The following is a 72,089-nucleotide window of genomic DNA, read 5'->3' on the forward strand; positions in this document are numbered from 1 at the left end:
GATCATACGTGCATGCTACGGGAATCACAAACCTTAACACAAGTATTCTTACTAATTCACAATTTACTACTAGCATGAATCTAATATTACCATCTTCATATCTCAAAACAATTGCAAGGAATCAAACTTCTCATATATTCAATGCTCTTTATGAAAGTTTTTATTATATCCCCCTTGGTTGCCCATCATATTAGGACTAAATTCATAACCTAAGCAAATTACCATGATGTTTATAAAACTCTCAAAATAATATAAGTGAAGCATGAGAGTTCATCAATTTCTACAAAATAACATCACTGGCATGCTCAAAAAGATATAAGTGAAGCACTAGAGCAACTGCCTAGCTCAAAAGAAATAACTGAAGCACATAGAGTATTCTAATAAATTCATGATTAATGTGTGTACCTCTCAAAAGGTGTGTATAGCAAGGATGATCGTGGCAAACTAAAAATCAAAGACTCCTATCATACAAGACGCTCGAAGGAAAACACATATCATGTGGTAAATAAAAATATAGCCTTAACACTACAAAAAAAAATACACTTCCGCGATGATACGTGTTTGTCACAGTAGGTCGCATTTTTGTCATGCATGTACATCCATGACGATTTTATGACAGAATCAAGATAGTCATACCTGTGTTGTCGTAGAAGTGTTCCATGATATTACCAAAATTATCATCACGGAAGTGTCCACTTCCATGACGATAAATCATGCGTCACAGAAGTGCTTTCGTCAAGGGTGACCGACACGTGGCATCCACCATAAAGGAACACCGTTAAGCTACCGGGTCGGGTTTTGGATCCGATAACCCGTTAACAGCCCCGACCAATGGGGATTTTCCACGTGTAAAATCATCATTGGCTGGAGGAAACATGTGTCGGCTCACCGTTGGGACAGATGTCATCCGCTCATTGGACCGAAGGTGCCTATGATACGACGACACGTGGCACGGCCCAACAGAGGCCCATTCCTGTGAAAAGGCCGGCCCGTTTGACTTGGTCAAAAGGTGGCGGGCTGGCCCACGGAAAGCCTGTTAACGGCCTGTTCGCATATAGCCCATTTATAGCCCGCTAAGCCAGGGCCCGTTACGCCCTATCAGAATTAGGCCCAGTAGCGTCATCTGGGCCGTCCAATATGATTCAGTCCGTTTTAACTTCCGGCCCATGTGTGGCCCATGACTTCTTTCGGCCCATATGAGGACCTTTGTAACTCTTGGCCAATTAACGACCCATGGTGAAACTGGCCCATAATGAACAGCATATCACTTTATACCCATTAACGGCCCGTTATTCCATTGGGCCGTTTCCAGCCCAAGTTATCTTTCAGCCTTCTCAGGGCCCATTGATTCTTGGGCTCATTTGCAGCATTCGGTTACATATGGCCCGTTACTGTCATTTTCTACTTGTGGGCCAAATTTAGCCCGTCGTTACAGTCGGCCCGTTTGCGGACCGTTAATATGTTGGGTCGTTTTCATGTAAAAAAACCCGTTGGGCTGTTTTCATAGAGTTATCAAATACGGCCTATTAACGGCCCGTTATGGTCCACGAATAGTACGACCCATGATTGGCGAAATGATGATACGCCCCGAAGAAGGCCCATGGATCCTACGGGCCGTATGAGGCCCATGGATAGTACGGCCTGTAGAAGGCCCATGGATCGTACGACCCGTAGAAGGCCCATGGACCCTAAGGCCTGTATAGAAGGCCGATAGATCCTATGGCCCGTATAGAAGGCCAATGGATCCTATGGCCGGACGAAGCTCATGGATCATACGTCCTGCAGGAGGCCCATGGTTACAACAGTCCGTGTGTTGCCATGATTATTTTGGCCTAATCACCAAAATAGGCTATTGTGGCCATTAGAAAAAAACAGAAAAAGAACTGCAGTGACTACAAGCAAACAACTAAACAAGACAATAAGGAAATAAATAAGCAAGCAATTAACGCTAGCCTATTACCCCTATTACACATATTACATCCACTGGACATCAAAGTTCACCACTAGTGCAAATATAGGGAACAAAGCAGCACATTACATACACTGGCCGTCAAAATTGGTCACCAGTGCAAATAAACGCGGCAGCAAAACAAGAGCATAACTGAAACAACTTCAGAAGAGCTCAAGAAACGTTATCCTGGGTATCCACCATGCTCGCAATAAGCTTAGCAAGCTGATTAGCTTTGTCCCGTTTGGCGCTAAAATCCTCCAACACTTGCTATTGCACCAGAAAGTATGCATTTGAATGCTCCAGGGACTTCAACAGTCCTTCCGCTTCTTGTCGCAGCATAGCTGATCGATGTCTTTCATCTTGTAGTTGAGACTCAAGAAACCGAACTAATTCAGACAGTGAGTTTGAATAGCTTGTGCAAGTGGTAGTGGCCAGTAACTCGAACACTAAACCAAGACAGGACTTTGGGGTTGTCTCGCTGTCTTCAAGATAGTCTTCCTTAGCTGTTTTATCAGCTTTGTTGGAGACCAACAAGGATGTGTCACTATCCTGAACCTTATCTGCATTACTTCCTTTACCATTGCTTAATAAGGCACTCTTCCCCAATATTCTGTCAGCATTCTAAAAGAAGAAACAAGCAGACACATAACAAGTTTAGCATGTACTAGTATATGAAACTCATTTCGGTGAACCAGTTCATTAGTAAGGTGGACAAGATTAAACTACCAAGTCTTCTATTGCCAAGTACTAGTACATAATAAAAGCATCAAACAAACATATATCTATGTCCTATGGTCACTACATTGTCTTGCCAAATCAAAATAGAGACATGCTTCAAATCATATCAGTTCAAGACAAAGCGTGGGAAACTACACGGCACAACAAGATTTCAGATGGGTACCACGGGTCTACATGTACAACAACACTATTGGCTCTGTTGTGAAGCTAGTAATGTGCATGATATGAAAGTCAACTGTATACACAATTGAAATTGAAATCAACAGAGCTATTGATAAGAGCAAACATGTTAAAGAAACATGCGTGAACATACCTGCTGTGCCATTGGAGTTTTGATTGGATCCTTCAATTTAAAAATAAGTTTGTATTAGTAAATACAGTGATACAAGAGCAAAGTAATCATAGTTAAAAAGGCGCGCCTAAGCGAGCGCTTAAGCGCGCCTAGGCTCTAGGCGTTGGCAAAACACATTGCACATAACTACGCATAATCTGTGCATAACTGCGCATAAGCATGCGCTTTGGTCAGTAAAGTGCAAGGCGGTGGCAAAACGCACAATTAACGCCTAACGCTTTTTTGAACTATGATAGTAATGGAATCTTAAATTAGAATAGTTGTTGTTCAGGTTTAGGCACTTGTTCTACATGAACAGAGTACAGTAAGATGCAAGAATATAATACTTAAAAATAGAAAATGAGCTCATAGACCTTACCACATTCTTGGTTCGGGACCAGTACAGAACAAGGCGTTCCCAGTCATCGTCCAGTAAATGTGTCTCAGGAGAACGTAAGGGAATTTGATGAGTTTCTTTGTCGGTGAAGTACATTTTCTTCAGGTAATTCCGATACTACCACCAAGAATTCTTGAAGATAGCAGAGGTATTAGAACAGGTTACCTCATCCTAAGTTTCCAAATCGGTCCTTCTCTATAGAGAAAAATGGGAAAATTTGTTGTATTACAACCATCATGGAGGTAGGATGTATGGGACGAAGCAAAGTAATTGCCATGAACAACATTACTTACACATAACTCCTGGACAAACACCTATAACTGGCATTTTCCTTCATCTTCAGTATAATATTTCCAAGATGGGAAGATACACACATACGATTTAACAACATCAAATGCGATAGATGCTAAACTATGACTAGCTGGTTGTGCTTCCTCCACAGGAGTAGGCGTACTAATTGGTGGAGTTGGGGTTCGCCGTGATAGTACTGGCCCTTTGGGCACTAGAGCTGCCTTACTATCTGCTCTTGTTTGGGAGCTCTATGGTGGAGATGGTGCTGTGTCAACAGGAACTGGGTTACTATCGGCTGGGGTTGGGGTTAGATTGGGTGAAGCTGGTTCTCTGTCCATCACAGTAGGGGTACAATATGTGAGAGTTTGGGTTAAGTGTGGTAGGGTTGGTTCTTGTGCATGTACAACCGGGGTGCTATCTCCACCAAGGGGTAGCACTGTTTTATTTGAAGACCATGTTTTTAGTCCGCTAGATACTGGCATCACCTGCTCCAATTCAAATGGCTGATAAACAGGAAACATAGTTGAATGTATAGACATTGTATGAGAGACATATGCAATAGATAGTGTGGAAAAAAGAGGGCATGAAATAATTGACATGTATATTGTTTAACTAAAACGGATAGCATGACATAATTTCACATATATGATGTCTATCTAAACTGGATAGCATAGCATAACATAATTCAAAGATATGATGAATAACTAAACATGATCGCATGACATAATTCACCTACATGTTATCTAAGTAATCAGGATCACATCATTTAATTCACATATGTGATTTATATGCTAAACAGAGGGCATTCGATATGATGTCTGAACTAAGAACATGATGTTGAATATTGTGTATATGATGTCTAAACTATGCAATGTAAGACACCGTATGCATGATATGAGCAGTATAACCGTGCCAATTTAGAGCATACACCTCAGTGGGGGAATAGGACTGGTCACCTGAGGAGCTATCGGGACCCAACAAGAGATCTGCTTCGACAGGTAGCACTGTCTGCTCTGAAGGCCTTATTTTCACTCCAGATTTTTCCATCTCCCACCCAAATGGATGATTCATAGGAAGAGTAGTTTAATGTACAACATTGTCGACAAATGGAAATGTAATGAAGAAAAGGATGGGCAAGATATCATGCAAATATATGATGCCTGGTTAAACAGGATGGCATTGCACATTTCACATATATTATGGCTGGCTAAAAGACATGAGACTGCATAATTACCATATATGATATAGAAACTAAACAGGTGGCATTACAGAACATGTCTAAACTAAGCAGATGACATATATGATATCAAAAGTAGGCACTGTAAGGCAACATATGCATGATATGACTAACATCATCATGCCAAGGTAGAGCAAACACCTTGGGGGGTAAATAGGAGTGGTCAGCGGCGTCTGAATCCGCCTCAGAACAGATATCTTCCTTTGGATTACAATCTGGAGAGGGGTGGGGAGGGTTTGCCATTGAACCCACCATGGAGCGATGTCTGCATGACATTGTATTGCCGCGCAAAACTCTTCTCTTTTTCTGTACATGTTCAGCATGACTGTGTACAATATCTGACATGCATACGAAAAAATATGGTGAGATTATGTAAGGAGAGCATGCAGAAATTTAGAGTGATGGTAACAACCAGTGGATGGATCCAAAAATAATGATAGCAGGCTGATGATTGCTTTAGATTAATAAAAAGACAGATGATGATTGCTTTACTATTTGTTTCCCACCCAAGATGAACGACATAGGCATACCCTAGGTGAACCAGATATTAGATACACATACTATTCATTGCTGCCTCGGTATGTGCCCCACAACTAATTTAGAACTCAAGTTTGGACATTAATTTGGACCTGACTTGGGAGTCCAAGAGCTGAACATGACGATAAAGTAGCAGGTAAGTTTAAGCAATGCATAACATAAGCAGAAACAAAAGAGTGCGACCTCTCTTGTGGACCCGTGTACTCCTCAGGTTCATCTGCTGAGTCGATGATGGTGATGCCGTTGCGATGGGTGCCGACGGTAGGGAAGGAGATCTGAGGCGGCGAAAGACGGTCAGGAGTTGTGATGTCTGGTTTGGTCGATGCTTCTGTCGATGGAGCAGCTCAGGTGAGGTGGACGACGTCGCGGCATGAGCATGATAAACCACACAAAGTTCCCTTCAACACGTACCTGTAACTGAAGTAATTCTGTAAGGGCTCATTTGGCTTGCATGATTCTTAAAACGCAAGGATAGGAAAAACACCGGAATAGGATAGGAAAATGCACATGGTAAATAGAGCATTTGTAAACACAGGATTTCTTTCAACTTGGGTGTTTGGTTTACAGGAATTGGAAGAGCAGAGGACAAATAAACATGGCCAAAATAAAGTGAAACCATATGAAAGCGTGTACAGTTAGAATGTTATTCTGGCACTAATGCACTTGATCTTGTTTTCATGCATAGGATTTTGAAAAGTAGGTCCAGGTGGATGTTTTGCTTCATTCCTTTCAACAAAATGCATGAATAATTGAATAGTAGAGTGCCATTGGAAAACTCCCTATTGCTATGTTTTTTCGTTGAACCAAAATAGCCCTAATGGATCGACGTGAATGTATAGTAATAAGTGATGCAACAAGTGTACAACCTCTTTGCCGTAGCCGTGTCGACCTCAGCATCATTGGGTTGGTTGCTGAAGCAGTTGAGGCAGAGGTGGCTATCGGAGGTGTGGAGGAAGATCTGAGGAATCTGTAGACGGCGTCCAGGGCACTGCTCTGTTGTGATGGATCGTTCTGTCGTTGGAGCAGCTCTAGTGAGCCGTAAGACGTCAAGGTTGAAGCAGCTCAAGACAGACATCGTCAATCTCAAGTGGGATTCTAATAGCATCTCCAATAGATGATGTAAAATGGATGTAAAATTAACATCACCAAAAACCACCTGACTACAACAGATGAGGTAAAAACTGTTGACTCTGAACTTAACCGTCGAAACTGAAATTTACTGTGGAATCTGAATGCTACTGTCGAAATTGAACACAATGGTAGCAGAGAGGCACTTGACATGTAGTTTAGGGAGGGCCTGCAGTTCATCTTCAACCTGCACCCCCCTGAGCTGCCAGCCACCACCGGCCGAACCGCCGGCCCCAATACCGCCTCGCCACCCCAAAACAACTCGCCACCGCCGCCTCGGCCAGCCCTCTAGCCCCCCCGCCCCCACCCTGAACCATAAGATAGATAGTGGGGTACCTCTCCGGCAAGCCCCTGTCCCTGCTGCGGGTGGTTCTTCCTTAACTCCGGCGAGCCCCCCCCAACCCCTGAAAATCGACTGACCCAAAAGTCGATTTAGTCGACTGAAGTGTGGCTTAATCGGAGCAGAGCAGAAGCACGAGCGAGTGGTAGAGCAGCAACAGCAGCTGGGCGAGCGAGCGATCGAGCGAGAGCCGGAGCAGCAGCAGCAGATCCGGCTGGTATGGCCGCTGCCGCCGAAGGGGCCTCGCACTGGGGGAGATCCGCCATGGAGATGTCGCCCGCGGCGCCGGCTTCAAGGTAGCCGCTCCATGGAGTGTGGGATGGAGCACCGTTGGCACCAGGAGGTCGAGTTAAGGAGAAGGTGCGATGCGATGAGTGTACAACCTCTTTGGTGGCGCCAAGTAGGCCTCGTCTTCGTCCAAGAAGTCGGTGAGGATGCTGCGGTTCCGGTGGAGCAGGTTAAGACGGCGTTGTGGAGATGGAGCAGTTGAAATAGACAAGGCGATTGTCGGAGCAGCTCCTTGGAGGTGGAGGACGGGGCGGCTGAACCGGCGGGACGGCGAGATGGACGACAGATCCTCATCCGGGGAGGTGGACGAGGGACGTCGAGCTGTTGCGGTGGACGACGTCGTCGGGGAAGAGGCTCCGGCTGGGCAGTAGTGACGTGGTGGACGGAGGAGGGTGGGGTTTTGCAGCTAGAGCGGAGAGGTTATGGCGGCCTGGGATTTTGAATGGCGAAAAGGGGATGATGGGAGGGGGTGAAGCATGACTTAGGGACGCGCTTGTCCACCGATTTGAACTAGCGGCCCTTTCGGCTCAGGGTTAGAAGGGGGATTTCGCGGGCCGGGATTTGGCAGCTGGAGGGAGTTTTCGCGCGCATTGTAATTTTGGGATAGCAAGGCGCGGGTTGTGAAGGCGCCAGTTTTGAGAGCACGATATCTGAATTTTCGGAATATAACAAGACACGGGTTGAATTTTAGGGACAAGCCTAACGTGTAGTAATATTGTACTTGTACGTACCAAATCAATTCGCACTTCCCTCAACAAAAAAGAAAACGAAAAAAATAAAACTATTCACACCACACAAAGAGAGAGTCTTGCCCCGTTTTACTATACAAATGCTATTCAAAGCTACTCCCTCCTTCCATCTATATAGGGCCTAATGTGTTTTTCGATGCTAACTTTGACCAAATATTAGAGCAATGGTATATGACATGCAACTTACACAAAGCACACCGTTAAATTCGTCTGTGAAGGGTTCTTTCAATGATATAATTTTCACATTGTGCATGTCATGTACTATTAATCTTGTCAATAGTCAAAGGCGGTCTTAAAAATCTCATTACGCCCTATATAGATGGAAGGAGGGAGTATGAATCCATGTTATGTCCGATTAAATTTTTTCGCTTGCTGTATAATGCATGTAACCTACTCATACCAACATTTTAGTGCATTCCAAATGTCTATACTACCGCTGCAATTCGAACTAAATTTGAATTCGTTTCTCTATTTCAATAAGAATCTACAATCATGATTGCAGGCACACCATCATCAACAACTCCATTTTTTATAAGAGTAGAGATAAAATATATTAAATGTAGTATAACATGTTCATAGCCACACCATGTGTATCACCATTATATATATTCACACATGCGTCGGTTTAAAACACTATGATAAATTCTTCAAATATCCGAATTCGCTTTTTATAATGAAGTATATATGATCTCTATTCGTCTTTTACACCCACACAACCCTCTTATCTTTGTAGCTAGTGCTAACTTTCTCTTGTGCATGCACACGCCCGCATCCCTCTCACCCTCCCTCAGCATTCTCTAGCTCCATCGTGCAAATTCGTATTTTCACTTTAGGTCGTTCACCCACGGTGTGTGTAGGCCCCCCCAGCTCCTTCTTTACGGCACACATCGATCGATATGCCTCTCTAGCGAGGTGTGCCTAGCACAAACACAAGCTTCCTCTCTTCTCTTGTCACCGTCCATGCCTCACTCCCACCACTCTTTTCATCGTTCTCGTACTCGCACACTCCTCCCCCCTCGATATAGTATGCCTCTCGTACCACCTCCTACATGCATCCCTCTCTCTCTATCCTTCTCCTCATGCCTCATTTGCTTCTAACACACACATGCATGTATACCGATCGATCTCCCAACATATACCTAGATCGACTTTAACTACCCCCCATCGATCGACATACCTCACAAGTTATGTCTCTCCTTTCTCTAACAAAGGGAGATTAACCTTCCTATGTAGTTACGTCTGCTTACCACAACCACATCGCCCCCCTCATCATTCGTGCATGCCTCCTGACATGTCTCTCACACGCACGTGCACAGACAACAAGCAGTCATCTCCTCTCTTATTGATATTGCGGGCGTGCCCTCCGTTTGTCTAGCAAGCCTATCCCATCATTTGTTAGAAGCAACTCCACTACCACCCCCTCCAACACTCTAGCTCTGTCTCTCTCCCAACCTTATTCATCTCCTGCACATATGCATGGATGCCGATCGATCTCCCTTAATACATGAGGCAGATCGATCTCCTTAATACATGAGGTAGGCCTCTCTCCTCCTCCACACATATACCAGCCATTGTACCTCTATAGTTAATTGGGCCTCCCTCTTCCCCCACCACACACCGATAGTCGAGCGCTGCAGGTAGGTATCCATGCCATAGATACAAACTGCACATGTCCCCACTCCCCTCTCACATTTCAGTAGGCCAGCCACTCTATATCTTTGACGTGGGCACACACAAATTCGATGACACTCTTTATCGATCGCGCGCGCACACACACACATCATCCCTCTCTTCAATTCTATGGACACCTCAAGCCGATGATACCTCCACTCCCTTCTCGTGGATCGCCCCCTCTCTATATATTTTATATCTAGGACTCTATTTCACACACATTGCATATGTTACATTTTTTGATTGACCCCCCCCAAAAAACTCTCAAGAACCCACACACTATATCTCTCTAGGTTTGTATCTCTCTCACACAACCCCACGTAGGTGGTGTACGTATACAAGAAGATAATAGGTGCACCGTGCACGTACTCACGCTTCGTGCCCAGCCACACCCGCGCGGGTACACGGTGGAGCTCATTTCTTTACGAAATGGCAGCCCACGTGCTAATTTGAACGTCTGTAGCAGTTGTTTACCTAGGGAGGTCGTGTACCACGCGTGCACAAAATAAAGTTCGACTTGACGCATTGCCGCGTTATTTTTAAATAAAGTTATAGCGCTCAATGGCACGTACACAGAATATAAAACGATTTTTATGGAGAAAAAGGTAGTCGGCTCACTATATACAATGGAGCCTGCCTGCCTGGTTTGTCGCTCTTCAGAGTATCTCACACAAGGCTGCGGTGGCCTCTCTCTCTCTCACCGTTTGTCACTGATCCGACCGCATCCCGTCCGCCGGGGGAAAGGGAGTGTGGTGGCCTCTCTCTCTCTCACCATTGGTCACTGATCCGGCCGCATCCCGTCCGCCGGGGGAAAGGGAGGAAGTGCATCGTTTCTCCGTTCGATGGCGCCGAGGCAGCACGTCCCGATCTGTGGTACACGCCGTTCTCTCTGACCAAGCTCCGGCGCGGCAGGGCCTACACCACCTGCTCGCAGATTCCGCCCGCCGCCGCTCACCTAGTTACATCCCGACGACCTCCAGGTATCCCCTCCGGCCTTGCTCCACTGCCCGTCTTCCCACGTCGCTGCATGTGGATCTTCCATAGTTCTTTGCCCAAAATGTAGCTCGTCCGACGTACTTTCCATATTGCATTCTCGTCCCCACACCGTTTTAGACAAACACAACCGTGTTGTTATCTTCCCTTAGGACAAGGAATATGCTTATTTTTTGTCGTCGCATGTGTCATCAACTGTTATTGGCCAGTAATTGTTTCCTTTCTACCTCTTTTTTGCAAACAGGGCTATCCATTTCACCTTGTTGCTATTGCGACCTTTTGGTGAACTGCACAAATTACTTTTTTCTTAAGAGTGTTTTGTGCAGTTGTACTAAAATGTCACACGGGCAACGTCTCTACATTTCAGTGCGACTGCACAAAGGGAGATTGGTTTTGCTCTATCCTCCTCATCCAACTCCGAGCCTAATCTTCTCCAACTAGTTAGTCTTAAGAGAGACTACAAAGGTGACCGGCTTCTATTTGTGTGTTTATTGTTTCATCAGCAGTCCTCTATTATCATAATCACACTTAATATCTTTGGAACAAGGACGCTCAACTCTATTTTAGTGGAACTGCACAAAATGATCGGAATGTTGCATGCTCCAGACAACTACTTTTTTCCCAACATGCCTTGTTGATTTAGACAGAGGTGGGGGGACGTTGCTGCCAATGAAAGCATGGATCAATTTTAATTTAACACCTTCTCACAACTCTGTCTTCAGTTGTGATGTAATTATTAGCTCTGATTTGCTAATAATTGACATGCATTAGCAAGGAAGTTAGTTTTTTATTGTTTCCGAAAGAGCATCGATGGCAAGACACACGAAACAAAAGCTGAAAGCTCACACCATTGTACAATTTCATGTTGCTGGAAAATTATTTGTATAGTACGTCAATTATGTAAACAAATGATGGAAGCTTGGTAGCGTTGCCAGAAGCCTCTTCATCATCCGGGTCCATGTTCCATGCACAAAATTATACTCCTTTGTTCCTAAATATTTATCTTTTTACAAATTTCAAACGGGCATATTTTAGAGTGTAGATTCACTCATTTTGCTTCGTATGTGTACTCCCTCCGTTCCCAAAATATTCTATTCGTCTTTCTAGAGATTCCAACAAGTGACTACATACGGAGCAAAACGAGTGAATCTACACTCTAAAATATGTCTATATACATCTGTATGTGCCAGTCCATTTGAAATCTCTAAAAAGACAAATATTTGAGTAGTCACTCGTTGAAATCTCTAGAAAGACAAATACTCCGGAGTATATTTAAGAACCGAGGGGGTAGTGCACAACCGCATGGGAGGCTCAACCCGGTCGTTGCGCCGCATTAATAGCGAGTAATGAGCAGTCAAATCATAAGCCCCACCTTTCCCACTGTAAGTTGCTTTGAAGAAGCAACCATCAATACGCTCTTCTTTGAATCCGCTCATACTACTCCATCCATCCGGTTCCTAGTACTAGTATAGTACGTACCTTTATAGACTATAGTAGTAGTACTAGTACTAGTAAACTTTGCGCTTGGCTGTTCGCCTATTCGGGAAGTCGAACAATAATAGTACTAGTAGTATAGTGTATGCTTCTAGCAATCTGACACCGAATTAACTGTTGCACGTCCACCGCCTGAGCGAGGGAGAGCTTGCATTAGTCAAAAGTTTCTCCTTGTCCTGCGAGCCACCGCACGCAAGCTTCTCCCGTCCTGCAACCTTCTCCTCGTTCGGCAAGTTGACGGGACACAACAAAGTAATGCTAGTCCATACTGCCTCCTCTCCGGTTAATATGGCTTAATTTCAAACGAGATAAATACATTGTCTATCACTATATATTTGTAAAAATACGGTCAGTGGACTTCATAATACGCACATTGTGCTCAATATATATATTTTCCGGTGTTTATACCGTCACTAGCTCACCCTGACTGAGTATGTGTGTGCATGCACGTGTAGGTTGAGCACTTGAGCGTGACCGTGTGTGTTCCATCGTGTGCTCGGACATGCATGCATTAGGGCGTGGCGCATGTTTTTGCGTCCATGTGTAGGTGTGACTGTTGCATACACGTAGGGGGAGTACATGTAGGGGCCACTAACGAGCAGTCAAATCACCCAGTAAGTTAGTCGGAAGAAGCAACCATCTGTTGGAAATATGCCCTAGAGGCAATAATAAAAGCATTATTATTATATTTCTTTGTTCATGATAATTGTCTTTATTCATGCTATAATTGTGTTATCCGGAAATCGTAATACATGTGTGAATAACAGACACCAACATGTCCCTAGTAAGCCTCTAGTTGACTAGCTCGTTGATCAATAGATAGTCATGGTTTCCTGGCTATGGACATTGGATGTCATTGATAACGGGATCACATCATTAGGATGATGATGTGATGGACAAGACCCAATCCTAAACATAGCACAAGATCGTATAGTTCGTTTGCTAGCGTTTTGCAATGTCAAAGTATCTCTTCCTTCGACCATGAGATCGTATAACTCCTGGATACCGTAGGAGTGCTTTGGGTGTATCAAACGTCACAACGTAACTGGGTGACTATAAAGGTGCACTACAGGTATCTCCGAAAGTATCTATTGTTTTATATGGATCGAGACTGGGATTTGTCACTCCGTATGACGGAGAGATATCACTGGGCCCACTCAGTAATGCATCATCATAATGAGCTCAAAGTGACCAAGTGTTTGGTCACGGGATCATGCATTACGGTACGAGTAAAGTGACTTGCCGGTAACAAGATTGAACGAGGTATTGGGATACCGACGATCGAATCTCGGGCAAGTAACATATCGATTGACAAAGGGAATTGCATACGGGGTTGATTAAATCCTCGACATCGTGGTTCATCCGATGAGATCATCGTGGAGCATGTGGGAGCCAACATGGGTATCCAGATCCCGCTGTTGGTTATTGACCGGAGAGCGATCTCGGTCATGTCTACATGTCTCCCGAACCCGTAGGGTCTACACACTTAAGGTTCAGTTACGCTAGGGTTGTAGGGATATGTATATGCAGTAACCCGAATGTTGTTCGGAGTCCCGGATGAGATCCCGGACGTCACGAGGAGTTCCGGAATGGTCCGGAGGTAAAGATTTATATATGGGAAGTCCTGTTTCGGGCATCGGGACAAGTTTCGGGGTTATCGGTATTGTACCGGGACCACCGGAGGGGTCCCGGGGGCCCACCGGGTGGGGCCACCCATCCCCGGGGGCCACATGGGCTGTAGGGGGTGCGCCTTGGCCTGCTTGGGCCAAGGGCACCAGCCCCACATAGGCCCATGCGCCTAGGGTTTAAGGGGGAAAGAGTCCTAGGAGGGTAAGGCACCTCCTAGGTGCCTTGGGGGGGGGGGAGGGAAACCCCCCTTGGCCGCCGCACCCCCTAGGAGATTGGATCTCCTAGGGCCGGCCACCCCCCCTTGGCACCCCTATATATAGTGGGGGAGAGGAGGGACTTCATACCTTGAGTCCTTGGCCTTTGGTTGCCTCCTTCTCCCTCCCCAACACCTCCTCCACCTCCTTATTGCTTAGCGAAGCTCTGCCGGAGTACTGCAGCTCCATCAACACCACGCCGTCGTGCTGCTGCTGGTGCCATCTCCCTCAACCTCTCCTCCCTCCCTTGCTGGATCAAGAAGGAGGAGACGTGGCTGTTCCGTACGTGTGTTGAACGCGGAGGTGCCGTCCGTTCGGTGCTAGGATCTCCGGTGATTCGAATCACGTCGTGTTCGACTACATCATCCCCGTTCTTTGAACGCTTCCGCTTGCGATCTACAAGGTATGTAGATGCATCTATTCACTCGTTGCTAGATGAACTCCTAGATGATCTTGGTGAAACGAGTAGGAAATTTTTATTTTCTGCAACGTTACCCAACAGTGGCATCATGAGCTAGGTCTATGCGTAGTTCTTCTTGCACGAGTAGAACACAATTGGTTGTGGGTGTAGATTTGTCAACTTTCTTGCCGCTACTAGTCTTATCTTGCTTCAGCGGTATTGTGGGATGAAGCGGCCCGGACCAACCTTACACGTACGCTTACGTGAGACCGGTTCCACCGACTAACATGCACAAGTTGCATAAGGTGGCTGGCGGGTGTCTGTCTCTCCTACTTTAGTTGAAGCGGATTCGATGAAAAGGGTCCTTATGAAGGGTAAATAGAAGTTGACAAATCACGTTGTGGTTTCACGTAGGTAAGAAAACGTTCTTGCTAGAACCCTACTTCAGCCACGTAAAACTTGCAAACAACAATTAGAGGACGTCTAACTTGTTTTTGCAGCAAGTGCTTTGTGATATGATATGGCCAAAGTTGTGATGAGATGTTCATGCTATTGTAATAGGAATCACGACTTGCATGTCGATGAGTATGACAACCGGCAGGAGCCATAGGAGTTGTCTTTATTTTTTGCATGACCTGCGTGTCATTAAAGAACGCCATGTAAACTACTTTACTTTATTACTAAACGCGTTAGTCATAGAAGTAGAAGTAGTCGTTGGCGTGACAACTTCATGAAGACACGATGATGGAGATCATGATGATGGAGATCATGGTGTCGTGCCGGTGACAAGATGATCATGGAGCCCCGAAGATGAAGATCAAAGGAGCTATATGATATTGGCCATATCATGTCACTACTTATATAATTGCATGTGATGTTTATTATGTTTTATGCATCTTGTTTACTTAGAACGACGGTAGTAAATAAGATGATCCCTTACAAAATTTCAAGAAGTGTTCTCCCCTAACTGTGCACCGTTGCTACAGTTCGTCGTTTCGAAGCACCACGTGATGATCGGGTGTGATAGATTCTTACGTTCACATACAACGGGTGTAAGACAGTTTTACACAGCGAAAACACTTAGGGTTAACTTGACGAGCCTAGCATGTACAGACATGGCCTCGGAACACGGAGACCGAAAGGTCGAACACGAGTCGTATGGAAGATACGATCTACATGAGAATGTTCACCGACGATGACTAGTCCGTCTCACGTGATGATCGGACACGGCCTAGTCGACTCGGATCGTGTAACACTTAGATGACCAAAGGGATGTCAAATCTGAGTGGGAGTTCATTATAATTTGATTAGATGAACTTAATTATCATGAACTTAGTCTAAAATTTTACAAGATGTCTTGTAGATCAAATGGCCAACGTAGTCCTCAACTTCAACGCGTTCCTAGAGAAAACCAAGCTGAAAGACGATGGCAGCAACTATACGGACGGGGTCCGGAACCTGAGGATCATCCTCATAGCTGCCAAGAAAGATTATGTCCTACAAGCACCGCTAGGTGATGCACCTGTTCTCCCTGCAGAACAAGACGTTATGAACGCTTGGCAGGCACGTTCTGATGACTACTCCCTCGTTCAGTGCGGCATGCTTTACAGCCTAGAGCCGGGGCTCCAAAAGCGTTTTGAGAGACATGGAGCATATGAGATGTTCGAAGAGCTGAAAATGGTTTTCCAAGCTCATGCCCGGGTCGAGAGATATGAAGTCTCTGACAAATTCTTCAGCTGTAAGATGGAGGAAAATAGTTCTGTCAGTGAGCACATACTCACTATGTCTGGGTTACATAACCGCTTGACTCAGCTGGGGGTTAATCTCCCGGATGATGCGGTCATTGACAGAATCCTCCAGTCGCTTCCACCGAGCTACAAGAGCTTTGTGATGAACTTCAATATGCAGGGGATGGAAAAGACCATTCCTGAAGTATTTGCTATGCTGAAATCAGCAGAGGTAGAAGTCAGAAAGGAACATCAAGTGTTGATGATCAATAAAACCACTAAGTTCAAGAAGGGCAAGGGTAAAAAGAACTTCAAGAAGGACGGCAAGGTAGTTGCCGCGCCCAGCAAGCAAGCTGCCGGGAAGAAGCCAAAGAATGGACCCAAGCCCGAGACTGAGTGTTTTTATTGCAAGGAAAGTGGTCACTGGAAGCGGAACTGCCCTAAGTACTTAGCGGACAAGAAGGCAGGCAAAACCAAAGGTATATTTGATATACATGTAATTGATGTGTACCTTACCAGTAATCGTAGTAACTCCTGGGTATTTGATACCGGTGCCGTTGCTCATATTTGTAACACACAACAGGAGCTGCGGAATAAACGGAGACTGGCGAAGGACGAGGTGACGATGCGCGTCGGGAATGGTTCCAAGGTCGATGTGATCGCCGTCGGCACGCTACCTCTACATTTACCTACGGGATTAGTTTTGAACCTCAATAATTGTTATTTTGTGCCAAGTTTGAGCATGAACATTGTATCAGGATCTCGTTTAATTCGAGATGGCTACTCATTTAAATCCGAGAATAATGGTTGTTCTATTTATATGAGAGATATGTTTTATGGTCATGCTCCGATGGTGAATGGTTTATTCTTTATGAATCTCGAGCGTAATGCTACACATATTCATAGTGTAAGTACCAAAAGATGTAAGATTGATAGTGATAGTCCCACATACTTGTGGCACTGCCGCCTCGGTCACATAGGTGTCAAACGCATGAAGAAGCTCCATGCTGATGGACTTTTAGAGTCTCTTGATTACGAATCATTTGACACGTGCGAACCATGCCTCATGGGTAAAATGACCAAGACTCCATTCTCAGGAACAATGGAGAGAGCAACCAACTTATTGGAAATCATACATACTGATGTGTGCGGTCCAATGAGTGTTGAGGCTCGCGGTGGCTATCGTTATGTTCTCACCCTCACTGATGACTTGAGTAGATATGGGTATGTCTACTTAATGAAACACAAGTCTGAGACCTTTGAAAAGTTCAAGGAATTTTAGAGTGAAGTTGAGAATTAACGTGACAGGAAAATCAAGTTTCTACGATCAGATCGTGGAGGAGAATACTTGAGTCACGAGTTTGGTACACACTTAAGAAAATGTGGAATAGTTTCACAACTCACGCCGCATGGAACACCTCAGCGTAATGGTGTGTCCGAACGTCGTAATCGCACTCTATTAGATATGGTGCGATCTATGATGTCTCTTGCCGATTTACCACTATCTTTTTGGGGCTATGCTTTAGAGACTGCCACATTCACTTTAAATAGGGCCCCGTCGAAATCCGTTGAGACGACACCGTATGAATTATGGTTTGGGAAGAAACCTAAGCTGTCATTTCTAAAAGTTTGGGGATGCGATGCTTATGTCAGGAAACTTCAACCTGAAAAGCTCGAACCCAAATCGGAAAAATGCGTCTTCATAGGATACCCTAAAGAAACTGTTGGGTATATCTTCTACCTCAGATCCGAAGGCAAGATCTTTGTTGCCAAGAATGGGTCCTTTCTGGAGAAAGAGTTTCTCTCGAAAGAAGTAAGTGGGAGGAAAGTAGAGCTTGATGAAGTATTACCTCTTGAACCGGAAAATGGCGCAACTCAAGAAAATGTTCCTGAGGTGCCTGCACCGACTAGAGAGGAAGTTAATGATAATGATCAAGATACTTCTGATCAAGCTCCTACTGAAATTCGAAGGTCCACGAGGACACGTTCTGCACCAGAGTGGTACGGCAACCCTGTCTTGGAAATCATGTTGTTAGACAACGGTGAACCTTTGAACTATGAAGAAGCGATGGCGGGTCCGGATTCCGACAAATGGCTAGAAGCCATGAAATCCGAGATAGGATCCATGTATGAAAATGAAGTATGGACTTTGACTGACTTGCCCGTAGAACGGCGAGCCATAGAAAATAAATGGATCTTTAAGAAGAAGACAGACGCGGATGGTAATGTGACCATCTATAAAGCTCGGCTTGTCGCTAAGGGTTATCGACAAGTTCAAGGGGTTGACTACGATGAGACTTTCTCACCGGTAGCAAAGCTGAAGTCCGTCCGAATCATGTTAGCAATTGCCGCATTTTATGATTATGAAATTTGGCAAATGGACGTCAAAACGGCATTCCTTAATGGTTTCCTTAAGGAAGAATTGTATATGATGCAGCCGGAAGGTTTTGTCGATCCTAAAAATGCTGACAAGGTGTGCAAGCTCCAACGCTCGATTTATGGGCTGGTGCAAGCATCTCGGAGTTGGAACATTCGTTTTGATGAGATGATCAAAGCGTTTGGGTTTACACAGACTTATGGAGAAGCCTGTGTTTACAAGAAAGTGAGTGGGAGCTCTATAGCATTTCTCATACTATATGTAGATGACATACTTTTGATGGGAAATGATATAGAACCTTTGGACAGCATAAAGGCCTACTTGAATAAGAGTTTTTCAATGAAGGACCTTGGAGAAGCTGCTTATATATTAGGCATCAAGATCTATAGGGATAGATCAAGACGCCTCATAGGTCTTTCACAAAGCACATATCTTGATAAGATTTTGAAGAAGTTCAAAATGGATCAGTCCAAGAAAGGGTTCTTGCCTGTTTTGCAAGGTGTGAAATTGAGCTCAGCTCAATGTCCGACCACGGCAGAAGATATAGAAGAGATGAGCGTCATCCCCTATGCCTCAGCCATAGGTTCTATTATGTATGCCATGCTGTGTACCAGACCTGATGTTAACCTTGCCGTAAGTTTGGTAGGAAGGTACCAAAGTAATCCTGGCAAGGAACACTGGACTGCGGTCAAGAATATCCTGAAGTACCTGAAAAGGACTAAGGAAATGTTTCTCGTTTATGGAGGTGACGAAGAGCTCGTCGTAAAAGGTTACGTCGACGCTAGCTTCGACACAGATCTGGATGACTCTAAGTCACCAACCGGATACGTGTATATTTTGAATGGTGGGGCAGTAAGCTGGTGCAGTTGCAAGCAGAGCGTCGTGGCGGGATCTACATGTGAAGCGGAGTACATGGCAGCCTCGGAGGCAGCACATGAAGCAATATGGGTGAAGGAGTTCATCACCGACCTAGGAGTCATACCCAATGCGTCGGGGCCAATCAAGCTCTTCTGTGACAACACTGGAGCTATTGCACTTGCCAAGGAGCCCAGGTTTCACAAGAAGACAAGGCACATCAAGCGTCGCTTCAACTCCATCCGTGAAAATGTTCAAGATGGAGACATAGAGATTTGTAAAGTACATACGGACCTGAATGTAGCAGATCCGTTGACTAAACCTCTCCCAAGAGCAAAACATGATCAACACCAGAATTCCATGGGTGTTCGATTCATCACAATGTAACTAGATTATTGACTCTAGTGCAAGTGGGAGACTGTTGGAAATATGCCCTAGAGGCAATAATAAAAGCATTATTATTATATTTCTTTGTTCATGATAATTTTCTTTATTCATGCTATAATTGTGTTATCCGGAAATCGTAATACATGTGTGAATAACAGACACCAACATGTCCCTAGTAAGCCTCTAGTTGACTAGCTCGTTGATCAATAGATAGTCATGGTTTCCTGGCTATGGACATTGGATGTCATTGATAACGGGATCACATCATTAGGATGATGATGTGATGGACAAGACCCAATCCTAAACATAGCACAAGATCGTATAGTTCGTTTGCTAGAGTTTTGCAATGTCAAAGTATCTCTTCCTTCGACCATGAGATCGTATAACTCCTGGATACCGTAGGAGTGCTTTGGGTGTATCAAACGTCACAACGTAACTGGGTGACTATAAAGGTGCACTACAGGTATCTCCGAAAGTATCTATTGTTTTATATGGATCAAGACTGGGATTTGTCACTCCGTATGACGGAGAGATATCACTGGGCCCACTCAGTAATGCATCATCATAATGAGCTCAAAGTGACCAAGTGTTTGGTCACGGGATCATGCATTACGGTACGAGTAAAGTGACTTGCCGGTAACAAGATTGAACGAGGTATTGGGATACCGACGATCGAATCTCGGGCAAGTAACATATCGATTGACAAAGGGAATTGCATACGGGGTTGATTAAATCCTCAACATCGTGGTTCATCCGATGAGATCATCGTGGAGCATGTGGGAGCCAACATGGGTATCTAGATCCCGCTGTTGGTTATTGACCGGAGAGCGATCTCGGTCATGTCTACATGTCTCCCGAACCCGTAGGGTCTACACACTTAAGGTTCAGTTACGCTAGGGTTGTAGGGATATGTATATGCAGTAACCCGAATGTTGTTCGGAGTCCCGGATGAGATCCCGGACGTCACGAGGAGTTCCGGAATGGTCCGGAGGTAAAGATTTATATATGGGAAGTCCTGTTTCGGGCATCGGGACAAGTTTCGGGGTTATCGGTATTGTACCGGGACCACCGGAGGGGTCCCGGGGGCCCACCGGGTGGGGCCACCCATCCCCGGGGGCCACATGGGCTGTAGGGGGTGCGCCTTGGCCTGCTTGGGCCAAGGGCACCAGCCCCACATAGGCCCATGCGCCTAGGGTTTAAGGGGGAAAGAGTCCTAGGAGGGTAAGGCACCTCCTAGGTGCCTTGGGGGGGAGGGAAACCCCCCTTGGCCGCCGCACCCCCTAGGAGATTGGATCTCCTAGGGCCGGCCACCCCCCCTTGGCACCCCTATATATAGTGGGGGAGAGGAGGGACTTCATACCTTGAGTCCTTGGCCTTTGGTTGCCTTCTTCTCCCTCCCCTACACCTCCTCCACCTCCTTATTGCTTAGCGAAGCTCTGCCGGAGTACTGCAGCTCCATCAACACCACGCCGTCGTGCTGCTGCTGGTGCCATCTCCCTCAACCTCTCGTCCCTCCCTTGCTGGATCAAGAAGGAGGAGACGTGGCTGTTCCGTAAGTGTGTTGAACGCGGAGGTGTCGTCCGTTCGGTGCTAGGATCTCCGGTGATTCGAATCACGTCGTGTTCGACTACATCATCCCCGTTCTTTGAACGCTTCCGCTTGCGATCTACAAGGTATGTAGATGCATCTATTCACTCGTTGCTAGATGAACTCCTAGATGATCTTGGTGAAACGAGTAGGAAATTTTTTATTTTCTGCAACGTTACCCAACACCATCCACTACTAGGAAAAGGCCTACTAGTGGCGCACCAATTTTGCCTACTAATGGCACACTACTCGTGCGCCACTAGTACCACGCCACTAGTATTTTTTACTAATGGCGCACCACTGGTGCGCCATTAGTATACCAGATACTAATGGCGCACCTGTAGTGCGCCATTAGTATGCCTAGAGGTGCGCCATTACTATCTCACTTAGTAATGGCGCACCACATAAGAATGCGCCATTAGTAACAAATTTTTTTCAAAAAAAATTCAATATTTTTCTCAATTTTTATTTATTTATTCGTTTTTTTCTAAATCTCGGGTCACTATGGCTTAATCTCAGGTCAAATCACACTCCATGGTCAAACTTCCCAAAAGGTCACCCATCCTCACACTACTCCAGCCCAAGCACGCTTAACTTCAAAGTTCTATCCAACCCCAGCACCAGCTCACATCACATGCACTTGTTGATATATCTAGCATATCAATCCTATTAAACCTTGTTGATGTTTAGGACTTTGTTCATGTTCATGAGTGTGATGAAATTTTGAAAAATTATTTCAAACTTCCGTTCATATTACGTATCATATTTTGAAAAAAAAATCCCGAAAAAAAATTCGAAACTAATTTTTTTTTCTGTTACTAGTGGCGCACCTAGCAAACGGTGCCCACTAGTAAGTTTGAATTTTTTTGATTTTTTGCCTCCAGATCTTAAAAGCCCCGTAACTTTTTTTCTGTTAGGTTTTTGAGGATTTTGAAAATGTTTAACGGGGTTCCCCCAGTTAAATTTGGATGTAACTTTTTGAGTAGATGAGTTTTCATATCAAAAACTTTTTAATCCGAGTTCATATGCAAAAGTTATGCCCATTTTACAAATTACTGAGAGATTTTGCAAATAAAGTCGAAAATCATATTTGTAAATTTTCCCAACAACTAGACCACATATCACATGGGAAACTTATTTTCTTTTATTTTTTTGACATTTCCATCATTTTCTTTTATTTTTTTAAAAATTGAAAAGGCGGTCCACCGGGGGGAGTGCATTCGTGGGAATTCTGGGTCAAAATTAGTAATGGTGCACCGTGGGTGTGGTGCACCATTACTAGTTCAACTAGTAATGGCGCACCACACACACGGTGCGCCATTACTAGTTTTAAAAAAAAATTGAAAAAAAATTCGAAAAAATTCACTAGTGACACACCGTGGATGTGGTGCACCATTACTAGTTTAACTAGTAATGGCGCACTATCCCCTGGTGCGCCATTACTAGTTTTAAAAAAAAAGTTTGAATTTTTTTTACTAGTGGCGCACCGTGGATGTGGTGCGCTATTACTAGTTCAACTAGTAATGGCGCACTATCCCCTGGTGCGCCATTACTAGTTTTGAAAAAAAATAAAAAAAATTGTTACTAGTGGCGCACCGTGGATGTGGTGCGCCATTAGTATTTGGACACTAATGGCGCACCAACACATGGTGCGCCATTAGTATATAGTAGTGGTGCACCACATGTGTGGTGCGCCATTAGTGTCAATATCATCTATAGCCCTTTTCCTAGTAGTGATCATTTCACTCTTGAATGACACGTACGCAATATAAAATGGTTGATATGGAGAGAAAAAGAAAACCACTATATATACACTAGCAGGAGCCTAAGCTACAAGCCTGCTTGCTTAGGTTGCTCTCTTCACAAGCATAGAATGACGGGCCTAATCCCACAGCAGGGGGAAGGGAACAATGTTCTCCGTATACGCGGTCGACATCGGCGAGGGAGAAAACCCACAGTCGGTGCGTCCCAATCGGAGGTCACCGCGGTATGGGACGATGCCGCGTCCCAACCGCCCTTCTAGCTACAGCCCGACGTCCCAGGTATAGTCCATCTTCCTTTTGGTGCCGGCTTGCTCCACTGCCGTAGCTCCATCTCCATGTCGATCTTTCTCTACTTCTACCGGCTTCTACTTCTGATGAGTTTATGTCTCATGAACTAGTGCCAGTACTATTATTCTAATCACACTTCTTCAATATCTTTGCCATCAGGGATGCTCAGGTCGATTTTAGTGGAACTGCACAAAAGCATGCTCAGGGTGCCAATCGTCTTTCCTTCTACAGGTTCTACCTGGCCAGGAAATTAAATCATGTTTAGGGTTTATGGTTTAAGTCGTAGTGACCCCATTAGTAGTTTTTCTTTCATACACGCTCTCACAACTTTTTTCTTTAGTTGTGAAGTAAATATTGGCTATGATCTGTGAATCATTGAGATGCATCAGCATGCGTGTTAGTTTTCCTTTGTATTTGATGGAATGTTGTAATGGGGCAACCTTGGAATAGGAATGAAAATGGAGTGGAAAGTTTCCATTTTTTCAGAGAAAAAATGGAAACGAAGAGAAACCAACGTTTCATTTCGTTGGATCGCGCCATCAAGCAAAACCAACGTTTAAATCACGTATGTCGTGTTCGTATCTCACCCTCCTCCACGGCTCGACCCCACATGGTCGCTCGGCATGCCACTCACCGCAAACCGAGTAGTATACGATAACTTCCCCGCCTGCTTGTCGTTGGACTGCGCCATGGAGTACTAGCACTACTGGAAGAGATTGACGAGTTGGGGAAGGACAGCTAGCTGTAGCACGGACTCCCAAGAACTTTTTACATGCATGCTGTAGCCGGCTATTGCGACCTTTGAACGCGGAGCAGCTACGTGCACCCGGAAGCGGCGCGGGCGACGCTCTCTCGGCCGGCGCACCGCTTCAATGCCGGTGCCAGTGAGAGGTCGCGTCCGCTCTGGCCGGGCATGAATGCAGCACTGACCGTTTCGGGCGGGAAGCACGCACGGGTGATGAAGAGGGTTCGGGTTGGTCAGGACCGGCCATGGCAGCGGTCCGGACGTGCGCAAACAAGAGATGATGTATGTTAATATTGCTGCATATATAATTAACAACGTAAATAATGTGCCAGTTGGACAAATATGATTGGAGATGGAGATGGAAATGGAATTTTACGTAAACACGGATATGCATGTCTATGTCTATGTGTGTGTGCGCGACGACTCTCGCGACCTGGAAGCGGGGGCGTGTTTTTGATCGAGTTTTCTTTCTTGGTACGTTAGAACAGTTTGTCTAATTCACACCTAGATGTTATTTAAGGATATCACATCTAAGCTCCCACAAGTATATAATGTAGCAACAAGAAACAAAAAAAACTAGGACAAAAAAATAGAGTCCTAGACAGACCCTTAAAAAATTGTCCGCCAGTTTTCGTTTCTTTTTTCCGGGAATGCGCGTATTCTATTTAAAACCACTGCTATGGAGAGATTTTTTCACTCCGTTATAGCCTCTTGTTTGATAGAGTTTCTTGCGTCTCGCTCTCTCACCCTCTCCATATCAAAACAAGATGACAGTGTCCACTCTATCTCTCTCCTCACCGGTGGTCACAGATCCGGCCGAATCCCGTCCGCTGCGGGAGGTGAGGAGGTGCAGCGTTGATGTTGTCGCCATCGGCGATGGAGGAAGCCGATGTGCACCGTCCTCTCGGAGCCGGCGCTGGCGCGGACGAAGATCCTCCACACCCTTGTTTGCTGCCATTGTGTGGGCAGATCCCACCCGCCCGCCTAAACGACATCTCGCCCACCTGAGGTATAACTTCTTGTACTGGTCCAGCTCCCCAGGTCGCTGCGTGCGGGTTTTCTTCTATGCGACTACTCCCCAGCTCCCCATGCATAGTAGCTAGGGTTCGTCGACTGGTCCAACATCACCTACTAGTACTATTATAGAGGAAATGCCACTCGAAAAGTTGTCCTGATTTATGCCTCGGTGGAGGTATACATGTTGTTTCGAAAAAAGTACATGGTGGTTGTGCAGTCATTGTCCATATGGTGGTAGTACTATCATTGGTTAAATGAAGAAATGCTTTTTTTCTCGGGTATCCTGGTTTAGTTCCCATCAAGATAATTATGATGCTTCTGTTTGTTGGTGTACTTTTCATTAATTCTTATTGACAATTGAGATGTGTTGCTAACCCTTTTTTATATTTTTAGAAACAGCGATGCGTGTCTCCATACCGGGCATGTCTTCCTCAATTTTAGTGGAACTGCACAAAATTGGATGGCCATTGTTGTTCCGCCTCACTGTCCTCTGCCACATGGTTCTTCCTTCCTCAAGCTTGATTACTGAGAAGAAACAGACCACAATGAGGATTTGTCGAACTTCATAGGTGCCTCACCCAAACTTGATGCCAAATGGATGATGCATCACCACGATGTCCTATCGATGCTCATGGTTGTGCCTCATGGTTGCGTCGGCTGGTGAAGCTGATCGATTTTCAATGAAAAACAAGCTGTCTTCCATCAGTGCTCTTTGCTTGTTACGTACAAAGATGATATCCTTCGTCAGTTCACCTTGGTTGCGTTGGAGACGCAGTCGTCTTTCACGTTGGTGCAATTTTATCACACAATTGACTATGAACCAAATGTTTCCTCGAAAAAGGATCGACATTGGTACTAAGAGCATAAGTTTTGTATTGATTTCTAAGCCTTCTCACAACTTTGTCTCTAGCTCCCCTGTAATTTTATTTGTCCAGCTATTAACTTTGATTTAAAAAATGGTGTGGACTAAAAACCCAGATGGACGTAGTAGCCCTCCATTTTTATTTACTCCGCATATTAGATTTGACTGAAGTCAAACTTTGTAATACTCTCAAACCTTTCCGATAATTGAAATTAAAATTCTTTATTTGTACACACTCTCACACGTTTCCGATAATTTGGCGCATGTGTGGTTGTTCAATTAAGGGAGGGTAGTGTACCACACGTGAAGGACAGGAAGTGTGACCAGGACGTGTGGGCGTGGATCGTTAGTTCATCGGAAGTAATACTAGTTTTCTTAACTGTACATTAAATAAAGAGTTTCATTTCGTACTTACACAATTTAAAATGATTGTTATGGAGAGAATAAGAAAACCACTCCACTATATATTAGTCGTATATACGAGAGTACTATATGGACGCAGCTTCGTTCACTTAGTGCACCTGCCTTTGGGTTTATGACAGGTGGGCCCAAAATGTGGCTGGCTCACCTGTCATACATCCAAAAGTAGGTTCAGTGAAGGCACCGGAGCTCAGTCCGTACTACAGTAGTATATATATAAGCGGGAGCCTCATCGGTTGTTCGCTAGGGTTTACACTCTCCACACGCTCGCCGCACTACATATATGTTATACGCTGGAGGCTCAGTGTTCATTTGCTAGGGTTTGCTATATTCATAGTCTCTTACCCTCTCTTCACCAGATCTAAACAAGACTGCGTTGGCCTCTTGTATCTCTCTCCCCCCTCACAGCTGGTGAAGGAGGCGCCCGTATCCCGTCGCACCGGGAAGGGGAGGAGGTGCAACGTTCACTCTATCGCCTTCGGCGAGGGAGGCAATCCACTGTCGGCTGCGCTGTTCTCTTTCACCCAGCGCCTGTGCGGGAGGGCCACCGACCCCTTCTTCCTCGCTGCCATACGTAGTGTGGGCAGATCCAGCCTCCCGCCGCACGCCTTGCCACATCCCGACGACCCTAAGGTATAAGTTTCTTTGAAACCGTAGTTGCTGTAGTTGCATGTGGATCTTTTTCGATCTGCAGTCGAATCTAGGTCTTGGTTCAAAGAGGAAAGAAGGGTGTGGTGGGCTGGAGCAAGAATCTAGGACATGGTTCAATGAGGAAAGGAGGGGCCGAAAGTAGTATAGACTGGCTATCCAGCCGCTTTGTAGGTCAAAAAGGGAAAAAGGGGGTAACCCAGTACACACATCTGTAAGGAACCGATCTCTTTGTTGAAAAGGGAAAGAAACTAGGGGGTCGGGTAGTTTGTGCAAGACTAGATTTGCTGCCCTCACATAGGAAAAAGGTTCAAAGAGAACAAATATGGGACCAACGCATATATGCTGCTTGGCTACATACTCTGCATGATCCATTTATATGTGTGGACGCACATGGTGCTGGCATGTCCCATACAACTATTTTGCTGTTGTTAATCTAAGAATGCCGCCGGAAAATTGAAGCAATGCCACTGTTGAAAGTAAATTACATTTTTAACGAATATTGTTTCAAGAGAATGTCTCTGTTAATATGAATCAGTGCAACCGTTTTAGAAATGCTACTATCCTACTTTGTTTTCCATCCAAGATAAGTTAGATGCTTCTTTCTGTCACCGTTTGTTACATCCTCCATTATCGGCAAGTAATTGTTTCCTTTTTTGCCTCTGTTAAAACAGGGGTATGGATTCAACTTGTTGCTATTGCCACATTTTGCTTCACTACTCGAAACACTTATGTTTTAAGAGTGTTTTGTGCAGTTCAACTTGAATGTCACACCGGTGACTTTGCTTAATTTTGGTGGAACTGCACAAAAACTGATCGAGATTTGTTTCCAGTCTTCGTGGCGAGTTGTCTCAAATCTTGGTCTCATCCACATGATGTGTAGTGTGCTTTGAGATGTTGTGCTACTTGTTTTGGTACTGTTTTAAATAAATGTTGAATTGAAGCTATTGTATTGCTGTCTTTTCCCATTAAGTAGTGAACAAAAATGGGACCAACCCAGACATGATGCTTGTTGCTTTGTTACAACAAATTCAGCATCACCCCTTTATAAGCCAGTAATTGATGCCACTCTCAGAATTAACTACTCAATCTTATTTCAAAACTGCAACAGTTGTTAGCGATTGGCGGGATTACCATTTTTGTGGCCGCATGTTTCATCCTCCTTTATTAGCCAGTAATTGATTCCTTTTTTGCCTTTGTTTAAACAAGGATATCTATTCAAGTTGTTGCTATTGCGACATTTTGCTTCGCTACACGAATCACTTTGCTTGATTTCAGTGCAATTGCACAAAACGAGATTGGATTTCCTATTCGTGTTGGCAAATTCATATTTTATCTTGTCCGTCTCATGAAAGGTCAGTACACGCCTTCATCCACATGATTGTGGAGTGTGCTTTGAGATGTTGTGCTACTTGTATTTGTACTATTTTAAATAAATGTTGAATTGAAGCTATTGTATTGCTGTCTTTTCCCATTAAGTAGTGAACAAAAATGGGACCAACCCAGACATGATGCTTGTTGCTTTGTTACAAGAAACTCTGCATCACCCCCTTTATAAGTAGATGGAAGCACATACTGTTGTTGCACCCACTCTCTCCTGGAACTGTTTATGCTTTTCGCTAATCTAATGCCGCTGGTAAAATTAAGCAATGCCACTCTCAGAATTAGTTAACTACTGAATCTTAGTTCAAAACTGCAACACTTTTTAGGAATGGTACTATCCTGCTTTGTAGTTCTTTCTACATGTTTAACCAAGGTATTGTTAAGATAATGTCTCTGTTAAAATGAATCAGTTGCATTGTTTTAGGAATGGTACTTTTCTGCTTTATCGTTCTTTATACATGTTGAAACAAGGCATTGTTAAGATAATGTCTCAGTCAATATGAATGAATCACACTAATGGAGAATTGCTACTCTCCTGCTTTGTTTCCCATTAAGATAAAGTAGACCAGTAGATGCTTTTCTTCTGGGAGTACAAGTCATCAACCGTTATTTCACAGTAATTGTTTCCCTTATACCTATTGTTGCTTACAGGGATATCAAAATTAAAGCTCGGTTTTATTCCGACTTCGATTTTAGTTGAACTGCACAAAAGGAGCCAATGTGTCCAAGGCAAACTGTTGCATTACTAGGTCCAGTTGGTCGTTCCACTTTGCAGAAAGAAGCAGTCACTATTTGCACTACATTACAGAAGGAATGACCGAGAAGCTTTACAGAGTATTATTATACACCGGTGACATGACTAGTCTATAGAGACCATTGGCCTGGGAATTTTTTTCCCAAACAAGTACAAGAAGCTACGACAGGACTCCACGATCATAGGCATTACATATTTTGAATGGGAAAAGCTTGTCAAAGTTTAATCATTGATGTTAGCAAGAAGACGTTAGTTTAATATATTGGAATTGGAAAACCTTGTCAAAATTTTCTCATTGATGTTAGCCAGAAGACATGCATTTGATATTTTTGAGTGGGACGCCCTTGCTGTGAGCAGCGTCGAGTGTTTTTTCCTATTCCTGTGTTCAGTTTAGAAGTAAATAGTTACTCTGCTGAGATATTCCTGTGTTAAGAGTTTGTTCTGAATATTGTCTATGTAATGCCAGGCCTTGTGTTTGATTGCAAAGTTGAGCTTGGAATGTTGTGGCATGCGGCATCACGAGTTGTTCACCGTGCCTCCTGAGAATAATGCTTCGTATCATTTTGCATGTTGATCTAATGCCAGTGATTTGCTTGTTAAGAAGATCATCCTCTTCTGTTGTTTCCGTGCTTAGTAAGTTCATCGTATGATGTTTCATTCATAGCCTATACGACAAGTCGGGTAGGTTAGACATGAAACCATATGATCTTCCGACCAACTCTTGATATTAGGACGTGATTGGATCGTTGTTTTCCAACAAAAACCGCTTGTAAAGCTGACGCTTGTAAATTAGAGCAGATGGTCTCGGGCGAAGGCGCTTGGTTGGTCGATTTCGACTAGTAAAATATCGGAAGTACTTCACACATGATAAAAACGCTGAACGACACTCGGACGATTGCTAATCCAGCCGTTAGCTGCTGTTTCAGCCTTGCCCATGGATGGCATGATACTCACGTCGTGCATGTATCGTTTGGTAATGTCATCCATATAGCAGTGCTTGTAAAATATACACTGGTCTCTCAAATTACACACGTAACCCGCAAGTTTTACTTACAGACCTTGGGCCCTCGGTTTCATTACACCTGTATTTTACGGGTTTTTCCGATGACGAGTAAATTACAATTGTATGTTAATACATGTTTGAAATAAACCAGAGCTCCCAAGCGCGGCCTTACCGTTTCATGCCGTCTTAGTTTCTCGAAGGTGCTCATAGGTGTCCGATGATCCTGGCTTCCTGAATGAGCAGCGGGCGCTGTATCATACCATCCGTAGGGCCCGCGAGGCCCTCTCCGTTGTCCTTCGAGTTGTTGCGCTCTCCGTGGCACCGAGCATTGTTAACATTGTCAACAAACATAAGGATTCAGGAGATGACTTTATTTTGACTGGATGACACTGGGGACCCACTAGGGCCATAGCCGTACGTACGCAAGTGCCTCCTTATTATGTACAACTATATATTTTTTGATTTCTCCTGGTTTCCTGACATCACGGTCCCACACCATTGTCAACATATGTAGTCAATATAAACGAGAGAATTGCACAAGGTGCGACCGACAGCTGGGACCAAGTAGCTCGAGCAGTATTTGTGTTTTTGAGGCGTGAGCACTGCAGAGTTTTTCTTGGCGATGATTTCATTGTTGTTCAGAGGAGAGCAGGGTATTAACTGGGCAGGCTGTGGCGCGTCTAGCCCAGGCCAGATATCCAGCCCAGATACTAATTTTTTCAAGATGAAAATGGCTAGCCCAGCTATACGTCTTTTTGAGGAATACCCAGGCAAGGTCAACTTGTTATTCTCCGCCCCGTTGGGCTGCAAATCTTTTCTAGGAGGGATGCATTAGGCTTAACAGGAAAATGGCCTTTAAAAATAATAAATGGGTTGTAATTATAAAAACTGGGCAGTAACTATAAAAAAATTCACCAAACACGAAATTAGTTTATAAAATATTATTTATGGATTTTGAAAATCTTAATTTTTCATTGTTGCACGCGCAATGTTTCGTTGGATTTTTACGTAATACAAATTTATATTTAATCTAACTAGAAATTTCGGGATAAAAATATTTTGGATCCCATCAAAATGTGGGAATTTTTATTGAATTATGCCTTCAACGGTTGGTTGAAATTATTAATCGTTGTCCTAGCTAGAAAATGGGTTGTACTTTTAACGAACTGTAAATGGGCTATTTTAAATTCCATTAGAATTCAAAAATGGGCTGTACATTCTTACAAAATACAAATGGGCTATAAGTTCTCTGCCACACACTTTTGGGCCTACTAAGTGACGCGTCCCTTAAAAAAATAAGTTGACGCGTATGCAAGGCTTTGTCAACTTATTATAGTCAACACACGGTTCTAGCAGCAGTGGCCGTTGGATGTCTATCCAACGAATGTCGTGCTTCTTCTTCAATCTCGGATATTCTTAGCTTCGGCCGCCCAAAAAATGATTCCTCCCCCTGACATCTGGGGCGCACCATTTCGGAGGCTGACCTGTGGGCCTACTAAGTTGGAGCGTACCAAGGGCTTTGTCAACTTAGTCAATAATAAACGATTCTAGCTTCAGTGACCGTACGATGTCCATCCAACGGCCGTAGTGCTTCTTCAACCTCTAGTCTTCTTGGTCCAGCTGCCCAAAGCAGCGTCGGTCGTGCTGCCTGCTCCTGCCTCCCGTGTCCGGCTGTGCTGCCACGGAGGCCTCACCGCCCCGATACTAATCCCACCGCTGGCCAGGCCATCCCTCCACTCACCCGCACCCCCTGTTATTCTCCGGCGACGGCAGCCTCACACCGCAGCCGAACCAGTGAACCCTCGTACTCCTCACCCACAGGAAGTGCCTCCTTATTATGCACAAAAAAATGAATACTCCCCCTGCTAGCTGGGACCCACCTTGGTGGGAGGCTGACTTGTGGGCCTACTAAGTTGACGGGGACGGAGGGCTTTGTCAACTTAGTCAATATGAACGATTCTAGCTCCAGTGACCGTACGATGTCCATCTAACGACCGTAGTGCTTCTTCAACCTCTGGTCTTCTTGCTCCAGCCGCCCAAAGCAGCGCCGGTCGTGCCACCTGCTCCTGCCTCTTGTGGCCGGCTGTGCTGCTGCAGAGGCCTCACTGCCCCTACTATTCCCACCGCTGGCCAGGCCCTGCGACGACGGCAGCCTCACACCGCAGCTGAACGAGTGAACCCTCATACTCCTCTTCGCATGGGCATCCACTACCGCGTCTTCACCGGCTCCGCGTCGTCCCCTTCCTAGGCCTCGTTGTTGTCCACCACCCAGGTGCTCTCGGTGCGGCGTGGTCAACGTGGTCAAGGAACGACTTCCATCGGACATGGACTGTACGTGGAGAGGCTGACAACTGGGTCCACAGCCGCGGCAAGGAAGGGCCTCCTTATTACACGGAAAATAATGATTCCTCCACCTGACAGCAGGGACCCACCGGACGGGCCACCGTATTTCGTGAAAAAACGTTTCCACCCTGACTGCTAGGACCCACCAGCTACACCTTCGCACACAAGGAAGTGCGTCCGGGCAAAAAAAACGATTCACCCCCGTGATTGCTGGGACCCACCAGCTACATCTTAGCACGCAAGGAAGTGCGTCCGGGCAAAAAAAATGATTCGCCCCCCTGACTGCTGGGACCCAGCACCTACACCTTCGCACACAAGGAAGTGCGTCCGGGCAAAAAAAAACCAAAACGATTCGCCCCCTGACTGCTGGGACCCACCAGCTACATCTTCGCAGGCAAGGAAGTGCCTGACAGTCGGGACCCACCTGGTCGAAGCGTACGTAGCATTGTCATTCTGGTTGAGAACGTGTACATACATATATACTGGTGGATGTAGAGGCACGCATGTGTCATAGTAAAGGCGCGCACGTAGCATGTACACGTACGTACAACGGCCAGGGTGCAAGAAAGAAAATATGACCACGTACGTACATACGGGCAGGGTCTCGAATGCCTACTCGCGCATACGTACGGCCAGGGCTCGTGTACATGGCTGGGTCGGAACGGAGAAACAACGTCATCGTCATGTTCATGAGGAGGCAACGGAATGTGTCGTGTTCATGGGGAGGCAACGGAATGCGTCGTGTTCATCGGGAGGCAATGGAACGCGTGGGAGCCAACCGGCTGGGTCGGAACGGAAGGCGTGGTCGTGTTCATCGGGAGGGCTTGGACGGAACAGGCGATGGAAACGAGGCCTGGTGTACCGCAAAACGGAGGAAACGGCCTTGTGTTCGACCGGCCACGTTCGAAACGGGATCCTGTTCATCGGGAGGGGTCTGGCATACCGCAAAACGGAGGAAAGGACCTCATACGGTCGAAACGGGGGTCCTGTTGATCGGGAGGGGTGCGGCGTACCGCAAAACGGAGGAAACGGACCTACTACGGTCGAAACGGGGGTCCTGTTGATCGGGAGGGGTGTGGCATACCGCAAAACGGACGAAACGGACTTGTGTTGGAGCGCTACGGTCGAAACGGGGGTCCTGTTCATCGGGAGGGGTGTGGCGTACCGCAAAACGGGACTCCACGGGATACTGTTCATCTCCACCGTCGACCTCCTCCAGCCTCCACGGGCTCCTGTTCATCCATCCTCCACCGCGCGCTACTCCACCGGCTACTGTTCAACCACCACTCCACGGGCACCCCTCCACCGTCTACTGTTCATCCAGCCCTCCACACCACGGGGTCCTGTTCAACCACCCCTCCACGAGCACCGCTCCACCGTCTACTGTTCATCCAGCCCTACACACCACGGGGTCCTATTCATCCAGAGGCAACACCATCGCTCACTGTTCATCCAAACCCTCCCGCAACGCTCACTGTTCATCCAATCGATCGGCTTCAATTAGCAGCAGTAGCGAAGGAATCGCTCGACCGGGTTCAGTTAACAGCCGTCGATCGATCGCTCGGGTTCAGTAACGCGTATCCTGTAGTGCAATCGCTCGGGTTTAGTTAGAGCCCAACGCCTCACTCGAGTTCAGTTAGAGCCAACGCCTCGCACACACGCGTGTACATGTACGAGAGAAACGCGCATTGCTCGGCCCCCGACCTCCCACCGTAACCGGGAACTCCCCAAAATTTTCCTCCCCCTCGTTTCTACCATGGGTTTTTCCGTCATGGGCGACCCAAAGAATGTCATGCAGCTGCGTCTCCGGCCCGCCAAGGACGAAAAACCCATTTTATGTCATGATTTTTTGTCATAGAAGTAGGAGCCCACCACATCTATGATGATACCGGGTTTTTTCACAATTATCGTCATAGAAGTGTCATATGTATGACAGAATTTTTTTTCGTTCGGCCCAAAATGTCACGGATGTGTCTTTTTTTGTAGTGTAAGTAAATTTACCGATGGATTGAAGACAAAAGAGGGGATGCCATCCGAGGCATCCCCAAGCTTAGATGCTTGGTTGTCCTTGAATATTACCTTGGGGTGCTTTGGGCATCCCCAAGCTTAGGCTCTTGCCCATCCTTATTCCATAGTCCATCAAATCTTTACCCAAAACTTGAAAACTTCACAACACAAAACTCATCAGAAAATTTGAGAGATCCGTTAGTATAATAAAGCAAATCACCACTATTAGATATTATTGTGAACTAATTCTAATTTTATATTGGTGTTATATCTACTGTATTCCAACTCCCCCATGGTTCATACCCCCCCGATACTACGCATAGATTCATCAAAATAAGGAAACAACACAATAAAAACTGAATCTGTCAAAAACAGAACAACCTGTAGCAACCTGAAAACCTGTATACTTCTGTAACTCTAAAAATTCTAAACAATTAGGACAACGTGGGAAATTTGTATATCAATCTTGTGCAAAAATTCAGAAATTTACCACGCTCTGGTGATTTTTAGGATTTTCTGTACTGGGCGCAAAAGTTTCTGTTTTTCAGCAAAATCAAATCAACAATCTTCCAAATCATCCCAAAGGTTGTACTTGGCACAAACACTAATTATAATCATAAAACACATATAACCAGAGGCTAGATGATATATTTATTTAGAAACAGAAAATGAAAATATTGGGTTGTCTCCCAACAAGCGCTTTTCTTTAAAGCCTTTTTAGCTAGGCATTGATAATTTTAATGATGCTCACATTAAAGACAAGAATTGAAGCACAAATAGAGCATCATAAAACATGTGAGAAACACATTTAAGTATAAAATGCTTCCTATGCATATGCATTTTATAGTAAAACTATCAAGGCAAGCAAAAATTAGCATATGCAAGGAAGAAGAATAAAACTTTGACAATTTAAGCATCAAGAGAGGTAATTTAGTAACATGAAGATTTCTACAACCATATTTTCCTCTCTCATAATAATTACATGTAGGATCATAATCAAATTCAATAATATAGCTATCACATAAAATATTCTCTAAATGATCCATATGCATGCAAAGTTGCCACTCTTCCAAAATAGTGAGATTATCCTCAACTAAAGTCATGACCTTTCCGAACCCGCTTTTATAAAAACAAATCATAAGATTGAACATTCTCCAAATATGTGGGATCTAAAGTTGACACTCTTCCAAACCCACTTTCAATATTATTGCAAAAAATATTATCAATCTCATATTCATCATGAGGCTTAAATAAATTTTGAAGATCATAAGAAGCATCACCCCAATCATGATCATTACAATAAGTAGTGGTGATAGCAAACTTAGCATCCCCAAGCTTAGGATTTGCATATTATTAACACAATTGACATTAATATAATTTATAATAACATCATTGCAACCATTCTTTTCATTCAAGGAGCTATCGTGAATCACTTCATAAATTTCTTCTTTTAGCACTTCATCACAATTTTCAGATTCATGAATTTCAAGCAAAACTTCATAAAGATAATCTAGTGCACTCAACTCACTAGAAATTGGTTCATCATAATTGGATCTCTTAAAAAGATTAGCAAGTGGATGAAGATCCATATTTTTTTCTTCTTCTTTGCTTCTAAATTGCAATAAACACACAATTATGCCAAGAAAATGAGCAAACAAGCCAAGTAAGACATAAAGGCAAACGAAATGAAGGCACATAAAAAGTAAAATATTTTTGTGTTTTTCCTGAAATCATTTTAGAAGTGGGGGAAATGAAAACGAGAGGAAAATGCAAATAATGTAAGTGCAAGAGATGAGAGTTTATGATAGGTACTTAGTAGGCTTGATGTAGAACCTCCCCGGCAAAGGCGCCAGAAATTCTTCCTGCTACTTATTGAGTTTGCGTTGATTTTTCCCTTGAAGAGGAAAGGGTGATGCAGCAAAGTAGAGATAAGGATTTCCCTTAGTTAAGAACCAAGGTATCAATCCAGTAGGAGGCACAAGCAAGTCCCCAATATATGCACCTGCACAAACTAACAAACACTTGCACACAACACGAAAAAGGGGTTGTCAATCCCTTCACGGTCACTTGCAAGAGTGAGATCTGATAGAGATAGATGTAAATCAAATAAAAGTAAATAAATTGCAGCATGATTTTTTGGGTTTTATAGATCTGAAAATATATGATAAAAAATAGACCCAGGGGCCATACGTTTCACTAGAGGCTTCTCTCTCGAAGAAAGCATATGGTGGGTGAACAAATTACTGTTGAGCAATTGACAGAAAAGTGCAAAGTTATGAAGACATCTAAGGCAATGATCATGAATATATGCATCACGTCCGTGACAAGTAGACAGACTCCTGCCTGCATCCACTACTATTACTCCACACATCGACCGACTCCTGCCTGCATCTAGAGTATTAAGTTCATAAGAATAGAGTAATGCTATAAGCAAGATGACATGATGTAGAGGGATGAACTCAAGCAATATGATATAAACCCCATCTTTTTATCCTTGATGGCAACAATACAATACTGTTGGGGAACGCAGTAATTTCAAAAATTTTCCTACGATCACGCAAGATCTATCTAGGTGACGCATAGCAACGAGAGGGGGAGTGTATATTCATACCCTTGAAGATCGCAAAGCGGAAGCGTTTATCAACGCGGTTGATGTAGTCGTACACCTTCACGATCCGTCCCAATCAAGTATCGAACATGCAACACCTCTGCGTTCAGCACACGTTCAGCTCGATGACGTCCTCGCCTTCTTGATCCAGCAAGATGGGTGAAGTAGTAGATGAGTTCCGGCAGCACGACGACGTGGTGACGGTGTTGGTGAAGAACAATCTCAGCAGGGCTTTGATACGTCTCCAACGTATCTATAATTTTTGATTGTTCCAAGCTATTATATTATCTGTTTTGGATGTTTAATGGGCTTTATTATAAATTTTTATAATATTTTTGGGACTAACCTATTAACCGGAGGCCCAATCCAAATTGCTGTTTTTTTGCCTATTTCAGTGTTTCGCGGAAAAGGAATATCAAACGGAGTCCAAACGAAATGAAACCGTTGGGAGAGTGATTTTTGGAACAAATGTGATCCATAGAACTTGGAGTGGACATCAAGAAAGAAGAGAGGAGGCCACGAGGAAGGGAGGCGCGCCTGCTGATGAGGATATAGACCTAGGGTAGGGTCATAGGCCTGACCTATACGCCCTACCCAAGGTCACTACCCTAGAAGCAAAGAAGCCCAAGAGAGAACAAGAAATACCCAGAGAAGACGTCGAGTGCAATCCACTCGACATGTTAGTCACTCAGGTACCCCTCCTTCCCAATGTCACTCGACCAATCAATCACTCGACCTACTATAAACCAAGAGTCACTCAGAACATCAATGGTCGGACAATCACTCTGTAGTCTTTAATCTCATTAATAACATTTATGGCTGGCGTTATCAGTAACGTCCCATCTTTATGTACATTGAACTCCTTGTAATGGAGGATGGCTGGGGTCCTGGCGCACTCTATATAAGCCACCCCCTACTCTGGGACAAGGGTTCGCACCCCTTGTAACACACACCCTCATAATCCAGTCGACCAACTCCAGGTACCGAGATGTAGGGCTTTTACCTCCTCCGAGAGGGGCCTGAAATCGTAAACACTTGTGTACAACCTCACCGTAGCTAGGACCTTGCCTCCTCATACGTACCCCTACCATTACTGTCAGTCTTAGTACCACGACACTTGGCGCCCACCGTGGGGCAAAGCGTCTTAGCGACTTCCGGCGAGGTTGCATTTTCTTCAATCTTCATCAACATGGTTTCCGGCGGCGGTTTGGTCATGGGCCGCGAGTGCCGACTCGGTGCGTTCACTTTCGTCGCCGACGACTCCGCTGGCTCCAGGAGGCCCCCCTCGATGTCGAGGCCCTCCCAGTTCATGGTTCGTCGCACTTCCGCACGAGTGCCTGCGGCGTCCTCCTCTGGCAGCTGTCGACTCCATATCAGTCGGTCCTTGCGTCATTGTCTCACTCTGCTGGACGCCGCCGCAAACGATCTAGTCGTTCGCGGCTCCAGCGATGGGTGAAGCACACAGTGTCCCATCAAACGTTCACCCCCCAAGTCGCGGCAACCGAGCCCGACATATTTCGCTGCGGGTCAGTCGATCTGTCGACTGGTCACGCAGACACCTTTTCCGAGAGCGGGAGTTGTGATCCCGCGGCGGAGGTCCTCATGGTCGACTCCCATCGCAGTCCACCTGGTTTTCGTCACGGCGGTGACGGTGGTAGAAGCGCCGGCCCGTCACTCGACCATGAAGAGTATCAGCCCCAACCTCTCAGCTTGTAGTAGAGGGAGGAGCTGCATCGCCGCAACGTGGAGGTTCTCTAGACCCCCATCATAGGGGAAACCGCCAAGTCCCGGGCCTTGGAGGCTGTGCGCCTGGCCACTCTGGCTGAGCGCACTCGTCTGGAGAATCTCCAACATTCTCTCGACGAGCGTGCTCGTCGACTGATCCCTGAGTCCAGTCGTCGTCCACGAAAATTGTTTCCACCGGAAACTCAGGTATTTCGCACGCTGATTCAGAATCATGCAATCGTTGCGCGTATTGCAGAGTCCATTCAGCCGTCTTGTTCATAGGCTGGGAGAGGCCTGGAACAGATCAGAATGCTGCTCCGAGCAGCAGGGGACCAGAACTCCGCTGTATCCTAGTCGCAGAACATAATCCACAGCAGGTCGATAAGAGCGGACATGATTCAGTGGGCACATAGTTCTAGGTCACCTTTGCGGCATGGAGGCCGTGATCATCGCCAAGATCGACATCTGGGAAGAGTTCATGGAGAATATGATCGCGAGTACGCCCGGGACAACCACCATCGAGCGCCTTCGCCCCTTCCGAGGGATGGGTCGTACGCGCCCCAGTGATACGACGACAGGCGTCCGTATGGGAATGACCGCATAGTTCCGGTCGACCCCAGAGAGCCCGACTTCGATGCAAGGTCCGTCCTGGTGCAGGGTTTGGTCGACCGGAACAGAGCATACAGAGAAGGGTTGGATAGAGACATGCCTAGTAGAAGCATGGTTCATGTTTCTGGCCTAGAGTGTTTCGGAAGAGCCATTAGAGCCGCTGAGATCCCTCATAACTTCAGATTGGTGACTGGCGTCAGTAAGTTCATAGGAGAGTCGAAGCCCGACACTTGACTTGAGGATTACCGAGTGGCTATGCACATTGGCGGCAGCAGCGATGAGGTGGCCATGAAGCACCTCCCTCTGATGCTTGAAGGTTCTGCCAGGGCTTGGTTGACTCAACTGGCCCTTGGGAGCATTTTGAGTTGGGATGAGTTGGCCCGAGTGTTTACCAGAACATTCGAGGGCACTTGAAAGAGACCTGTCGGTCTGCCGGAGTTGCAGAACTGCATGCAGAAACCGAATGAAACCTTGAGAGATTATATCTAGAGATGGATCACTCTGCACCACACAGTGGAGAATGTGTCAGATCACCAAGTAGTCTGTGCCTTCAAGGAAGGCATTCGCTACAGAGAGCTCAATCTGAAATTTGGTCGGACTGGAGATATGTCTTTGAGTCGGATGATGGAGATTACCACCAAGTACGCTAACAGCAAAGAGGAGGATCAACTCCGGAGCGGTAAACACAAAATAGTCGCCCAGGACACCGGAGGAGGAAATTCCAGTCGGAAGCAGAAGAGAAAGGTTGAGGTAGCAGGTCCTGCCGAAGCAGCAGTGTTGAATCAAGGAAAATTCAAGGGAAAGCCCAAAGGGCCTTGGGCCCCTAAGAAGGTGAAGGACCAAGATGGAAACGATGTGATGGACTTGCCGTGTCACATTCACACCAAGAAGGATGAGGAGGTGAACCTGATTCTCCCCAAGCATACCACTCGACAATGTTGACTCCTAATCCAGAACTTCCGAGAGAGTAAACCCAGTGATAAGGACAAAGAGTTTGAGAAGGAAGAAGAAGATAAGGATGATGATGATGGTTACCCCAATGTTAATGCCACCTTGGTGATTTTTGCTGATCCTGAGAGCAGAAGTCGACTGAAGGTCATTAACAGAGAGGTGAACATGGTTGCTCCAGTGACACCAAGGTATCTAAAGTGGTCAAAAACCCCCATCACATTCGACCAGTCCGACTACCCGGCACGCGTAGCCACCCCTGGGCGGCAAGCGCTGGTGGTCGACCCAGTCGTAGGGGGCACCGACTGACCAAGGTTCTGATGGATGGTGGCAGTGGTCTGGATATTCTGTATGCCGAGGCCCTCAAAGGAATGGGCATTACGATGTCCAAACTCAGCGAGAGCAACATGTGATTCCATGGAATCATCCCAGGAAAGAAAGCCGAATCACTCGGCCAGATCACTCTTGACGTGGTTTTCGGCGACGAAAAGAATTTCAGCAAGGAGAAGTTGACGTTTGAGGTCGTGGATTTCCATTGTGCCTACCATGCCATTCTGGGCCGACCTACATATGCCAGCTTTATGGCTCGACCATGTTTCGTATACCTCAAGATGAAGATGCCTGGCCCCAAAGGCGCGATAACGGTTTCAGGCAACCATAAGAGGGCGGAAGAATGTCTTCAAGATGGAGCAAAGGTAGCAGACGAGCAGATGGCGGCAGTAGAATGGCAAGAGCACCAGAAAACTGCAGATCTGAGTGATTTGCTACGTGCTAAGAGGCCTGCCTCGGAGTCTGCATTTCAATCGGCCGGCGAGACCAAGCCAGTCCACATTCACCCGACCGACCCCAATGCTACTCCGACCCATATCTCGACAACACTCGAAAGCAAATAGGAAGAAGTGCTCATCTAGTTCCTCCGTGAGAACTGGGACATCTTTGCATGGAAGCCCTCTGACATGCCGGGTGTACCCAGGGGACTGGCTGAGCACCGTTTACGAGTCGACCCAAAAGTAAAACTTGTTAAGGACCATCTTCGTTGGTCCGCCACGGAGAAGAAAAAGGCCATTGGCGAGGAGGTGGCTCGGCTCCTGGCTGCTGAGTTCAACCGCAAGATATACCACTCCAAGTGGCTCGCCAATGTTGTTATGGTTCCCAAGAAAGACAAATAACTCCGAATGTGTATTGACTTCAAGCACATCAATTGGGCCTGCCCGAAAGATCATTTTCCTCTGCCCCGCATTGACCAGATAGTCGATTCAACTGCGGGGTGTGAGCGATTGTCCTTCCTGGACGCTTATTCCGGGTACCATAAGATCCGACTATATGGACCCGACGAGATAAAGACGGCTTTCATCACCCCGTTCGGGTATTTTTGCTATGTTACTATGCCCTTTGGCCTCAAGAATGCTGGCGCCACATTCATGCGCATGATTCATAAGAACTTGCTCACTCAAATTAGTCGGAATGTGGAAGCATACATGGATGACATAGTGGTTAAGTCACGCAAAGGTTCCGACCTGCTGACTGACCTTGCTGAAACCATTGCCAACCTGAGAAGGTATGATATCAAGCTCAATCCATCAAAATGCACATTCGGAGTCCCAGGTGGAAAGTTACTCGGTTTTCTCGTTTCCGAACGAGGGATCAACGCAAATCCAAAGAAGATTGGCACAATCCTTTGAATGAAGTGCCTAATACGTGTGCATGACGTTCAAAAGCTTACTGGTTGTTTGGCTGCATTGAGTCGATTCATCTCACGCCTCGGTCAAAAGGCACTGCCTCTTTACCGACTGATGAAGAAGTCTGACAAGTTTGAGTGGAATGACGAAGCTGAAGCAACGTTTGAAGAGCTCAAAGCCCTACTTTCCACCCAGCCGGTGCTTGCTGCTCCGGTTAGCAAGGAGCCTCTACTGCTTTACATCGCAGCCATGGGACTAGTTGTTAGCATGGTTGTAGTATCTTGAAGTATGTCTAGAGGGGGGGGGGTGATTAGACTACTTGACCAATTAAAAACTTAACCTTTTCCCAATTTTAGAGTTTGGCAGATTTTAGCTATCTTAGGACAAGTCAAGCAATCATCACACAATTCAAGCAAGCATGCAAAGAGTATATAGGCAGCGGAAATTAAAGCATGCAACTTGCAAGAAAGTAAAGGGAAGGGTTTGGAGGATTCAAACGCAGTTGGAGACACAAATGTTTTTGGCATGGTTCCGATAGGTGGTGCTATTGTACATCCACGTTGATGGATACTTCAACCCACGAAGGGTAACGGTTGTGCGAGTCCACGGAGGGCTCCACCCAAGAAGGGTCCACGAAGAAGCAACCTTGTCTATCCCACCATGGCCGTCGCCCACGAAGGACTTGCCTCACTAGCGGTAGATCTTCACGAAGTAGGCGATCTCCTTGCCCTTACAAACTCCTTGGTTCAACTCCACAATCTTGTCGGAGGCTCCCAAGTGACACCTAGCCAATCTAGGAGACACCACTCTCCAAGAAGTAACAAATGGTGCGTTGATGATGAACTCCTTGCTCTTGTGCTTCAAATGATAGTCTCCCCAACACTCAACTCTCTCTCATAGGATTTGGATCTGGTGGAAAGAAGATTTGAGTGGAAAGCAACTTGGGGAAGGCTAGAGATCAAGATTCATATGGTAGGAATGGAATATCTTGGCCTCAACACATGAGTAGGTGGTTCTCTCTCAGAAATGGTAAGTTGGAAGTGTAGGTTTAGTCTGATGGCTCTCTCCACGAATGAAGAGGAGGTGGAGGGGTATATATAGCCTCCACACAAAATCTAACCGTTACACACAATTTACCAAACTCGGTGGGACCGATTCAACAGACTCGGTCGGACCGATTTAGTAAACCTAGTGACCGTTAGTGATTTTCGGTGGGACTGACATGCAACTCGGTGAGACCGATTCGGTTAGGGTTAGGGCATAACGTAATCTCGGTAAGACCGATTACACAAACTCGGTGAGACCGATTTTGGTAATAAGCTTTCCAGAGAGTTGGTCAGGTAAACTCGGTGGGACCGATTTGCTCTTTTCGGTGAGACCGAAATGTTACAAAAGGGAAACAGAGAGTTTACATTGCAATCTCGGTGGGACCGATCGCTCACTTCGGTTTGACCGAAACGTTACGAAGGGAAACAGAGAGATTACAATCCCATCTCGGTGAGACCGAGATCCCTATCGGTAGAACCGATTTGCCTAGGGTTTGTGGCAGTGGCTATGACATTTGAAATCGGTGGCGCCGGATAGGAAGAATCGGTGTGACCGATTTTGGCTTTGGGTTTAGGTCATTTGTGGATGTGAGAAAGTAGCTGAGGGTTTTGGAGCATATCACTAAGCACATGAAGCAAGAGGCTCATTAAGCAACACCTCATCCCTCCTTGATAGTATTGGCTTTTCCTATAGACTCAATGTGATCTTGGATCACTAAAATATAAAATGAAGAGTCTTGAGCTAATGAGCTTGAGCCAATCCTTTGTCCTTAGTATTTTGAGGGATCCACTTTCATCATCCATGCCATGCCATTCATTGAGCTTTCCTGAAATATAGTCTTGGAATAGCATTAGCTCAATGAGCTATATGTTGTTATGAATTACCAAAACCACCTAGGGATAGTTGCACTTTCAATCTCCCCCTTTTTGGTAATTGATGACAACATATAGATAAAAGCTTCGACAAATGATAATAAGATTGAAAAACATCATCGCTTTGAGAAGTATGTGATAAGCAAGAGCTCCCCCTAAATTTGTGCATAGTTTAAGATTTGCCTTGGACTGCAAATGCACAAGGAATTAGGCTCATGGGTTACTCTTCCATGTCACATACATCTTGGTGGAGTGCTCAAAATGATAAAGATTGAATACATGCACTCATCACCAAGCAAAGTGAATGATCACATAGGATAGATAGGATAATATCATCAAACATGCATAAGTGTAGCTTATGATCAAACACATGATCATCAATGTCTCACAAGAATAACATAGTATCTCAAGCAATAAAAAACAAACAAGTTTAAAACCACCAAAGCAAGAGAGAACAAAAGCAACACTCTCTCTCTCTCGAAGCCTATGATCTATACATTTTTCTCCCCCTTTGGCAACAAGTTACCAAAAAGTTCATAGAAAATGCATAGTGCTAGATCGACTCTCAGGCTTGATCTTCAGTTGGTGGTGTCCGAATAACTCCAAGGATGAAGGCTTCAGTTGATGTAGATGGAGCTGGAGGAGTTGGTGCTGGAGCTGGTTGCACTGGAGCTGTAGGAGATGTGGCTGGTGCAGATGATGTTGCTCTAGTGTCTGTCACTGGCACTGCAGCTGACCTTTGAGCTCTAGGCACTCTGGCAAATACATTAGTGGTAGTCTTGCCCTTCCTCTCCTGCATGTCATCCTGCAGCTGCTCCACAACTGACTGAATCTCAGTTACCTTGACATCAAGATCATAGAATTTTTGTTCCATGATTCTTTCCAAGCTCTCCTGATTCTGAGTTAAGGTGGCCAACCCCTTCTCAATCCTCAGTGTTGATGCTATCAAGTAACCAAGCTGCTCCTGCTTGTTCTTCAAGAAATACTCAGATGCCTCCTCTTGAGTTGGCATCTTGGCAGCCTTCTCCTTCCTTGCCTTCTCCTTCTTCTCTTGAGCTTGAACTGATGATGGTTCATCTTCATTCATGACAACCTCATTATCCTCAAAGTCTGGATAGAGAGGAAAATGTTCCCTATCCGGTAGATATTTCCTTGTGCCCATCTTTGAGTTAATTAACTCCTGAATCTGAGGGGCATATCCACAACTCCTCTTATGATCTGCTGCAGTCCTCTAATAGTTTCTGCTATAAGGCTCATGACCTTGAATTTCTGAGGCACATCAAACAAATGCAACATGTTGATTGCATGCCCTCTGATCATGTTGTGGTCACCAGACTTAGGCAATAGAGTGTGCCTTAGGATCCAGTTGATTGTAGGCAGCCCTGACATAAGAAAGTGGACTGATCCAAAAGAGAAAGTCTCTAGGGCTTTGTCTGGGATCTCCTTGTACATATGTGCCATGGTATTATGTCCCATTTTCTTCTTGGCATATACATCCAGGTCATCATCATTTTCCTTTGGGGCATTTATCAGATTTGCCCACTCCTCAACAGTTGACTGGTACCTTGTACCTTCAGACATCCAAACTATCCTTCCATCTGGATAGAAGTGTGCTGTGGAGTAGAATTGCATAATGAGTTCATCATTCCAGTTTGTGAGCTTCTGCCCAACAAAATCTGCAACTCCACAAGCAACAAAACTGTCTTGTACTCCTGGATAGTGTTCTTCATTTTCCTTCATGTAGGTCCAGTCGACCCACCTCATATCACACACAATGGGCTTTTTGTCCAACAAGATTGTCTCATAGAAGTCCTGCTGTTCCTTTGTATGGAACCTGTAATCAACAGCAGTTCTTCTCCTTGTGGCATATGGATCTGCCATCCTCCATAGCCTCAACCCTGAATCTTCTCTGATGTTCATGTCCTCAGCTACAGGATGGGCATCATTATGGTCTGGTATCTTGGGCTTGAGCTTCCTCAGAACTTGTCCTTCTTCATCTTCCTCCTCAGCAACCTCAGGCACCGGGGCCTTGTTCTTCTCAGCAACTGGAATACTCCTGGTATTCCTCTTTGGTGCAGACTTGGCCTTGGGGGCAGCTTTGGGTGCTTCCTTGGGCTTAGATGTTGCAGCCCCTGATCTAATAGCATCTCCCATAAGCTTTGGTGCCTTTGGTGCTGGTGCAGCAAGCTCTTCTTCTTCCATCATGGAAGGTTGCCCAACTACTCTGGCCATGGTCTTCTTGACCCTTTCCTTCCTTTTCTTTCCTTCAGCAGCTGGCTCTTCAGGCATCTTAGGCACTTGAGTTGATGCTCTGGCTTTGGACATTGGTTGTCTCCCTGCAGGCCTTTTGATCTTCATGCCTGGCTTTACTGCAGTTGAACTAAGCACTTTCTTGTGCACTACCTTCTTGGAAGTAGCTTCATCCTCTTCAGCTCTATAATCCTCATCTTCAGAGTCTGAAGTTCTCTTCTTCCTTTGCCTGGTAGCAGCCTTAGGCAGGTTGCTAGGAGTGCTCCTGATGCCTTCATCTGAAGTGCTAGAGGGACTAGTGCCCTCACTCATTTGCATCTGCCCTTCTGACCTGTTCTGACTGTCACTCTGGTCTGACATGCTGCAAACTCTGACTACTGACCCTGTGAAGAGTTATAGATGAGATGGAGTGGATGAGCATCACAAAATTCAGAGATTTTGCAAATGAATGATTCAAAAATTCAGTTTTAGTTTTCCACAGAAAGCATTTCGGATCAACCGATTTTCAAACTCGGTGATACCGAAGCAGTTTTGGAACCTAAACTGATGAACTCGGTTGGACCGAGTCACAGTTCGGTGGCACCGAGACTGCTAGGGTTTCACAAAGTCCTAAAATCGGTCGCACCGATTAGCAATTCTCGGTCAGACCGAGAGTTACTAGTGCAATGACATAAGCCAAATCGGTGGGACCAAGTTTTTCAACTCGGTGGGCGAGATGGTTTCGGCGGAAACCTAACCCTAAATTTTCAAATCTCCTCTAATCTACGGATTGCATTGACTGGATCGGAGTGTTTCAATCGTGGAAAGAATCAATAAGAACACAATGTGCTAGGAATCGGACGAGGATAGCACAGTGATCGAGTCCATACCCTAGCTTGGCGATGAACTCGCTACGACGGCAACGGCGGGGTTGAATTCCGTTGACGGCGGCGGAGACCAGCGACAGGAGGCGGCTGGCGACGAGGAGACGATCCGGAGACCTTGGAGGCAGAGCGAGCTATTGCGCGGGCGAAGGGTTTCGGAGAAATTTCCAAATTTTGCCCGTGACTATATATAGCCCGACCCTGTCGGTGTGACCGAGTGGAACAACTCGGTGGCACCGAGATGCATAACTGTGTTCAGTTACAGCAACTCGGTGTGACCGAAAAGTTCAAATCGGTTGCACCGAGATTGAAAACCTAGATCGACTTAGTGATCTCGGTAGGACCGAAATGGAGGAATCGGTCAGACCGAGAATCACAAAGAAGTTTTGGAAGTTTAAGTCTATGACGAATCGGGGACTCCGAGTGCTCCTCACACAGAGTGGTTCGAATCTGACTTGATCAAATTTTGTGATGTAGCATGAATAGAGTTTGAGACGAGAAAAGCATAGATAGCTAGAGAAAGTTCTTAGGCATTCTTGTCCATCCACTTGGCCAAAAGAAGGAAGAACCAAACAATCAAAACAACAAGTGGATGTTCTTGAATGAGTAAAATATGCACCAACATGCTCACACAATAAGATGGCAAATGAAATATGTGGCAAAGCATGCACAACCAATTCTAGCATCTATCAAACAATTGGCGATGACTAGGTCATCTATATATGAGTATATTGACTTAGGAGTCAAATGATAAACATTTGATCATAGGTCATACTCATCGTTTAAGCCCAAGTGGTGTTACCACTTTTACATAATGCATTGATGTGTTCACACCATTAGAGTTGCTTTGACTCAAGTCTTAGAGTTAAGCTCCCCCTAGATGTGAGATCCCCTTTTAGAGGGATGAACTAACCTTGGGTTTTGTCGATGATGACTTCATGTAGGTGTTGAAGATGTGGATGCTCAATGTTGATGTAGATCATTTGGAGCAATCCATTGGAGTGAGTTGCACTTGTTCCTTACCTTACCAACATGAGGGTTTGTGACTCCTTGAACTAGTGCAAGATGTGGAGGTTGATTGCACTTGTCCTTGCCATAATAATATGAGTGAAGAATGTTGGCGGAGTCACCCTCAAGAACTCTCTAGTTCTTCTTCTTTGGGATCCACATCATCTTGATGGGAATCCTTGGAGTTGTAGTTGTACTTGATGAAGTAGAACTTGACGTAGTCTTGGGAATCCACTTGACCGAGACCTTAGGTGCTTCTTCAAATGCATCCATCTCTTCTTGAAGCTTGTCCTTGCCTTTATGGTCTTGTGGTGGAAGATCATCTTGAGCTTGTGTTCCCTTGAAGGAAGTAGGATCATACTTCACTTGTTGAGGAACAAACTTCGTCTTGGGTATTGATCTTCTTCCCACTCAACTCCATTGGCATTGAACTTACGTTCAAAACCAACACCTTGATTCTTTTGGTGCCTTCCTTGCTTGCGTACAATTTCCTCGAATTGCTTACTCCCGGCAAGGCTCTTGTAAACACCTTTCTCTATAATTCCCTTCAATAAGCTATTTTCTTGCTCAAGTGTAACTTGGCTAAGAGAATCATTAGTGGAATCAAGAGAACTACTAGAAGCAACAATATTGGATTTGACATTATTATTGTTACTACTAGAGGAAGTATCTTTCTTGTACTTGTTACTAGACTTGACTTGAGGCATGTAAGTAGATAGGAGTAAACGCTTGGCAATGTAAGAAGAACTTTTCTTACGGAGATCATCATTGATTGCTTTTAAGAACTCATGCTCTTGCTCAAGATTGAGCTTTTCAAAGCGTAACTTCTCATGAGCCCTTAAGTTCTCGATGATTTTCGAAGATAGTTTCATGAGCTAATTTAAGAGTGTTTAGTTCTTTAGTTAGAAGCTTAATCTTCTCCTTATCATTGTCATTCGTTTTATCTTGTTTAGCATGATTAATTGACGTTTCATCATAGTATTCATCACTAGAGTTGTCAACAAGTAAATCATCATCCACAAGCAAGTCATCTTCATCACTATTGAAATCAACATACTCAACATGTGTTACCTTTGGACCTTTGGCCATGAAGCACCTTCCAATTCCTTCATTTGGTGAATCAAATATGTCGTAGGAGTTGGTTGACACAAGTGCTAGACCGGCAGCACCTTCATTTTGAGTATATTCGGAGTCGGAGTGATAGCTTCTCTCGGAGTGTTTGTCGGAGTCGGAGCCGGAAACCCATTCACCAACATGAGCTTGATGTCTTCGTTTTGTGTAGCTCCTTGATGACTTATCCTTCCTTTCTGAATCTTTGCTTCTCCGTGAGAATCTTCGTTCATAACGATCATCTCTACTCCTCCTCTCTCTTGGTGGTGATTCTTCTCTTTTGCTTCTTCTTTTTGGAGAATCTTCTCTTCTTTTGTAGGGTGCCGTACACTCATTGGAATAGTGTCCAGGCCTCCCACAATTGTAGCAATTGCGCTCTCGACTAGAAGATCTTTTGTCATGGTAAGACCTTGACTTGGAGCTTCTTTCTTTGCTTCTACTCTTGTAGAATTTGTTGAAGTTCTTCACCATTAAGCTCAATTATTCATTGAAGGTTTGTTTCTCACTTGATGATGTGGGGGCTTCACTTGAGGCTTTGTAAGCACCACTTTACTTGTTGTGAAGTTCCTCCTTATCCTTGAGTGACATCTCATGAGCAACAATCCTTCCAATGACTTCCGTTGGCTTGAGATCTTTGTAGTTTGGCATCATTTGGATCAATATGCACACAGTATCATACTTTCCATCCAATGCTCTTAGGATCTTCTTGATGATGAATCTGTCGGTCATCTCTTCACTCCCTAAGCCGGCAATCTCATTTGTAATAAGAGCAAGCCTAGAGTACATTTCAGCGACACCTTCACCATCCTTCATTTTGAACTTGTCAAGCTGACTTTGGAGCACATCCAACTTGGATTCCTTGACGGATTCAGTACCTTCGCGCATATCAATCAAAGTGTCCCAAATTTCCATTGCATTCTCAAGACGGCTGATTTTGTTGAATTCTTCGGGGCACAATCCGTTGAAGATGTTATCACAAGCTTGAGCATTGTATTGCAGCATCTTCAATTCTTCCGCATTAGCTTCACGGTTTGGCTCTCTCCCATCAAAGAATTCACCATGCAAGCCAATACAAATAATAGCCCAAACGGCGGGGTTATGTCCGAGAATATGCATTTTCATCTTATGCTTCCAACTAGCAAAATTAGTACCATCAAAGTAAGGACCTCTACGGTGATAATTTCCCTCGCTAGACGCCATACTCTCCTAGGTTGTGAAACCGAGGCTATGACCACCAAAAGCTATGGAATCAAAGCAAATGGAGACCAAATCTCTGATACCACTTGTAGGATCTTGAAGTATGTCTAGAGGGGGGTGATTAGACTACTTGACCAATTAAAAACTTAACCTTTTCCAAATTTTAGAGTTTGGCAGATTTTAGCTATCTTAGGACAAGTCAAGCAATCATCACACAATTCAAGCAAGCATGCAAAGAGTATATAGGCAGCGGAAATTAAATCATGCAACTTGCAAGAAAGTAAAGGGAAGGGTTTGGAGGATTCAAACGCAGTTGGGGACACAAATGTTTTTGGCGTGGTTCCGATAGGTGGTGCTATCGTACATCCACGTTGATAGAGACTTCAACCCACGAAGGGTAACGGTTGCACGAGTCCACGGAGGGCTCCACCCAAGAAGGGTCCACGAAGAAGCAACCTTGTCTATCCCATCATGGTCGTCGCCCATGAAGGACTTGCCTCACTAGCGGTAGATCTTCACGAAGTAGGCGATCTCCTTGCCCTTACAAACTCCTTGGTTCAACTCCACAATCTTGTCGGAGGCTCCCAAGTGACACCTAGCCAATCTAGGAGACACCACTCTCCAAGAAGTAACAAATGGTGCATTGATGATGAACTCCTTGCTCTTGTGCTTCAAATGATAGTATCCCCAACACTCAACTCTCTCTCATAGGATTTGGATCTGGTGGAAAGAAGATTTGAGTGGAAAGCAACTTGGGGAAGGCTAGAGATCAAGATTCATATGGTAGGAATGGAATATCTTGGCCTCAACACATGATTAGGTGGTTCTCTCTCAGAAATGGTAAGTTGGAAGTGTAGGTTTAGTCTGATGGCTCTCTCCACGAATGAAGAGGAGGTGGAGGGGTATATATAGCCTCCACACAAAATCTAACCATTACACACAATTTACCAAACTCGGTGGGACCGATTTAGTAAACCTAGTGACCGTTAGTGATTTTCGGTGGGACTGACATGCAACTCGGTGAGACCGATTCGGTTAGGGTTAGGGCATAACGTAATCTCGGTAAGACTGATTACACAAACTCAGTGAGACCGATTTTGGTAATAAGCTTTCCAGAGAGTTGGTCAGGTAAACTCGGTGGGACCGATTTGCTCTTTTTGGTGAGACCGAAATGTTACAAAAGGGAAAGAGAGAGTTTACATTGCAATCTCGGTGGGACCGATCGCTCACTTCGGTTTGACCAAAACATTACGAAGGGAAACAGAGAGATTACAATCCCATCTCGGTGAGACCGAGATCCCCATCGGTAGAACCGATTTGCCTAGGGTTTGTGGCAGTGGCTATGACATTTGAAATCGGTGGCGCCGGATAGGAAGAATCGGTGTGACTGATTTTGACTTTGGGTTTAGGTCATTTGTGGATGTGAGAAACTAGCTGAGGGTTTTGGAGCATATCACTAAGCACATGAAGCAAGAGGCTCATTAAGCAACACCTCATCCCTCCTTGATAGTATTGGCTTTTCCTATAGACACAATGTGATCTTGGATCACTAAAATATAAAATGAAGAGTCTTGAGCTAATGAGCTTGAGCCAATCCTTTGTCCTTAGTATTTTGAGGGATCCACTTTCATCATCCATGCCATGCCATTCCATTCATTGAGCTTTCCTGAAATATTAGTCTTGGAATAGCATTAGCTCAATGAGCTATATGTTGTTATGAATTACCAAAACCACCTAGGGATAGTTGCACTTTCAATGGTGCTCACGGTCGAGCGGGAAGAGGAAGGCAAGGCCTTCATAGTTCAGCGCCCAGTCTATTACATTTCAGAGGTGTTGACCCCGTCCAAGCAGAGATACTCTCATTATCAGAAGCTTGTTTATGGGATTTACCTAACCATGAAGAAGGTTGCACATTATTTCTCTGATCACTCAGTTTCAGTCATTAGCGACGCTCCATTGTCAGAGATTCTGAACAACAGAGATGTAACTGGTCGAGTGGCAAAGTGGGCGATTGAACTTCTTCCACTAGATATCAAGTTTGAGGCAAAGAAGGCCATCAAGTCTCAAGCAATTGCAGATTTCCTCGCAGAGTTGACAGAACAATAGCAGTTGACTCAAATCCACTTGGAACATTGGACCATGTTCTTTGATGGGTCCAAGATGTTGAATGGCTCTGGCGCAGGAGTGGTCTTAGTATCCCCACAAGGAGACAAGCTCAGTTATGTCCTCCAAATTCACTTTGATTCTTGAACAATGAAGTAGATTATGAGGCGCTATTGTATGGGTTGCGTATGGCCATTTCACTCGGCGTCCGGCGCTTGATGGTTTATGGCAACTCAGACTTAGTGGTTAATCAAGTAATGAAAGAATGGGACGTCGGGAGTCATGTAATGACAAGATATTGCAATGAAGTGAGAAAGCTAGAGAAGAAGTTTGAGGGGTTAGAGCTCCACCACATACCTCGAATCAAGAATCAAGCCCCTGATGATCTGGCAAAGATAGGTTCCACTAGAAAACCTATTCCCAGCAACGTGTTCTCGGAGCATCTCCATACCCCATCAATACAAGAAGATCCCTTCAAGGAATAGCCCCCGCAACCGATAAGTTCAACCAACCCGACTGAGATCGAGGTTCCAGCCGTGGTCGACCTGATCATGGAAGTCTTAGTGACCACGCCCAATTGGACAGTATCGTACATCACGTACATTTTCAGAAGGGAGCTCCCAGAAGATGAAGATGAGGCACGCCAGATAGTACATCGATCCAAAGCCTTCACAGTGATAAAAGGATATCTTTTCAGAGAAAGCGTCACATGAGTGGCTCATCACTGCATCACCCCAAAAGAAGGTCGAATGATCCTAAATGATATCCACTCAGGGACCTGTGGTCACCATGCATCCTATCGGACCATCGTGGCCAAAGCATACCGAGCAGGATTCTATTGGCCTCGAGCAAATGAGATGGCGAAACATATAGTCGACAAGTGCATAGGTTGCCAGTTCTACTCCAACATGTCCCACAAGCCCGCGTCTACCCTGAAGACTATTCCACTCATCTGGCCATTTCCAGTCCGGGGATTAGATATGGTTGGACCCTTCAAGACCGGTGCGAGTGGTTTCACCCATTTGCTTGTAGCACTCGACAAGTTCACCAAGTGGATCGAAGCCAAGCCCATCAAAAACCTCGGTGCAGGCATTGCCATCAGTTTCATCAAGGAGTTGATATTCAGATATGGATACCTCACAACATTATCACAAATAACGGCTCCAACTTTGATTTTGACGAGTTCAAGGCGTTCTGCGCGTCCCAAGGCACTCGGGTTGACTATGCATCCGTCGCACACCCGTAGTCGAATGGACAAGCAGAAAGGGCGAATGGTTTGATCCTTCAAGGGTTAAAACCCCGTCTAATGCGCGAGCTCAAGCACGCTGCTAGAGCTTGGGTGAATGAGTTACCATCTGTCCTATGGGGGCTGAGAACAACAGAGAACTGGTCGACTGACCGAACCCCCTTCTTCCTGGTGTACGGTGCTGAGGCTGTGCTTCCGAGTGACTTGCTACACAATGCCCTTCGAGTGGAACTTTTCTCAGAAGCCGAAGCGGAGCAGGCACGCGAGGACGCAGTTGATCTCGTAGAAGAAGAACGCGAGATGGCTTTGATTTGGTCGACCATCTATCAACAAGATCCACGCCGATTCCATGCTCACAACATCAGAGGTCGAGCATTTCAGGAAGGAGACCTTGTGCTCCGAGTGGATCAGAAATGACCTCACAAACTCGCTCCGGCCTGGAAAGGCCCCTTTATCATCACCAAGGTGCTTCACAATGGAGCATACCACATCTACAAAGTAGCCAAGAACATGGACGAGCTACGCGCATGGAACGCAGAGCTGCTTCGTCCTTTCTATACTTGAAATTCACTTGACCCGAAGAGTTGCAATAAAAGTATTTCCATTTTCTTTTCAAAGACAAGATTTATACAGTATCTTAATGATTGATTCCCCATAACCATTTGTGTTCAAATCCCCCAGTGGGTAGCTTAGGCGTGAACCTGCTTTGCCTAAGTTGAAAAAACATTCCAAGTGGAGAGCAACCTTCCCACTCAGAGCTTAGCCACGAACCTGATTCACCTAAGTTAAAAACAATCCGAGTGGAGAGCAATCCTCCCACTCGGAGCTTAGCCACGAACCTGATTTTCCTAAGTTAAAAACATTCCGAGTGGAGAGCAATCCTCCCACTCGGGGGCTTAGTCGCGACCCCGTACTCACCTAAGTTAAAAACATTCCGAGTGGAGAGCTATCCTCCCACTCGGGGGCTTAGCTGCGACCCCGTAATCGCCTAAGTTAAAAACATTCCGAGTGGAGAGCAATCCTCCCACTCGGGGGCTTAGCTATGATCCCGTAATTGCCGAAGTTAAAACCATTCCAAGTGGAGATCAATCCTCCCACTCAGGGGCTTAGCCGCGACCCCGTAATCGCCTAAGTTAAAAACATTCCGAGTGGAGAGCAATCCTCCCACTCAGGGGCTTAGCTGCGTCCCCGTAATCACCTAACTTAAAGACATTCCGAGCGGGGAGCAACCCTCCCACTTGGGGGCTTAGCTGCGACCCCGTAATCGCCTAAGTTAAAGACATTCCGAGTGGAGAGAAACCCTCCCACTCGGGGGCTTAGCTGCGACCCTGTAATCGCGTAAGTTAAAGACATTCTGAGTGGAGAGTAACCCTCCCACTCGGGGGCTTAGCCGCGACCCCGTAATCGCCTAAGTTAAAAACATTCCGAGTGGAGAGCAATCCTCCCACTCGGGGGCTTAGCTGCGACCCCATAATCACCTAAGTTAAAAACATTCTGAGTGGAGAGCAATCCTCCCACTCGGGGGCTTAGCTGCGACCCCGTAATCGTCTAAGTTAAAAGCATTCCAAATGGTAAGCAGTCCTCACAATGTGCGCTCCATCCTGATCCGCAAGGACGACGAGGTGTCGATTGAACATCTCGTATGAGCTGTGCCACAAAAAACAACATACGTTCCATCTCGATCCGCAAGGACGATGAGGTGTCGATTGAACACCTCGTCTAAGCCGCGTCACAAGTACAATGTACGTTCCACCCCGATCTGCAAGGACAATGAGGTGTCGATTGAACACCTCGTCTGAGCTGTGTCACAAGTACAATGTACGTTCCATCCCGATCCGCAAGGACGATGAGGTGTCGATTGAACACCTCATATGGGCTGCATCACAAGTACAATGTACGTTCCATCCCAATCCGCAAGGACGGCAAGCTGTCAAGTCCACTCGACGAAAAGACATTCAGAAATGATAAAAAGCAAAAGCCATGATGTACAAGGAGAACCAAGTTCGGATAAAACCTACAAATGTTCGGAACCGCGATGGACAGAAGTACTCTGGCATCAAGCCTGAAAGAGTTTAATGGTTACATAAACCACTTAGCATTCCGAGGCAAATAAAAGTGGGACGTAAGTTTCATTCACTCGGCCAGAGAAGGACTTGCTAGATCATAGAAACTATCAAGGTCGATGCTGTCTGCAATGTGAGTGGCGGCGTCAAGGAAGGTGTCCATGAAAGACGGGAAAGTGAGCTTCTTTGTGTTGGCGACCTTGAGTGCCGCCAGCTTGTCTTCTCTGACATCCTGGCAGTGCACTCGGACTAACTATAGAGCAACGTCAGCACCACAGTAAGCAGATGACTTCTTCCATTCCTACACTCGACCAAGGATTTGGTTCAGTCGAGCCATCAGAGACTCGAGGTCTTGCAAGAGTTCCGCCTGGGGCCAGAGTTCAGCATCAACCCGCGTCATCGCAGCTTTCAGTCGAGCGAGATAGTCCACGGCGCTGCCCAAGCGAGACTCCAACCGCAACAGATTCATTGCAACGTCATCTTGGATAGGACAGTTGATGGGATCGAGACCTGTCTCAACTCGCCCGGTTTCTTCTTCAAAGTCTTGGCAAAATTCTGCACAATCGAAAAAATAGTGAATGGACAACTTAACGAGACAAGTCAGTCGACGTCAACAAATTAGTCGAACAGGAGGAAATACCTTCAAGTTTTAGGACCAACTTCGCAGGCAGCTGCCCCAGATAAGACTCCAGTTCGCCCTTCTTAGCTTTAAGGTTCCCCACTTCATCAGTCAGGCTTTCCTTGTCTTTCTTCAGTTGCGCAATCTCCTCTTCCAACTTGCTGACTGAAGCCAGCTTCTTGTCCGCAAGTGTTGTTTTCTCTCGCACCTCCTTCTGAGCCACGACAAGATCGTGACCCTTCTTCTCCAGAGCCTGCTTCATTTTGTCTAAAGAAATAACATTCTTCAAACGAGCTTGAAGTTGACGATTTTCACTACGAACATCTGTTCGAGTGGAATCACTCGGTTCAAAGAGACTGAGAAAAGAGACAGAGAATCATAAGGTGGACAGTGGATGAGCGGTTACCTCCCATAATAGTTGTTTCATCTCGGGCCTTCTTGAGGGTTTTCTTCGCTAAATCCAGATCAAGGCTGAGGCTGATCTGCTTCTTATTCAGCTCAGAAAGTTGAGCCCCAAGATCACAAGACCTCTGTAGTCAGCAAAAAGATATGTCAGTCGACAGAAACAAAAAGTCAATCACAGTGGAAGTTACTCTAAGAGTACCGCTGAATCAAAACATTCAACAGTAGTCTCGGGGACTACACCCAGTGGGTGCACTTAGTGTGCCCCCACTTGTTCGGTTTTTCACTCGGCATGCTCTGCCCAACATGAGTAAAAAAAGAGAGATTCTCAGACCCCGGCCGACTACCAAGTAGTCGACCGCAGTCTCGGGAAATACACCCAATGGGTGCACTCTGCGTGCCCCCACTGGTTCGGAAAACCACTCGACTAAACCTGGTTGACTCAAATGAAAGAGCTACTCAGTTCTAAAGCAGAAACACACCCCAGTGGGTGATTGGATGCGAAGTCCAGATCCATAGATGCACACAATAGGTTCCAAAACGCTCATCCAAGGACACCGTATGGACAATGAAACAACAGTGACATCTATTACTGCTCAAGGGATCAATCGGAAATCAACTAACCTGAACGTTGGCTTGCAGAGTGGTGCTGGCATTGTAAGCAACCTGACTGTCCTCATGCACCACCTTCATCTGCTCCATCACGAGGTTTACCTAGAGAAGAGCCTCCCTGGCGGCACTCGGTGGGTCGTCTGGAGTCTGGTATGCAACAAAGAGCGACGACGACAACACATCAGGGCAGTCACGAGATCAGATGCGTGGAGTTGTACTAGAGCGGCAGGGGTCTGAGCAGTCGACCCTGATGGTCGGTCAGTCGTCAGCGGATTGGCAAAAGTGACGTTGGTCCGAGTCAGATCTCTGGATCTCTCGACCACTTTCTCAGGCACCAGTGTCGACCGAGGGACCTGAACCTCGGGCGCTTTCCCACTTGACGCCCTGCCCCTCCTCCTTCTCTCTCTCAGAGGCACTTCTTCATCATCATCTGGAAGCACGATAACGTCCCATGGAGCTGCGACAAAAAGCAACCTCAAAGGTTCAATCGACCCATGATTCCATTGACAGAATAAATTCAAGTCGAATGGAACATACTAGCTTTGGAGGTGGCCGCGTCATCGGTTTCCTCGTTACCTGAGGCCTTGTCAACATCCATATCAGTCGCAGCTGACACTGGGATGGAAAAGTTTAAAATCCATTCGGTCAGAACAAAAATATCAGTCGATAGAAGAAAACACAAAAACATCGAACGCTCACCCAGAGGCGACAAGAATGTCCATCTTGATCTTGGGCAGGGTCTTCCGAGCCTTCGAGGGCGCGACCTTGGGCTGCTTGGTGATACGTCCATTTTGCATCATGCTTTTATATCGATATTTATTGCATTATGGGCTGTTTTTACACTTTATATATCAATACTTATGGCTATTCTCTCTTATTTTACAAGGTTTACCATGAAGAGGGGGAATGCCGACAGCTGGAATTCTGGCTGGAAAAGGAGCAAACATTGGAAACCTATTCTGCACTACTCCAAAAGTCCTGAAACTTATTTTTGGAATTAATAAGAATTATTGAGCGGAAGAAACACCTCAGGGGGCCCACACCCTGGCCAGGAGGGTGGGGGGTGTGCCCAGCCCTACTGGGCGCGCCCCTGTCTCCTGGGCCCCCTGGTGGCCTTCCGGTGTCCATCTTATGCTATATGAAGGCTTTTACCCTGGAAAAAATCGTGGGCAAGCTTACGGGACGAAACTCCGCCGCCACGAGGCGGAACCTTGGCGGAACCAATCTAGAGCTCCGGCAGAGCTGTTCTGCCGGGGAAACCTCCCTCTGGGAGGGGGAAATCATCACCATCGTCATCACCAACAATCGTCCCATCGGGAGATGGTCAATCTCCATCAACATCTTCGCCAATACCATCTCCTATCAAAACTGTAGTTCATCTCTTGTATCCAATCTTGTATCCAAACCACAAATTGGTACATGTGGGTTGCTAGTAGTGTTGATTACTCCTTGTAGTTGATGCTAATTGGTTTACTTGGTGGAAGATCATATGTTCAGATCCTTAATGCATATTATTACTCCTCTAATTATGAACATGAATATGCTTTGTGAGTAGTTACGTTTGTTCCTGAGGACATGGGTGAAGTCTTGCTATTAGTAGTCATGTGAATTTGGTATTCGTTCGATATTTTGATGAGATGTATGTTGTCTTTTCCTCTAGTGGTGTTATGTGAACGTCGACTACATGTCACTTCACCATTATTTGGGCCTAGAGGAAGGCATTGGGAAGTAATAAGTAGATGATGGGTTGCTAGAGTGACAGAAGCTTAAACCCTAGTTTATGCGTTGCTTCGTTAGGGGCTGATTTGGATCCATATGTTTAATGCTGTGGTTAGGTTTACCTTAATACTTCTTTTGTAGTTGCGGATGCTTGAAATAGGGGTTAATCATAAGTGGGATGCTTGTCCAAGTAAGGGCAGTACCCAAGCACCGGTCCACCCACATATCAAATTATCAAAGTACCGAGCGCGAATCATATGAGCGTGATGAAAACTAGCTTGACGATAATTCCCATGTGTCCTCAGGAGCTCTTTTCTCATTATAAGAACTTGTCCAGGCTTGTCCTTTGCTACAAAAAGTATTAGGCCACCTTGCTGCACTTTATTTACTTTCATTGCTTGTTACACGTTACAATTTATCTTATCACAAAACTATCTGTTACCTACAATTTAAGTGCTTGCAGAGAAAACCTTACTGAAAACTGCTTATCATTTCCTTCCACTCCTTGTTGGGTTTGACACTCTTACTTATCGAAAGGACTATGATAGATACCCTACACTTGTGGGTCATCAAGACTCTTTTCTGGCGCTGTTGCCAGGGAGTGTAGCGCTTTTGGTGAGTGGAACTTGGTAAGGAAACATTTATATAGTGTGCTGAAATTTTCTGTCACTTGTTACTATGGAAACTAATCCTTTCAGGGGCTTGTTCGGGGTATCTTCACCCCAACCAGAAGAGCAAAGAGTTGCTCCTCAACCTAACGAACCTACTGAAATTATTTACTTTGAGATTCCTTCGGGTATGATAGAGAAACTGCTAGCTAATCCATTTGCAGGAGATGGAACATTGCATCCCGATTTACACCTTATCTTTGTGGATGAAGTTTGTGGATTATTTAAGATTGCAGGTATTCCCGATGATGTTGTCAAAAGGAAGGTCTTCCCTTTATCTTTGAAGGGATATGCATTGACATGGTATAGGCTATGTGATGATACTGGATCTTGGAATTATAAACAATTGAAGTTGGAATTTCACCAGAAGTTCTATCCTATGCATCTTGTTCATCTTGATCGTAATTACATATATAATTTCTGACCTCGCGAAGGAGAAAGCATCGCTCAAGCTTGGGGGAGGCTTAAGTTAATGTTATATTCATGCCCCAATCTTGAGCTTTCCAGAGAAATGATTATTCAAAAATTTTGTGCTTGGCTTTCTCTCAATGATCGCAACATGCTCGATACTTCCTGTGCTGGTTCTTATATGCTGAAGACTATTGAATTCAAATGGAACTTATTGGAAAGAATTAAACGCAACTCTGAAGATTGGGGTTCTGACGATGGTAAGGAATCAGGTATGATACCTAAGTTTGATTGTGTTAAATCTTTTATGGATACCGATGCTTTTAGTGGATTTAGTGCTAAATATGGACTTGACTCTGAGATAGTAGCTTCTTTCTGTGAATCTTTCGCTACTCACGTTGATCTCCCTAAGGAGAAGTGGTTTAAATATAATCCTCCCATTGAAGTAAAAGTAGTTGCACCTATTACAGTTGAAGAAAAGACTGTCACTTATAGTGATCCTGTTGTTCCTACTACTTATGTTGAGAAACCTCCTTTTCCTGTTAGGATAAAGGATCATGCTAGAACTTCAACTTTTGTTCGTAAGAGTAATACTAGGACTTATACACCTCCTGAGCAAGTCAAAGTTGAACCTAGTATTGCCATGGTTAAAGATCTCTTGCATGATGATTTAGATGTGCATGTTATTTATTTCTGTGGTGAGACTGCTAATATTGCTAGACCCGATACTAAGATACATAGACCTATTGTAGGCATGCCTGTTATTTTCGTTAAAATAGGAGATCATTGTTATCATGGCTTATGTGATATGGGTGCTAGTGCTAGTGCAATATCCTATGATTTATATAAAGAAATTATGCACGACATTACACCCGTTGAATTAGAAGATATTGATGTCACCATTAAGCTTGTTAATAGGGACACTATTAAACCAGTTGGGATTGTTAGAGATGTCTAAGTCTTGTGTGGGAAGGTCAAATATCCCGCTGATTTTCTCGTTCTTGGTTCCCCACAAGATGATTTTTGTCCCATTATTTTTGGTAGACCCTTCTTGAGCACTGTTAGTGCTAAGATTGATTGCGAAAAGGATGTTGTTGAAATTGGCTTAGGGGATATGAAACATGAGTTTAATTTTGCAAAGTTTCATAGACAACCTCGTGATAGAGAATCACCTAGTGAGGATGAGATTATTGGTCTTGCTTCTATTGCCGTGCCTCCTACTGATCCGTTAGAACAATACTTGCTTGACCATGAAAATGATATGTTTATGAAGGAAAGAAGGGAAATAGATGAAGTGTTCCTTAAACAGGAACCTATGCTAAAACACAACCTTCTTGTTGAAATTCTTGGGGATCCCCCTCCACCCAAGGGTGATCCCGTGTTTGAACTCAAACCGTTACTTGATAATCTTAAGTATGCTTATCTTGATGAAAAGAAAATATATCCTGTTATTATTAGTGCTAACCTTTCAGAACAAGAAGAAGAAAGATTGTTGAAAACTCTAAATAAGCACCGAGCTGCTATTGGATATACTCTGGATGATCTTAAGGGCATTAGTCCCACTCTATGCCAACACAAAATAAATGTGGAGAAATATGCCAAACTAGTTAGAGATCCTCAATGACGACTGAATCCCAAAATGAAAGAAGTGGTAAGAAAGGAGATACTAAAGCTCCTTCAGGAAGGTATAATTTATCCCATTGCTGATAGTGATTGGGTAAGCCCTGTCCATTGTTTTCCCAAAAAGGGAGGTATTACTGTCGTTCCTAATGATAAAGATGAATTGATCCCGCAAAGAATTATTACAGGTTATAGGATGGTAACTGATTTCCATAAATTAAATAAAGCTACTAAGAAAGATCATTACCCTTTACCTTTTACTGATCAAATGCTAGAAAGACTGTCTAAACACACACATTTCTGCTTTCTAGATGGTTATTCTGGTTTCTCTCAAATACCGGTGTCAGCGGGGGATCAATCAAAAACTACTTTTACTTGCCCTTTCGGTACTTTTGCTTATAGACGTATGCCTTTTAGTTTATGTAATGTACCTGCTAACTTTCAAAGATGCATGATGGCTATATTCTCTGACTTTTGTGAAAAGATTTGTGAGGTATTCATGGATGATTTCTCCGTCTATGGATCCTCTTTTGATGATTTCTTGAGCAACCTTGATTGAGTTTTGCAGAGATATGAAGACACTAGCCTCGTGTTGAATTGGGAAAAGTGCCACTTTATGGTTAATGAAGGCATTGTCTTGGGGCATAAGATTTCCGAGAGAGGTATTGAAGTTAATAAGGCTAAAGTCGATGCTATTGAAAAGATGCCATGTCCCAAGGACATAAAAGGTATAAGAAGTTTCCTTGGTCATGCCGGTTTTTATAGGAGGTTCATTAAGGACTTTTCTAAAATCTCTAGGCCTCTAACTAATTTATTGCAAAAAGATATTCCTTTTGTCTTTGATGATGATTGTGTAGAAGCATTTGAAATACTTAAGAAAGTTTTGATCACTGCACCTATTGTTCAGCAATCTGATTGGAATTTACCTTTTGAAATATGTGTGATGCTAGGGATTATGCTGTAGGTGCAATTTTTGGGTAAAGAGTTGATAAGAAATTGAATGTTATCCAGTATGCTAGTAAGACTCTTGATACTGCCCAGAGAAATTATGCTACTACTGAAAAAGAATTCTTAGCAGTTGTGTTTGCATGTGATAAGTTTAGACCTTATATTGTTGATTCCAAAGTTACTATTCACACTGATAATGCTGCTATTAAATATCTTATGGAAAAGAAAGATGCTAAGCCTAGACTCATTAGATGGGTTCTCTTGCTCCAAGAATTTGATTTGCATATTATTGATAGAAAGGGAGCTGAGAACCCCGTTGCAGACAACTTGTCTAGGTTAGAGAATGTTCTTGATGACCCACTGCCTATTGATGATAGCTTTCCTGATGAACAATTAGCGGTCATTAATACTTCTCGTACTGCTCCTTGGTATGCTGATTATGCTAATTACATTGTTGCTAAATTTATACCACCTAGTTTCACATACCAGCAAAAGAAAAAGTTCTTTTATGATTTAAGACATTATTTCTGGGATGACCCACACCTTTATAAAGAAGGAGTAGATGGTGTTATTAGACATTGTGTATCTGAGCATGAACAGGAACAGATCCTATGCAAGTGTCACTCCAAATCCTATGGAGGACACCACGCTGGGATAGAACTGCACATAAGGTACTGCAATCCGGTTTTTATTGGCCTACTCTCTTCAAAGATGCCCGTAAGTTTGTCTTATCTTGTGATGAATGTCAAAGAATTGGTAATATTAGTAGACGTCAAGAAATGCCTATGAATTATTCTCTAGTTATTGAACCGTTTGATGTTTGGGGCTTTGATTATATGGGACCTTCTCCTGCCTCTAATGGTTACACACATATTTTAGTTGTTGTTGATTACGTTAATAAGTGGGTAGAAACTATTCCAACTAGTAGCACTGATCATAACACATCTATTAAAATGCTTAAAGAAGTTATTTTTCCGAGGTTTGGAGTCCCTAGATATCTTATGACTGATGGTGGTTCACATTTTATTCATGGTGCTTTCCGTAAGATGCTTGCTAAGTATGATGTTAACCATAGAATCACATCTCCTTATGATCCGCGGTCTAGTGGTCAAGTAGAGTTGAGCAATAGAGAGCTCAAATTAATTTTGCAAAAGACTTTGAATAGATCTAGAAAGAATTGGTCCAAAAACTTGATGATGCATTATGGGCCTATAGAACTGCATACAAAAATCCTATGGGTAGGTCTCCATATAAGATGGTTTATGGAAAAGCATGTCATTTACCTCTAGAACTTGAACATAAAGCATATTGGGATATTAAAGAGCTCAACTATGACTTCAAACTTGCCGGTGAGAAGAGGTTATTTGATATTAGCTCACTTGATGAATGGAGAACCCAAGCCTATGAGAATGCCAAGCTATTCAAAGAAAAAGTCAAATGCTGGCATGACAAAAGGATACAAAAGTGTGAGTTTAACGTAGGTGATTATGTGTTATTATTCAACTCTCGTTTAAGGTTTTTTGCAGGAAAACTTCTCTCTAAATGGGAAGGTCCTTACGTTATCGAGGAGGTCTATCGTTCTGGTGCCATAAAAAATAACAACTTCGAAGGCACAAGTCCAAGAGTGGTGAACGATCAAAGAATCAAAAATTATATTTCAGATCCTATGAATGTGGAAACTAATATTATTGAAACCGTAACCCCGGAGGAATACATAAGAGACACCTTCCAGAACGTTCCAGACTCCGAAAAGGAATAGGTATGTGGTATGGTAAGTAAACCGACTCCAAAACAATTCTAATGGCAATTTTTATCAGTTTTGGAATATTTAAGAATTTTAGGAAGAGAGAAGTAGTCCGGGAAGGACACGAGGCCTCCACGAGGGTGGAGGGCATGCCCACCCTTACTGGGCGTGCCCCCTATCTCGTGGCCACCTCGTGTGCCTCCCAGACTCCATTTTCTTGCACGTTACGTATTTTGATCGGTAAAAAATCATTATATAAACTCCCGAAGGTTTTGACCACCGTATCACGCAAATATCCTCTGTTTTCGTTTCGAGCTGTTTCTGTTTCAGATCTAGAGCATCATGACGTCTCCAAGCGCTCCCAAGGACAAGTTTTTCGAGAGGGTCATCAACCCCTATCTCGCGGAGGTGCTGCAACACCCTCAAACCATTGAGATGCATGAGGGGGTGCTGCACATCCGCGATGTGGAGGGACCAAAGCATACCGGAAGCATGGAGACAAAGCTCGAGGCCGTGGAGCAGCAAGTTTTCAAGTGCCAAGGGATGGTGGAATGTGGACTCAACGCCAACCAGATGATGATCACGGAGTTCACCAACAACCACAAGCTAGATGCCAAAGTCATTGGGGAAACCATCTTCAAGCTTCAAGAGAAAACCGAGCACCTCCAAGCCCAGATCTATGACCTGCAAAACCAGAACTGTGAGTATGAATATAGATTCAAGAGGATGAGTTTGGCTGCAGATTTAAGGATCCGGGAGACTCGATCATCCTTCTATGATGGTGAGCCTATGCCTTGGAAGATGGACGACAAGCCTACATCATCAACAACTCCTACTTCACCACCTCCGAGGACATAATTACATGGGTATGGGCACTCCCCTTGGCAACTGCCAAGCTTGGGGGAGGTGCCCCGGTATCGTATCACCATCACACTCCTATCTTTACTGTTTTATTTAGTTTGATCCTTTTAGTAGATTGAAGTTTTGATATCAAGTAGTTTTGAGTTTTGCTTTGTGATCTCTTTATGTAATCGAGTCCGTGAGCTATCTATAATAAAGATTAGTGTTGAGTCAAGGGCTTGCTATCTTTCCATGATCTTGGGAAAGTAGAAAGAATAATAGAGTTCATATTGATCTTATGGTTAGTGATGACTTCACACATAGAAAGTATGAGGCACAAAAGTTGTTGAGAGTTGATAAACGTAGTTTTGGTCATTGTTGCAATTAATAGGAAGTAATAAGGAAATAGAGGTTCACATGCAAATATATTATCATGGACATCTTTTATGATTGGGAGCACTCATTAAGTATGACATGCTAAAAGAGTTGATGTTGGACAAGGAAGACAACGTAATGGTTTATGTTTTCTCACATCTCAGTTGAAGTATATTGTCATTAATCTTCCCAACATGTTGAGCTTGCCTTTCCCCCTCATGCTAGCCAAACTCCTTGCACCAAGTAGAGATACTACTTGTGCTTCCAAATATCCGTAAACCCAGTTTTGCCATGAGAGTCCATCATACCTACCTATGGATTGAGTAAGATCCTTCAAGTAAGTTGTCATGTTGCAGGCAATAAAAATTGCTATCTAAATATGTATGACTTATTAGTGCAGAGAAAACAAGCTTTATACGATCTTGTTATGGAAGCAATAAAAGCGACGGACTGCATAATAAAGGTCCATATACAAGTGGCAATATAAAGTGACGTTCTTTTGCATTAAGATTTTATGCATCCAACCCTAAACGCACATGACAACCTCTGCTTCCCTCTGTGAAGGGCCTATCTTTTACTTTATGCTTGAGTCAAGGTGATCTTCACATTTTCCTTTTTTTTCATTTTATCCTTTGGCAAGCTCCTCGTGTTTGAAAGACCATGATACATATATCCAATTGAGTGTAAGTTAGCATGGAATATTATTGTTGACATCACCTAAAGGTGAATACGTTGGGAGGCAACACAATAAGCCCATATATTTCTCAGTGTCCTGCTGAAACTCTATAACCACAAGTACTGCATGAGTGTTAGCAATTGTAGGAGACTACATGATAGTTGAGTATGTGAACTTGCTGAAAAGCTCTATTCTCGACTCTTTCTAATGTTATGATAAATTGCAATTGCTTCAATGACTGAGATTATAGTTTGCTAGCTCCCAATGAAGTTTCTGAACCATGCTTGACATTGTGAATTGATCATTACTTGAGCATAAGAAATCATATGACAAAATCTATATATGTTGCTGTTATAAGAATGATCATGATGCCCTCATGTCCGTATTTTATTTTTATCGACACCTCTATCTCTAAACATGTGGACATATTTTTCGATTTCGGCTTCCGCTTGAGGACAAGCGAGGTCTAAGCTTGGGGGAGTTGATACGTCCATTTTGCATCATGCTTTTATATCAATATTTATTGCATTATGGGCTGTTTTTACACTTTATATATCAATACTTATGGGCATTCTCTCTTATTTTACAAGGTTTACCATGAAGAGGGGGAATGCCGGCAGCTGGAATTCTGGCTGGAAAAGGAGAAAACATTGGAAACCTATTCTGCACTACTCCAAAAGTCCTGAAACTCCACGAAACTTATTTTTGGAATTAATAAGAATTATTGAGCGGAAGAAACACCTCAGGGGGGCCACACCCTGGCCACGAGGGTGGGGGGGCGTGCCCACCCCTACTGGGCATGTCCCCCTTTCTCCTAGCAGTGCACTCGGACTAACGATAGAGCAACGTCGGCACCATAGCAAGCAGATGACTTCTTCCATTCCTGCACTCGACCAAGGATTTGGTTCAGTCGAGCCATCAGAGACTCGAGGTCTTGCAAGAGTTCCGCCTGGGGCCAGAGTTCAGCATCAACCCGTGTCATCGCAGCTTTCAGTCGAGCGAGATAGTCCATGGCGCTGCCCAAGCGAGACTCCAACCGCAACAGATTCATTGCAACGTCATCTTGGACAGGACAGTTGATGGGATCGAGACCTGTCTCAACTTGCCAGGTTTCTAATTCAAAGTCTTGGCAAAATTCTGCACAATCAAAAAAACAGTGAATCAACAGTTTAATGAGACATGTCAGTCGACGTCAACAAATTAGTCGAACAGGAGGAAATACCTTCAAGTTTTAGGACCAACTTCACAGCCAGCTGCCCCAGATAAGACTCCAGTTCGCCCTTCTTAGCTTTAAGGTTCCCCACTTCATCAGTCAGGCTTTCCTTGTCTTTCTTCAGTTGCGCAATCTCCTCTTCCAACTTGCTGAATGAAGCCAGCTTCTTGTCAGCAAGTGTTGTTTTCTCTCGCGCCTCCTTCTGAGCCACGACAAGATCTTGACCCTTCTTCTCCAAAGCCTGCTTCATTTTGTGTAAAGAAATAACATTCTTCAGACGAGCTTGAAGTTGACGATTTTCACTACGAACATCTGTTCAAGTGGAATCACTCGGTTCAAAGAGACTAAGAAAAGAGACAGAGAATCATAAGGTGGACAATGGATGAGTGGTTACATCCCATAATAGTTGTTTCATCCCGGGCCTTCTTGAGGTTTTTCTTCGCTAAATCCAGATCAAGGCTGAGGCTGATCTGCTTCTTATTCAGCTCGGAAAGTTGAGCCCCAAGATCACAAGACCTCTGCAGTCAGCAAAAAGATATGTCAGTCGACAGAAACAAAAAGTCAATCACAGTGGAAGTTCCTCTAAGAGTACCGCTGAATCAAAACATTCAATAGTAGTCTCGGGGACTACACCCAATGGGTGCACTTAGCATGCCCCCACTTGTTCGGTTTTACACTCGGCATGGTATCACTACAAAAAAATACACTTCCATGATGATACGTGTTTGTCACAGTAGGTTGGGTTTTTTTGTCATGCATGTACATCCATGACGATTTTATGACAGAATCGAGATAGTCATACCTGTGCTGTCGTAGAAGTGTTCCATGACATTACCAAAATTATCATCACGGAAATGTCCAATTCCATGACGATAAATCATGCGTCACAGAAGTGCTTTCGTCAAGGGTGACCGACACGTGGCATCCACCATAACGGAACGCTGTTAAGCTATCGGGTCGGATTTTGGATCCGATAACCCGTTAACAGCCACGACCAATGGGAAATTTCCATGTGTAAAATTCTGATTGGCCGAAGGGAACACTTGTCAGCTCGTGAGTGGGCCAGATGTCGCCTGTCCATTGTGACATGCCTATGGTACGACGACACGTGGCTGGGCCCAACAGAGGCCCATATAGGTTAAAAAGGCCGGCCCAGTCAAAGGCCCGTAGAACTTAATCAGGTACTAGTGGGCCAGCCCAATAACGGCCTGCTTAATAAAGGCCCATTTACGGCCCGAAACCAGATCTGGCCCGTTAATTGTTCACCCAATATTTGGGCCCATTTACGGCCCGAAGCCAGATCTGGCCCATTAATTGTTCGCCCAATATTTGGGCCCATTTGCGGCCCGAAGCCAGATCTGGCCCATTAATTGTTCGCCGAATATTCGGGCCCAACTACAGCCCAGTGACTTTCGGCCTGTTAGAGGTCTGATGTAGACATGGGCCCATTTCAGCCCGGTGTGACTTTCGGCCTGGGAATGGCCCGTGCTGCCCATGGGCCATATATGGTCCGACAGGACATCGGGCCCACTAACGGCCCATGCTAAAGGTGGCAACAGTTAAGCCCAACGTGACTTTGGGCCTGTTAAAGGCCTGTCGCGTAATTCGGCCCATTGATGCCTGTACTAAGCTTTCGGCCTCTTAAAGGCCCATGATATCAGTGGGCCAACTAAGGCCCGAGATATGTTTCGGCCTGGTAACGGCCCGTGAGCTAACTGGGCCCATAACGGCCCGGTCTACATTTCGGCCTGCTGAAGGCCCGTCGACGACTAGTGAAAATTGAGGCCCAACATGCATTTTGGCCTGCTAAAGGCCCGTGGTTTCATCTCGGCCGTAACAGGCCAGTACAATATTCAGCCTGTTAATGGCCCAACGCTACCTAGGCCAAACTAAGCGCTGGGTCGACAAAAGGCCCAACTAAAATATAGGCCGGTGTAAGTTTGGGCCTGGCGCAATGTGTGAAGGCCCCAATCATTCGGGCCCAAGAAAGACGCAGGCCGGCCCAATTGTGGCCCGCTAAAAACCTGGCCCGTTAGAGTCGAATGTTTCGGCCCGGTCGACTACATCTGATTTTTTTTCAGATAGCGAATGATGGCAGTAACTAGTAGGAATTAAGAACAAACCTACTCTATACAATAAAGAAATTACGGCATAGTAACTAAGAATAAACCTACACTATACAATAAAGGATTTAAGGTATATTACATCCACTGGGCATCGAAGTTCGCCACCAGTGATCATAAAGCGCAACGAAGAAGCAGATTACAAAAACTGGGCACCATTGCAGCGTAACAAAATAATACTGAACCGAGACCACTTCCAAGACAGTTCAAGAAAGGTTAGCCTTGCGGGGGAACTGCTGCGCAAGCTGCTGAGCAAGGCTGTGAGACCGGCCTAGCATGTCGGTCATAGCTTCCAGGTGTAGCTGTTTAGCGATGAGGTTCTCATTGGTGTTCTCCGCAATCTTTCTTAGAGATAGGACTTCAAGTCGAAGTTGAGTTGCAGAATGCCTTTCTGCTAGAACTTGGGACTGAAGAAGTCGAACTGATTCAGACAACGAATTCTGTGAGCTTGTCTGACTGTTAGTCTCAAGTAACTTGAACACTGCATCAAGACAAGACTTTGGGGTTGTCTCGCTATCTTCAAGATGTTTTGCCTTCTTTGCTGCAATATATGTTGGGTTTGTCTCACAGCCTTCAGCAGACTTGTGCATGCCATCAGGCATATCACCCTGAAACAAAGCAGAGAGATGACAGGTTTTGCACGTGTATAAACAAAGATGATAATTGTTCTGTCAATTCTATCCAATTTCAAATTAGAAAATAAAGAGTAAGTTCAAAATATCAATAGCATAATTTGGCATTGTTCATAATGCGGGGAGCTTCACCACACTACTGGATTACCATGTCAACATAACAAGCATAGATGAAGGGCAAAGAAAATCATTGTATCTATTTTGGATAATGTGCATGGCATGTTGTTCATATCATCAGCCACATCAGTAAGATAAAACAGGAGATGACAAGGTGCAAACGTGGGCTGCTTCACCACACACTGGATTATAGATCCACAAAACCAAGCATACATATAGGGAGTATTAAGTAATGTGCATGGTATGAATAAGAAATTTGGTTTTACAAGTAAAACTTAGAACTTATGGTTCTTACGAACATGCATTTTGGTAGAAACAGCAAACTAAACAGCAGTAAACGATAGGGAGTATGAGCAAATTAAACAGCAGTTGAGGATAAAGGCTTTAGAAGGACTGACTTACATTAACAGTTAACACCGACTTTATAATGCCCTTCTCCATGTCAAGGGAAGGATAACTCAAGAATTTCAGCACAGAATCTTCTTCATAAGCATTGCCTGTACTCTACATTTTGTAGAGAGTAATTATAGATATGATAATACTGGAAGGGATAGAGGATAATGAAGATAAGATGCAGATTGATGCTACATAATCAACTACCAATCCCTGGAAGTACAAGCGTTACAGGACAAAATGTACTGACAAGAGCAATGGGCTACACTTCTGCACTGGCATTGTCTGTGTATTCTACTTGTTGGTAAGATTAAATATAGATCTGATCTTTTTTAGTAAATGGTGGGCGAGGGAGATAAGATGCAGAATGCTACAAAATGAACCAATCCCTCTTCCCATAATACAAGAGTGTTTTGAACACTGGTGTACTGTACAAAACATTCTTATATTATGGGACGGAGGGAGTAGCTGTTAATGTAAGTACAGTGATAGACCACGTTCAGTCCTTACAAGAGGACTGCAGAGCTAAACCTCTTCAAAAGCATTGGGTTGATTCTAAATTTGTGTAAGAGTCCATACGGATCTTATAATGTCCACCAAATGGACGATTACGAGGCTAACATGTGCAGTGATGCTACATAATCAAACAGCTATGAAAGTAAGTATGGTCATACAGGGCAAGAGGTACTCACAAGAGCAATGCAGTGTGCAGTATAGTTGCGAGATTCTGTGGTCCCTTGAGAATGAATGTTCTTCTGCTAACAGTTTTCGTACAAGTGAGACATTAAGGCAAATGCAGAAATGTAGTTCAAATTGTGATGTGATATCATAGACAGTACCTTACGCTGCAGCCGAGACCAATGTGTAACAAGATTATTCCAGTCACCGTCGGATAAATGTAGCACCGGAGACTTTACAGAAATTTCATTCAGAGGCTTGCCATCGAAGTGCGCTTGCCTCAGGTAGGAACGATACTTCATCAACGAGTGCTTGAAAAGCGCAACCAACTCTTGCTCGTCATCACAATCCAGTTTGCTCCTCGCCTATTTAAAAGAATG

Source organism: Triticum aestivum, chromosome 7B (genome assembly GCF_018294505.1).
Source record: "Triticum aestivum cultivar Chinese Spring chromosome 7B, IWGSC CS RefSeq v2.1, whole genome shotgun sequence".
NCBI lineage: Eukaryota > Viridiplantae > Streptophyta > Magnoliopsida > Poales > Poaceae > Triticum > Triticum aestivum.